This window comes from Mytilus californianus, unplaced genomic scaffold (genome assembly GCF_021869535.1).
Source record: "Mytilus californianus isolate M0D057914Y unplaced genomic scaffold, xbMytCali1.0.p SCAF_4, whole genome shotgun sequence".
In the NCBI taxonomy this organism is placed as follows: domain Eukaryota; kingdom Metazoa; phylum Mollusca; class Bivalvia; order Mytilida; family Mytilidae; genus Mytilus; species Mytilus californianus.
The window spans coordinates 56,427,817-56,499,905 of NW_026262690.1; the positions used below are offsets into that span (position 1 = coordinate 56,427,817).

At 31.4% G+C, this 72,089-nt stretch overlaps 3 protein-coding genes across 3 annotated transcripts in view; 1 reads left to right on the forward strand and 2 right to left on the reverse strand.

The window, feature by feature from the left end:
• Positions 1-655: 655 nt before the first annotated feature.
• LOC127698496 (probable 3-hydroxybutyryl-CoA dehydrogenase) lies at positions 656-14,972 on the reverse strand. Its single transcript, XM_052202001.1, has 8 exons — positions 14,836-14,972; positions 11,510-11,646; positions 10,440-10,545; positions 9,408-9,502; positions 7,427-7,523; positions 6,659-6,757; positions 5,599-5,724; positions 656-3,410 (listed from the first exon to the last, which is right to left on the reverse strand). The coding sequence occupies exons 1-8, from the start codon at positions 14,885-14,887 to the stop codon at positions 3,247-3,249; spliced, it is 876 nt and encodes a 291-aa protein (XP_052057961.1). The 5' UTR covers positions 14,888-14,972; the 3' UTR covers positions 656-3,246.
• Positions 14,973-15,154: 182 nt separating this feature from the next.
• Positions 15,155-35,953, forward strand: LOC127698495 (calmodulin-lysine N-methyltransferase-like). The gene is made up of 11 exons (XM_052202000.1): positions 15,155-15,320; positions 21,641-21,810; positions 22,713-22,774; positions 25,202-25,262; positions 25,648-25,702; positions 26,194-26,257; positions 28,500-28,566; positions 33,429-33,503; positions 33,920-33,983; positions 34,985-35,113; positions 35,760-35,953. Exons 1-11 carry the CDS (start codon positions 15,273-15,275, stop codon positions 35,838-35,840), a joined length of 876 nt encoding a protein of 291 aa, XP_052057960.1. The 5' UTR covers positions 15,155-15,272; the 3' UTR covers positions 35,841-35,953.
• A 6,546-nt stretch (positions 35,954-42,499) lies between these two features.
• The window catches only part of LOC127698479 (egl nine homolog 1-like), a 31,761-nt gene continuing 2,171 nt past the window's right edge, over positions 42,500-72,089 (reverse strand). Inside the window, exons 2-5 of the mRNA XM_052201964.1 lie at positions 60,838-60,957; positions 57,030-57,166; positions 45,332-45,396; positions 42,500-44,355 (exon numbers count right to left, since the gene is read on the reverse strand). Coding sequence (XP_052057924.1) covers positions 44,288-44,355; positions 45,332-45,396; positions 57,030-57,166; positions 60,838-60,957 — 390 coding nt within the window. The 3' untranslated portion in view covers positions 42,500-44,287. The remainder of the gene's footprint in view (positions 44,356-45,331; positions 45,397-57,029; positions 57,167-60,837; positions 60,958-72,089) is intronic.

Here is a 72,089-nt window from a genome sequence, read left to right on the forward strand (position 1 = left end):
TCTTCCTTTATAAATATGCATTTCTTTAAACATAATTTAAAAGCAGTGTAAGGGAAGTAACCAAAACGTTGTATTTGGATTACCTCCCTTACACTGTTTTAAATTATCTTAATTGTTCATTAACCATTACTTTATACATAATTTAAAAGCAGTGTAAGGGAGATAATTTCAATGATGTATTTGATTTATCTCCCTTACACTGCTTTAAATTATGTTTTGTACTAAAGTATTTGTCCATTAACCAGGACAACCTTGTTTTTCCCCCTTTTTTGCCCCTAATTCCTAAACGGTTTGAGCCATAACCCCCCAAAGCAAATCCTAACCATCCCTTTGTGGTATGGAAACTTGTAGTATAATTTCAGAGAGATCCATACACCGTTCCACAGTTATTGTCTGGAAACTAGAAAATGCTTATTTTTGGCCCCTAATTCCTTAACTGTTGGTACCATAACCCCTGTAGTTTCTGTTCACAATTTTTATTTAAGATTCAGGTCTATTTATAGCTTAAAATATTGTATAAACACCTGTCTTTTGTTGAATGTCAATCAGTTTTTGAGAATAACAGTGGTCATTACCATATCAATCTACCCGCTCTATTTCCCACAGCAAAACTAAAATGTCACATTTTACTGTTGTAGAAAATGTCAAACACTGCTTTCAAATTCAGTCTTTAATGATAATAACAAAACAGTATATATCTACTATACAACAACAACAAATAAAGTAATAGTAAATTTTTTGTTTTTAAAACTATAAAAGAAAAGCAAAAGATGAAAATCATATATCAGTCTAAAATCCCTGATCTTTACCCGATATACTTGAAAAACATATGAAATTGACTAATAGAATTTGTTACATATTCCAAATGGCTGTCCCCATAACTGCACAGTTCAATAATGTATATCTAAAACCTTATACCTCTAATAAAGCTTGGGTAACTTAACAATTATTTCATAAATTATATCTTCAATGCCAAAATATTTTATAAGCTAAAAAAAAATGTAATACAATAATACAAACTTGGTCCAGCAACCGCATATTTCTTTTTAAACTCGTATATCAACTTAATCAGATGTAAAAACATCTCAGAAATTGAAATTTAGGCCAAAATCACAGCATTTGTAATATTAGTCTAAAATCGTTGTTTGATGCATCACAATACCTCAGTATATATTTGAAGGTAAAAAGTATTTGAAAAATAAAATGTAAAATTTAAATATAGTCAGTGATGCTTGACATTAATGTGAAACATGCTCCTGTTGATCAAACAAAAGTTTTATGATTGTAGGTCAAATTTAATCTGAGAATTTAACTAAACCTATAAAAAAAGTGAAAAATTTAGGTAAGATTGACCTACTTTTGGGGATAGGCTTGTTCTCCATAGATACATCCTTAAACCAAAGTTATAAGATTACAGATCTATTACAATTTGAGAACAAATCTCAAGAAATACTGTTTACCAAGTTATTTAGGCAGCTGTAAAATTTGATTGTTTGGATGGTAGAAAGTATAGGATTTTTTTTGCATAACTGAAATGAAAGTGTTTTTATTTTAATTACATCTACACCTTGCAGAGGAATTTATTAAACTTGTTAATGTGCATTGTTAACAAGCATATAATGTTTTTTTTCCCTTCAAATTATTACTTTATTATAATACTTAAAAGTCATACATTTGACCATGAGGTTTGGTTTCCTGATCACTAAACAATAACAGTGTAATAAATATCATGTCAACTATTCTAAAAAACATAGAAAACAATATAGGTGTATATATATAAAACAACAATATCACAGATATCAAAATAATAATCTTCATTGTAGTACAATGATTCCATGATTGGTTCAATTCAATATATGATGCAATTTGAAGGATTGGTTTTTTATCAAACCAGTCTGTATCTAATTGTTGGTGGCAGATGGTTTATAATTCACAAATTGCATTGTAACATAATATAACATACCACAAAACAAGATGTTATCTTAAAAATTTTCATTTTTGAAAAATAATTTTATCTTCATAACATAGCATTTTTATATGACCTGTTATACCAACTGAAACAAGTGTCAGCATTTATTTATGCATGTAAAGATTTTGCTATACTTATTTATTTGTTTAAACTTGACCAAAACAATACACCTGTGCACTTTATTCAATATAAATTATATCCCCAAAGTATATTAGTTTGGAACATGATGTCCTAGGGTATTCTTTCTGACGTTTGTGGTGAGAAGAAATTATTGATGATCTGATAAACAGATGATATCAAAATAATTATCTTTTTATCACATAATTTTACACCAACAGTATTTGTCACCTTTTTACCTTTATTTGAATATTTAGGTCTAGATATTTTTTCTAACATTATTCATATAATAGCCACATGTCAATTACATGTAATTTTAAACAAAAGATTTCAAATGGTCTTTTCAAAATTCAGATCAGAAAATCTAATTCTTTAGATTAGGTTTTTGAATAGTTTTATTAGTAAAACACAACTACTCTTTAGCTTAGAATATTTATATTCAGTAAACTTGTAATACGTAAAATGGACAACAGATCTTGACAAAACATTTACAATAAAACTATAGTACAATAGACCACACCAACCATCAACAACTAACTCCTCCAAAAACAAATAACATACAAACAAAGATAAAACAATAACTAATGTTACACATATATCCTTTTTTAAGGCATTTTTAAAAATGCTATTCAAACACAAAGTGAGACAGATAAATGCCATTTACTGGTGAACTAATGTTTATTCTAATGCAAAATCATATGTCTCCCTGATTCCTCCTGTCCAAGTTACATAAACAGAAAGTTAACTCTAAAAATAGTTGATCTACAAAAAAAATATGAAATGAACAAGTAAACATATATTGAAGAGATTCTGTCAGGATTTATTCTTTTCAAATGGAAAACTACATGAGATTTGCTATTGGGAATCTATGAAATCAGTCTCAAGTCAATTTGATCAAAATAATAAAATAAGAGGTGCAGAAGTACACACTGTATGAAGTCATTCTCTCAACTTTTATCCATTACTTTTAATTTGTCAACTTTACTGTGAGACATTTTTCATTGGCAAACTTGTGTGAAATGACAGACACATCAATGAAAAGTACACAAACTATTTGTCTCTTCACATATAACTTGGGGACATATAACAAAATGGTTTAGAATAGATACATCTCTTTAGTGTGACTGTGTCAAAGCAAAAATTTTGCTAGCAGAATTTAGCTAGGAATGATAAACTCTGATGATTTCTGTAATGTCTTTTCTACAGATAGGACAGGCATCTTTTCTGTTAAGTAACATCTTTGTACACTCATAACAAGCTACTAAATGATGACATGGACATATAACACTGTTTCTTGTTCTCTCCATACATATAGCACATTCTTCTGTAAACACAAAATTAATAGGATTAAGTTGGTTCTCATTATATAGCTAACTAAGCAGGTGTCAAATTGTTGACATGCTCTAGCTGGTATTTACCCCCAAAAGTAAAAATATATAATATCTGTACAAAAACAGCCCAATATACAATGATTCACTTTTGGTTACTTTTTGGGTTCAAAGCTTCCACAGTACTATAATGTAGATAACATGTTTAAACCTTTCAATAAAAAAGTCAGTCAGAGCCATTCAAGAACCACAGTAAAATTTAACACAAAAAGTGATGCCCCCGCACTCCACTCTGAAGTAACTGTATTATAACAAAGTCAATGTAGGACTTTCTTTAAAATATTATTGTGTCTGGAGTTATCCGAAAACGCTATGCACCTCTTATGCAAGTATATACTCCAAAAATGACAAAGTTCAACTATCTCCTAAAAGAGCAAATATTAATAAAAATCAAAACTCTGACCACATGCACACCTTCAATATATGTACAAACAGCCAGCAAAGTGAAAACTTCCTAGCATTCAAACTGTAGGAGGAGTTATCTGGAAACACTATGCACCTATTATGCAAGTAAATACTCAAAAAATGACAAAGTTCAACTATTTCCCAAAAGAACAAATATTAACAAGAGTGCACACGCTAAAATGTCTGGCCTGTTTTACTGACCATTGATTTTATGTTGAAAGTCTTAAAGATAAAGGTTTTACTACAATTATCACATAAACTTAACATTTTAAAAGATCCATGACAATGAGGTCAAGGTCAGATAAAACTGTCACACAGACATGTATACCTTACAATTATTCCATACACCAAATACAGTTGACCCATTGCTTATGGTATTGAAAAACAGACCAAAACACAAAAAACTTAATGTAAACCAATGAACTATAGAAATGAGGTCAAGGTCAGATGATACTGGCTAGACAGACATGTACACCTTACAATAATTCCATACACCAATAATAGTTGACGTATTGCTATTAGTATTTGAAAAACAGACCAAAACACAAAAACTTAACATTGACCAATGAACCATGAAAATGAGGTCAAGGTCAGATGAAACTGGCTAGACAGACATGTACACCTTACAATAATTCCATAAACCAAATATAGTTGACCTATTGCTTATAGTACTTGAAAAACACACCAAAAAACAAAAACTTAACATTGACCAATGAAACATTAAAATGAGGTCAAGGACAGATGTCACCAGCTAGACAGACATGTACACCTTACACCAAATATAGTTAACCTATTGCTTACAGTACTTGAAAACCAGACCAAAACACAAAAAAATAACAATGACTAATGAACCATGAAAATGAGGTCAAGGTCAGATGAAACCTGCCAGTCTGACATGTACACCTTACAATCATTCCATACACCATATATATTTGACCTGCTGCTTGTAGTATCTAAGAAATGGACCTAATCACATAACTTTAGCCTTGATCACTGATCCATGAATTGAGATCGAGGTCAGGTTAACCCTGTCTGACAGACATGTAGACGTTGCAAGGAACCCATTTACCAAATATAGTTATCCTATTACTCACAATAAGTGAGAAATTCACATGACAAAAAAAAACTGTAATTTTTTTTCAAGCAGTCACTGAACCATGAAAATGAGGTCAAGGACAATGGGCATATGACAGACGGTAACTTCGTAACATAAGGTATCTGCATACAAAGTATGAAGCATCCAGGTCTTCTACCTTCTGAAATATAAAGCTTTATACAAATAGTTTATGAAGCCGCCACCACTGCTGCCCCCAGATAGTAATACCTATGCATTGCATACTTTGACTTTCGTCGCATGCGAGACAATAAAAAACAAAAACCCTGACCACATGCACACCTTCAATACATGTACCAACAGCCAGTAAAGTGAAAACTTCCTAGCATTCAAACTGTAGGAGGAGTTATCTGGAATAACTATATACTCATAATGGGACGGACAGACGGGCGGACAGGCGTAATACAATATGCCCCCCAACTTTCACTTGCGTGGGCATAATAAAAATATTAGTATCTAAATAACCATAAAGTAAAGTAAATTTTTGGTAGAATCTAATTCTGAAATTCCAAGCAGTAAAAATAAAAACATGTCTAAACATATTTTTTTGTTAAATAAAATTATGAAAAAATATTTTTTACTGTATAATATCATTATTAGTTTACCTTTTTTAGTTTCTTTGACAGTGACAACACTGCCCCCATGACCTCCTGGTTCTAGGGTCAAACTTGGAATGGTTTTCTCATATAGACATCCCATACCAGATGAGTTCAATATTCTTTCTAAACAAGCTAAAAAAGGAATAATTTTTCATTCTTTATTCAATGTTTTCATTTAACTATTTTCCTTTACTGATTTGGTGTTACCCTATAGCATATCTTTTACAGATTTGAAATTTTGCAGTATTGGTTTATAAAGGAATCAAACAATTTTGGTGTTTTTTCCAGCTCCGAATTTCCAAATAATAATTTTCCCAGCTGTTGAAATGTCTGTAGATTACAAGAAAGATATCAAAAAGGATGTAATAGTTATAAAAACAAAAGCAAATTAAGAAATAATTCATGCAGGATTGAATTTATATTGATTTTACCATGGGTTGGTCCTTTACACCAAATTTTTTACCATAAGCTATAGTGAGGGGTAAAATATGTGCATAATGGGCCAATCCGTGGTAAAATCGATATAAATATCAATTCAAGTCCTTATGATTTATTTCTATTCTAAAAAGACAAAGACAGCTACACTTTTGTATTAAAGATCTCTAGGTCAAGGCAAAATTTACTGTTCCCTAAATTGAACTTACTATACCAGTAAGTAAGAATGTAAATGAGGAAGAAAACAGAATTAGTGCCATGCCTAAACAATTTATAGTTACAGATGTTTAGATCAAAGTTTAAATATTATAAAAATGTAATTATTGTAGGTTTTTTCCTTTGGAAAAGAAGAAATTTGTAAAACTGTATTTTAAATCTGAGGCTCAATAATATCAGGACAACAAATACCTAAAATCTGTGTATCCTTTGTCATTATAGACCTACCAAGCATACAATAAAGAAACAAATTGTTTAGCATGTGCATAAAATTTAACAGAATTAGTTTTGGTGATTTGGTTTAAATGCTAAAATAGTTTTTCAAATTACTTTGTTATTGTTTTCTTGTTTTTTGAGAAACAGGCTTGAATGAAATGATATGATGCTTATTAGTATATAATATGTGATCATATACCTTTCTTTCTTTCCTCTCTCTGCTGTTCAGATAAAATCAAAGGTTGTGTACCAGATCTGAAGAATAGTACTTTCCCCATCTTTTCCAACATTTCTCTCACTATAAACAAAATAAACCATGAAACAGCAAAAAACTTTAAATTCTGCAAAATACCTTTACTATATACTGTAAACTCAGAAATTATTGTGAGATTTTTATTAATGTGAATAATGCAATTACTTGAGTATTGCAATAATAAAAATTTGCATTCTGATATCAAATACATATATCTGTATGTAGCTTTTCCTAAAATCGCAATAATTAAACTCGCATTTTAGTTAATTCTTCAAAAATAGCAATAACAAATGCACGCAACCATTTCTGAATTAATTTTATTTATCATTCTCTATTTGAAATGCATAATTTTGAACATAATGTATCCCTTATAAAAATAATGTTCATCAGTTTTAACAGGTTCTTCAAGCAAACTGTAGGCAGTACTTAACAAATTGAAAAATTTTGATATACAATTTTGGATGGTATTCTTTTCAGAATGTTCATTTTGTTCTAATCTAAATCTAAAATATCAACTATTAATCTAGCATGCTAAGGAACTTAGAAAAATCTAAGTATAATAAAGCAAATGATTTATTCAAAAGACAAATCTAGTACATAAAGTAATACTTAAAATGAATTTCAGTGTGATCACTGATGTGTAGCGCACATTATAAAATAACTGAAAACTACTATACAAACAATTTCTCAACAAATGAATTTTTAATCTGATACCTTTGGTAACATTCCTTTGAGAGGTATGTTGACATGGAGTAAGTTCTACTTCTGGTATAGTAAAAACTGGATACAGGAACCTTAATCCGATACATCTCTGTAAAAAACATCATTTTAGAAGAAGGATATAAAGAGTGAATGTCACATTTTCTAACAACATATATATCACACAATTATTTAATTTTTTAGTGAAATAAAAATTTGTGAAATTTTCTTCTAGATTACATTTTAATTGAATTACATGAATCTTTTTTGCAGAAAGAATTGTCAAGTTGCTTGCATTTAGTGTCCAGAAAATTTCCTCAATATCCAGCTGGCCTACAGAATTTTTTACAGTGCTCTAGCCTAGTTCCTTTATGATTTTCATCAGTTTCAACAGGTTCTAATCAACCAAATTGTGGGCTTTGGGCATATTGGGTTGACCAATTGAAGAAAAAAAAACTGTTGGTATTGCTAACATTGCAGGCAGATATAAATTTATATCATAAAATCGTAGTCTGTAAATCTAATTCTTAAGAAATGAGAAGCAAGTTTCTCTTTTTAAAAATGGATTTTATCTTTTTATAGCAGATACTACCGGTATATCCTAAACATGAAGTCGTTATATTTTATATATTAAAGTCCTTATTAATCATATACTAGTTAAAAGAAGTTTAGATTACTAAATGTTATTATATTTGATCATTTTGTACTGGACGACACTTCAGCAAATTACATAAATACTTTATCTAAATTCTTCAGTCATATTTAATATCTTTTTTATATTTTCCCAAATATCACATTATCTTCTCAAATCCTCATCTTCTAATTTGAATGATCTCTTTCACCGTCTGACTGCTATCTCACAGGAGTCAACTATTTAAAACATATGTTGGCATAGGGGACATGTTTTTGTACAAACAATATTTTTTTTATCTAAAACATTTCACTTCCATTGTTAAATATTTTGGATATAGAATAGGACAATGTACAAATTTCTACAACCATTACATTATTTACGGAAATGTATTGTCTGAATTTTTCAATAACCAGTTTAATTCAGATGCCAGGTTGGAATCAAAAGCTGATGTGAGTTCGATCATTTCTGAACTGGTCACAGCCTTTGGAAGAAAAATGCAAACCAATCACACAATTTTTCTAAGGAACTGTCAAGTTGGAAAATCCATCCCATCAGATTTTTGGTGGATCAAAGTTGATCATCAATAATCAAAAGGAAAATAATTCCACTACGTTTTATTTCAAAAGTTTATTTTTATACAGTATAAAATCAGAATGACATCAAAACAAATATATGATGTCTTTACACTAAATACATTGGATGTTGGATGTGTACTGATCGATATTTTAGTCTTAGATACATGATTTTTTTTTATTGGTTGTTATTAGCTTTGAACTTGCTGTCAGTACCTGCAAGTTCTCTCAGATCTGTACTCTGTGTCTTTTTTGTTGTTAGGGATGTATAAATACCCTGCTACGTCCAGTCTGTGTTATTGTTAGATATTTTTCTGCTTTGTATCAATCTGATGAGTTAACCCCTTTTCAACTGATTTTTATAGTTTGTTCTCATGTTGTGCTGTAACACCACTGTCCAAGGATAGGTAGAGGGTTGAGCGCTCAGAAACATGTTTAACCCTGCCACATTTGTTATGTGCCTGTCCCAAGTCAGGAGTCTGTAGTTCAGTGGTTGTCATTGGTTCATGTCTGTCATATTTTTTTTTCATAAATTGTTTTGTTGTAAATTCGGCCATTAGTTTTCTCAATTAAATTGTTTAATTTTTTTCATGTCAGGGCCTTTTATAGTCAACAAATTGAACAATACAGTGTGTGTTTTTCTCATAGTTGAAGTCCATACGGTTGTCTATAATTGCCTACATCTACTTCATTTGAACTTTGGTATATAGTTGTCTCATTGGCAATCACACCACATGTCCTTATTTATATATATAGATCGACAAATATTTTGTTCAATATATTTCAATACCTCTTTGCCTTGAACTTTACAGAAAACATCATCAACTTTGAGTCTCAGTGAATTTGTACATATTATTGCCTCTGGTTTGCAGGAGTAAGTTATTCCTGAAAAAAAGAAATGAATGTCAAATAAACATAGTTCATTAATCAACAGTATCTTAGCTCATTGGCTGTCAGAACAGATCTGACCAAACTGACTCATGTGATTAAAACAATACAAATGAATTCTGTATTTGCCTTTGGAAGCTTAGAAATACAGAAATATATGGTTCCCAACAAACAAATAATATTTCATTTTGTTGGCTGAATATAACATTGAACTGTAAAAGCTTCTTAGAAATAAATCGAAAATTAGGAAATGACTATACTATATTTTCAGCGTTGACCATTACAACATGAAGATTAAGAATCTTACACAGAATACTAGCCAGAACAAATTTCATTAGTAGTATTTATTTAAGAACCTTCATTAATTATGATTATAATTGTTCTCTTTTTTAAGATTCTACTGTGTGACTGTCAATAAACAGATTTTATCGTATTTATGAAAATATATACTCTGTAAACCCTTTTAATGTACAAGTATTTTGAGCTTGTCTTCAATATCAGTGAATATTTGTTGACATGATTTTATAAACTAAAAGACTATAAAGTTGTGTCTTTTTGGTCTTCTGTTTTAGTCATATAATCTGATAATTGAATAAAGTTGTGTCTTTTGGGGTTTTAACTTTCAATGTGTAATTTTAACTGTGTTATTTGCTTTTCTACAGTTATTTGGACAAGGTTGAATACTAATAAATAAGTTTAACTGTCCAAAAGTCAAGAACCTTTGAGTAATTTTTTTTCTACCTATATTTTTAATTCTGTGTTAATGTGTCTAAGGATGTCTCTGTTGAATTTATTCACAACCTTTTAAACTGTATAGTATCCCTTATATTTTACCTTTTTATAAAACTTGCTTTGGTTTTACATTGATGTTTACTGCACATCTCCTTTAATCATATCATAATAAAATAGAAAAAAAAACTGAATAGTAACATACTTTCCATTAATTCATTTTTGATGCCTAAATCTTCTATAACACATTCAAATATAAAATCTGCATCATTTACTGTTTCTTCTAATCTACTCATACACAACACTGGTCCCTTTAAAAAAGAAACAATGCCTTATTGCAAATTCACTCTTTGTTGTCAAGTCCCAAATTTTGAGTGTTTTTTTTAATTGGTTGTAATAAAATTATTCAGGTAAATTCTAAATTTCTATACCAAGAATCCCAAGTTTGTTGAGAAATTCAAATATACTGTATTTATAATACAATGTGTATGAAATTCTTAATAAAATGATTAGTATACGATTGCCTATACATCTAGAGACAATAAATCTAGTTGATCACCAACAAATATCTGCATTTAGTGTGTTTCAAAAGACAAGTCATAATTTAAAGTTATAAGTGAAGGTGTTCTTAAGATTCATGCAATTTCTTCTTATAATAATTCCAATTATTCAAATCATGAAGTTAAAAATCTCATCGAACTATTTGCGCTTATTAACGAAGTAGTGTTATTTCTTCAGCAATTCAGAATCATCATATTTATCTCTTACAGATCTGTAGATTTAAGAAACTTTTTTCATTGGATTGTTTGTAGACTGAAAATTATAGAACCAAGTTCTGGTCAAAGCAACACAAAATGAAAGTAAAAGAAACAACATCAAATGAAGAGTTTTTCTTTAAATCCCACAATTTCTACATCATTCAAAAATGATTTACAAAATTACTTGTTGGAACATTAAGAAGCTGTGTAATTTTATATGTATAATAATTTTCACACACTTACTCAAACTTAAGATATTGTTGAGGTAATTTGAATGATGCTAATACTATATGAATTTGTAATTTTTACCTGTTTTGAAAATTGTATATTTCATTCCAATTTTTTATTTCATTTTTTCATATATGTGTGTTTGTTTGATATTTTGTAATTGTTTGATATATTTCATTGTATTTCATGAGGGCCTCAGGGAAGATTAGTTTTATAGCTAACTGTGTAACCCTCTTTAAATAAAGAATTATTATTATTATTATTATCATATTTTAATTCAATTTCTTACAATATAATTATTTGTTAGAAGTAGTCCCTCATTCCTTAGTTCTTCTTTGTCATTCTCTATTCTACCGTAGACACTGTTCAGGGCTCCAATGTTCACATCATGTATCTTTACTCTGTGTCCATAGTAAGCCATTTCACCTGGAATGATATAATATTTAGATCAGATTTTATTATGCACAATTCAATTTATTATAAAAGAGGGGGGTAATGGGGGGTTCTCATCACGGTTCACGAGATGTTAAATTTGCTGATCACAGTTCACAGGAAACAAATTTTCCTGATCACAGTTCACAACTAATTTGATAATCATTAAGCATTTGTTCACTCATTTACTGGAAAGTTTTAGTACATTTGCTATATTTGAAAATCAGTTTGGATATCGCCATACTTGAGTAAATTAAAACTATAACACAAGTCTTTGATGAAAAAGCTTAGAAGCAGCCAGTTGGGAAAGAACATTCCTATGAAAGTGTTAAGATTTTCAGGAAACATTCGCCATTCGTCAATTTTGTGGTCTGTCTTTTAATCTACAAAAGTGGAGTGTACTCCGAGTACATTTGGCATCTTTGAACTTGTGTACTAACTCTGAAACTTGCCAATTGGATATTGTTTTTCTTTCAACAATTGATTTCAATTTGACTATGCTCAAGTCTCATTATTTAAGTCTATTACTTTATTTTAGTATTTACTATCAAGGTGCGATATACTATCCACATACATATACCTTGAAAAATCTTTGATTATTTTTGATTATTTTTCAAGATAAAGCAATGGACACCAACACAACTCCCGGAGACCAAGCAAATACACAGTAATAACTTGTGTTCAGTATACAAGCATTTCATAGTGCAGTGTTTTTATAACCGTTGAAATTCATATAGATATAACAAAAGCTTCAAGGTACAAGCAGGCCTACCAAAAACTGATGGAAAGACAGTACTTTGAATTTTATTAGCAATGTTTAAAAGTAGACAAAAAAAAACAACATGAAAAATATAACTAGAAATTGAATAATAAGGTCCCTACCGAAAAGTTTGGTTTCATTTGGGGTCTCCGGATGAAACCATAAGTATTAAATAAATTATCAGCAAGATTTTTCGGTGAAACTTGGAACTCAGATAAGCGTCTCGACTCAAATAGTTGTCCAATTTTCGATTCAGCTTCCACTGATGTCAGGTAACATCTCAATTCATGGTCAGAATAAACTTTATTATCAAATCGACATCCTTTCCAAATTCTATTGCGTCTGTGTATAGCAACTTCACAAAATAATCGGTATTTCTAATATCAATTGCTTTCCATTATGGAATAATGACAGGAAATTTCTTTATTCATATTACTGAGGGTAGTAATGCCCTTTACCATCATGCGTCAAACGGTCATTTTTGGCTACCGTTAGTGTCAAATTGATAAAAATTTTACCGTGATTTGTCAAAATATCCTTATCGTGATTTGTCAGAGCTCTCAAATAACTATCGTTACCGTTATTTTTGGAAAAAAATTACGTGATTTGTCCAAATCATTCGATTTTTTTATCGTCTAGAAGAAAGTGCACATTTTATCGTCATGCACCAAAAATTACTGTTAACGTCATTTGGCAAGAATTTTTACCGTTATTCGTCATAAAGGTACCCCATTACCACCCTCATTACTTTGATGACACAGCAAGTCAATAATACAGCTCTGAATCCACCAAGAAATCATATCAGCTGACTTATAGATTCGAAAATTATTCCGAGTCTCAGCAAGCGATTTTTTACGGGTCACCAGATGGATAGTAAACCCGGCAAATAGTAACAAACCCCTATATATACACGTAGTGAATGTCAACACACAATGATATTTCAATTTTAGACGTTACCGGTTTTATATATATATATGAGGATTTGAATGGGTTCTTCAAATATTCATTATTAATTTGTATTATCCATAATTTGATTTTCCGTTCTTTTATATTTTAGCACTGTCTTAAAACTCTATTCTTTAAAGTTTAAATTAATTTATGATCATTTTTGTGTATTTTGTAAACCTCACCAAGTCCCTCATATAGGCTACTAGAAATTTTTCTTGCACAAAATTGATAATTTTGCTTGCGGTAGGATATAGACAGGTAGAAATTTGTTAGCTTTTATTGTGTCGATTTCTTTGACTCCGATATATTCAGATTACTAAAAACTACCGCAAAGGGGTAGTGATTTCCAATTAGGGGATGGAGATGTTTCCATAAGTCTTGAACTCTCAAAGGGTATTAACGTTAAGTATGGTGTCTTTTGCTTTTTTTGAAAATTGTTTAAAAGAATATAGAGAAAAGTTGTTTTTATTTTTTTTATTATTATTTTTAAAGAGGCTTATGTCTCGATTGCCGCAACGTAAACTACGCCAATGCTTAGTCACACTTCAACGTATAGCCCTTTCATAAATTAGATAGAAACAAGCTGGGAGTCAAAAATAGGTCCCAATCATCCATTTTAATTTGCAACATAGTCAGACTCGTACTCTGAAACCTGATCAAACTGCCAGGAACCAGCTTCGCGCTACTTAACTTTAGCGACTGGTTTCCGTACATTGTTTCAAATAGTACCAGTCATTTATAAAAAGAGGTTAAGAACGACAACTCTTAAGATAAAGTAGGGTGGTTTTTATTTTGATACCACAAAATTGTTCACGAAAAACGACGATTTAACACCTCCATCACGGAGAACGTATATAAAATTTAATTGAAAATGAGTCACGAAAAATGCACTTATCACGAGTCACGGATAATAAATCAATGCAAAACCGAATCACGGCAAGCAAAATACCTTGATCACGAAGGACGAAAATAACCCATCAGCCCCCTCATAAAAGGCCATTAATCTTTTTTTTTTCAGAACCAACAATACATAACATCTTTCTATTTTCATTTTTTTTTACAAATTGATTATCTATATAAAAATAAATCATATTTTGTCTGCATCGCTAGACATTACTAATTTTCCGATAAAATGTTGATGTCACAATAGGAAATGTTTGACGCCACAAAGTAAAAGTAATAGTTATATAATGTCAATGACAATAGTTCAAGTGTCCAGATTCCTAAATACGACAAGGGATATTGAGTTTAATTTTTCAAAGAAATAATCACACTCTGTAATTTTCCTAATTACTACATTCGTAATATAAAATACAGGAACGTCATATAACTTGCATTTAACAGGCCTGTGAATTAATACAAACGCTGTCAGTGAAAGTTTATGGCCATAAATTAATCGGGCATAAATAAGAAACCATTTGTGTTTAAATAGATTATTGAAAACATGTATCTCAATTTATGTCTTATAAATCTACCTGCAATCTTTATGCCAAGTAATCCGGCACCTATTATTGCTATTTTCACCATTTTTTTGTTTTGATATGTGACCTATGGAGTGACAGAATTGTTTATTATGTATCTGTGTATCGTTTGTTTACTTCTCTGACCACCATTTTTGATTTATTACCTCCCTTAATAGGGAGAAATACTTGAAATTGTTTGTCCTTTTTGGACATCTTTTATCGAATTGAAATCAAAATAATTGATAAATATTTACTTGTAGTATTATTTTTTAAATTCATTGATATAGACTATTAATATCAGTATAAATTGTGAAAGAACTACAGATTACTCTGAAATAAAGTCTCCATTTGTTTTGAAAAGGGGAGGTAATGATGCAGATAACAGGTGCTGTGTGAATCACTGAATGTAATCCAACATAAACAGAACATCAGTGCAGTTGTGTTTAAAGATGAACAGAAAAGAACGAGCCAGACAGAGATGGCAAATTTTAAAAGAGGTTATAATATTTTTGAAATATCACGAGAAGCTATTTACCTGATAATCATTGAACAATCTTAAAAGGTTTATAATACCAAGATAGATGGAAAAAATTATAGCACAAGCTCATTATGACATAAAAATAAACATAACACAAAATCAATACTTCTTTACTATATATTATTTATTAATCTATGACAAAGAAATTTTAAATCTGTAATGATATTAACCATTTGTATTTACTTTAACTAGAATATCTTTACATCATCAGCAGTGCATCTATTCTTAGTACCATGGGTTCATGGTCTAGTGGTTAGGACCGCAGACCTGCCAACTAGTGTTGGATAATTGGTTGAAATTACCAACCGATTATCTATTACTATCGGTAGAGACAGCAACCAACAGACTATCGGTTATAATCGCATCATTATACCTTGCCCTTTTTTAAATGAAATCATGCATTCGGTCACATTGTACATGTCTAATACGTATATTCCATATCATTGCAGAGTTTTATATGTTCATATTTGATCTTTTGTTTCCTTTTCATATTTTATTTAGCAATTAAAAAAGAAAATCAATTAGAATCCAGATTCGGATTAAAATTAATCAATAAATAAAACAATGCATTTGCATTGAAATATATGCATTTAACCAATGTCTGTTAATTCGTGTGGTATGCGTATTTTTCACTTTTGTGATCATTATTCTTCTGTCAGCTGTGTCATTCGTGCGTCTGTACTTCTAATTGTAAGAATGCGGAATTCTTTCATAGTTAATATGTATCCGATTTGTGATTCGTATATATTTCAATGGCGGACAAACCGACAAAAATAAACGATGTTTGACAAGCAATCTGGAAAGAATTATGACATTTTTAAAGCAACAAATGGATGAAACGTTAATAAAAGGCAATTTGCACCACGTTCTAATGTACCAACAATTTTATTTTGTTGAAAATCAGAATGATTTGATGTATGCTCTCGAGTAACAACAACTGTAATTGAAAGAAAGTATTTCATAAAAAGTTATTTATTTTAAATAAAATACGATCGATCTGTAAAGTAAATGCTTTTACCACGTTTAAAAAGAAAGAAATTGCTTATGTATTTGATTATAGGATGTTTGACATTGTTATTGTCATCTACTGATATTCTCTTTTACAATTTGTTTGACTGTGCATGTAAAATGCAAACCGGAAACGGACCAGAAGTTGATATGCTAAAGGTCCGGAAATATAACGACAATCGATTGAATAAAATCCCAATCGTTTGTCGACATCGCCAAGCCCAACCAACTAATTTCCGATTTATTCCAATCATCAGAACATCACTACTGCCAACTATCCAGATTTTGGCGGTATCATCTCGATTTTCACAAAATCTACCGGAAAAAATTATTGGTTACCGATTTTGAAGTTTTTCTGATCAATTTCTATAAATCTATAATTTTACCTGGCGACATATTTATGACAAGTTTACGACCCTGCGCTAATCAAAGGTCACAACAGGTGTCATAATTTGTTGTTACAGGTAATCTGCTTATCTGATGAGTCATAACAATCCTCAAAATTAATTAATTTGTAAACAGAATCGGTCAGTCAGCATTTCAATTTTAATCAATTTATCATACGATCACAATTTGCAATGTTTACCGTAGTTTCATGACAAAATCGTAATTAACTGAAAGACGAAAACTGTAATGAATTCATTAGAAAACAGCATTTATCTTGAAATTCGTTAAAATTTTTGAAATCAGACGTGTTTCTTTCCAGTTCGGATTGAAAATCTACGACATTTTGTATTCACTTCTACTGTGTATAAGCCTCCGCCAGTAAGAGCACCTCTGAACACAAAGAAAGATAACTCAAATTTTATCCATTTTCTCATTAATACTGATGCCTAACTCAAAATCTGTCTTCATCTTTCTAACTTTTGGACATTGAGGTTAAGGTCTTTTGAGTCATGGTGCAAAGCTAAGAAGGTCTTTGGAGGGGGAAGGGGGGGGGGGGGGTCTTCACTAAGACACTTTGTATCCTTTATTTTTTTTAAGCCATTTTTCTCTATTCTTAAGTTATTTTGCCAATTAATATGTACAAGAATCATGCAAGTAAAAGAAATCAAGGCTTATTAGCTCATCATCAGTATACCAGAAGAAAAAAGAAGAAATATGATACTATTTCAAGAGTAAAAAACAGTGCACACAGAAACGCCGCAAAAATTGTAACCCTTTAAAATCTGGTCGCGCACTAAATCCCCCATGTAGATTTTCAAAAGATGGCAGGTCTGGGACCGATGACTAGAGTGCTGATGGCCCTCAGGGCGCTGAAAATTTCAGTAATCAGAAGCGTGATTTCATCCTCCCACACACATCTCTGATACCCAGACCAGAGTTTAAACTTGAATGGGTACTTTGGGGGCCTCATTGGTCAAAGTTGCCCCCTACTTTGACCTGGAGATCAAGATTGTATCTTGGGGATTTCTATCAGTTATTATAATTATGTCTTAGAGTAGTATTAAAGTATTAGAATTTACATGGATTTTAGTCATCAGTCATGAAGCAATTTAAGGATATAACATGGTGTCAGATTTGGGATCAGTCATTAAGCAATTGATGAATATAACATGGTGTCAGATGTGGGATCAGTCATTAAGCAATTGATGAATATAAAATGGTGTCAGAAGTGGGATTCGAACCCACACACACATTCGTGGACCAGTATACATGCAAAGCGTTGCTTTATGTGATCTGACAGGAAGGCCAGGACATTTTCAACACCTTTAATATCCAGGAAGGAGATGAAGGCAAAGTTGCACGATTTCTTCCATCTTTCTGTCATATTTGGCCGTCACTGGTAAAGTTCATTTCAGGAGGCTGCTTTAAATGGGCTTCCATGGTTTTAACAAAATATAACAAAATCATCAAAGGAATCATATGTTCAAAGTTGAGTACACATATATTACAAATTGGTTTTTAATTAAACAGTTAAAATAAAATCAATCATTGCTATATTTGGTACTGAAAATTTATACTTCTTTACAGTCCTAGGGAAACTTGAGTTGCATTTCTATTGCATCGTTCATAACTGTCCAGAATTATTAAGTTGTAGCTTGCATAATCAAAGAAGTGAGTACATTGTGAGTCTTTGATAATATCTTGTAAATTTTAATAGATTTTTAGAATCTGTAAACAACAAAAAATGATCAGCAATTCAGGCTCTTAGATCTTTGAATATTGTTTTTATTGGTATTAATATTGATTTTGTTATCAGTAAATTAATATCAAGCTAAATATTATTTTTATTATACGACCGCAAAAAATTTTGCAGTCAAATATTGGTATCACGTCATCGTTGTCTTCGGCATCTGCGTTGTCCGAAGAAATTTCGTTTCTGGACAATAACTTTAGTATATGTAAATAGAAATCTATGAAATTTAAACACAAGGTTTAAAACCACAAAAGGAAAGTGGGGATTGATTTTGGGGGTTATGTTCCTAACAGTTTAGGAATAAGGGGCCAAAAAGGGGCCCAAATAAGAATTTTTCTACTTTCCAGACAATAACTTGTGGAAAGGTGTATGGATCTCTCTGAAATTAGATCACAAGTTTCCATACCACAAAGGGATTGTTAGGATTGGCTTTGGGGGGTTATGCCTCAAACCGTTTAGGAATAAGGGGCAAAAAAGGGTGAAAAACAAGGGTTTCCTGGTTAATGGACAATTACTTAAAAGTACAATGTTATGTTTGGATTACCTCCCTTACACTGCTTTTAAATTATGTATAAAGAAATGTTGTATTGTCTTGAGGTGATTAGCTGTCATTTTATTTTTAGAAGATACTATTAAAAATGCTGATTAAGGAATATTAATTTTAGCCATGATTATGTATGTCATTTTCTATTTTAAGACTTTTATGATGTATTTATGGGTAATTATGGTTGCAAACTCCATTGGAAAATTGAATTGAGATTATGACCATATCTTGAGGGAAAGATTTTTTTTTTTTGAAAAGGGGGGGGGGAGGTGAAAACAAATTATTGGGGGGGGGGGACATTTTTTTCTCATTTCAGATTTCAGAAATTAAAAAGAAAATTTCTTCAAATATTATAATTTTTTTTTGCAAAAAAAGGGGGGGGGGTCAATTCACAACAGCATAGTGTATTGCCCAAAAGCAAAAAATTGAATATAAATTCAAATCATATAACCAATTCTAAGTTCTTTGACTACAGTTATTCTGTGTCAGAAACCTATAATGTGTCAAATATTTAATTACAATCCAAATTCAGACCTGTATCAAGCGCGAATATTGTGTCCATTTTTGTCCCAACTGTTCAGGGTTGGACCTCTGCGGTCGTATCCAGCTGCGTTGGCGAAGCAATTTATATACATTTGCGTATTCATGACTCTACAATCTGTCGATACCTGTATCTTGGCATTGCACAAAGTCATAATTTCTCTAACTCATGTTTATGACGTCTTTACACTAAATCCATTGGATGTTGGTTATGAACTGATCGATATTTTAGTCTTGGATGCATGACTTTTTTTATTATTAGTTGTTTTTGGCTTTGAACTAGCTGTCAGTAACTACGAGTACTCTCAGATCTGTACTTAGTGTCTTTTTGTTGTAAGGATGTATAAGTACCCTGCCATGTCCACTCTGTGTTTTTGTTAATTTTTTTTGTGCTTTGTATCTACCGTATCTGATGAGTTAAGCCCTTTTCAACAGTTTTTTATAGTTTGTTCATATGTTGTACTGTTACACCACTGTCCCAGGTTAGGGGGAGGGTTGGGCGCACGCTTACATATTAAACCTTGCCACATTCTGTATGTGCCTGTCCCAAGTCAGGAGCCTGTAATTCAGTGGTTGTTGTTTGTTGCTGTATATCATATTTGTATTTTGTTCATTATTTTGTACATAAATCAGGCCATTTTCATGTTTGAATTGTTTAACATTTGTCATTTCGGGGCCTTTTATTGCTGACTATGCCTGTATGGGCTTTGCTCATTTGTTGAAGGCTGTACGGTGACCTATAGTTGTTAACTTTAGTGTCATTTGGTCTCTTGTGGAGAGTTGTCTCATTGGCAATCATACCACATCTTCTTATTTTTATACGCCCTTTTATGGGACTTATTATGGTATACCTCTGTCCATCTGTCCGTCCATCTGTCCGTCCGTCGTCAACATGTCGGACATTAACTCAAAAACGCTTTAACCAATTTGCATAAAACTTTGGTGAATTGTTTATATCTATTGACGTAAGCTCCCTTTCGTTTTTTATAAATTTTAGATTTTACGTTTCCGAGTTATGGGGTTTTATTCATTAAAAAAAGGGAGATTTTCCAGTTTTCGGACAATAACTCAAGAATGCTTTCACCAACTTGCAAGAAATTGTGGTGAATTGTTTATATCTATTGACATGAGCTCCCTTTTGATTTTTATATATTTTAGATTTTACGTTTCCGAGTTACAGGGTTTTATTCCTAAAAAAAGGGGGATTTTCCAGTTTTTAGACAAAATATCAAAAATGCTTTCAGCAGTTCTTATGAAACTTTGGTGAATTGTTTATATCTATTGATGTAAGCTTTATAAATTTCACATTTTACATTTCTGAGTTATGGGGTCTTATTCATTAAAAAAGGGGGGATTTTCTGGTTTTCGGACAATAACTCAAAAATGCTGTCAGCAATTCTCATGAAACTTTGGTGAATTGTTTATGTCTATTGATGTAAGCCCTCTTTACATTTTCATAAATTTCTAATATGACATTGAGAATTAATTGAACTTTAATTGTTTATAGTCTGACAACAGATTTACTAAGTATTGGGCAACAGCACAGTGTATTGCACAACAGCAAGAAATCTTTAATTGAATATAAATTCAATTCATATAACCAATTTCAAGTTCTTTGACTACATTTATTCAGAAACCTATAATATGTCAAATATTTAATACAATCCAAATTCAGACCTGTATCAAGCTTGAATATTGTGTCCATTTTTGCCCCAACTATTCAGGGTTGGACCTCTGCGGGCATATCCAGCTGCGCTCAGCGAAGCAGTTTATTATATCTTAGGGTCCTATTGATTTTAACGCAATCAGAGAAATAACAAAAGGTACAGAGAAGAATATGTACAGTTAATATTTGTTTGGCAAATGCACTTAACTGTGTGATAATGGTATTATGATGACAGTAAGATAGGTCCAATTTTAGAAAAGACTCTATAAATAAAAAAATTGAAATCATAAAAAAAATACACAAAATTAAGGTTAGGCTTTTCAGCTATCCAAACAAAATATGCAGTTTTCCATCCACTATATATAATTTCTTCCTTTGCAGGCTTTAAGTGGGAGACAATCATCTGATACATGTAAACATTCAGTATCTGTCAGAAGGTTTAGTGGATATGGATTGTTAAATACAACTGTACAAGAAGTGGAGGGTTTTAAAGGTGCCGTGTGGTACAGATATACATGTCCTTATCAACAGGATTTACAAATGAATATAAGGTTTGTGCAAATTGTTTAACAGTTTCTGTACTTTTTTGAGTATGTCAGATTTTTACTGATGATTTTAGCTTTGTTTTCCTGGGTACATAGTTTGTCTTTGATCTTAGATGTAAATGCCTCTTTCCTGTGTAAGATATATACCGCTAGACTAAAGAAGAAAGGTCTGTGTATGATAGCATAGAGAAGAAAGGTCTAAGTAAGATAGTGCATTGAATTCAATGAAGAATTTCATTTATGAGAACCCTTAAAGGAGATGTACAAAATGAATGCATAAGACAGAAAATTAAAGAAATTTCTAATTAAGATACTGTAGTACAGAGAGAAAGTTTCTGTATATGATTTAAGAATAAGAAGATATGATATGATTGCCAATGACACAACTAATCACCAGAGACCAAAAAGCAAAGATGTAAACAACTATGAACTATAGGTCACCTACCACCTTTTACAATGATAAAAACCTATACTGTATAGTAAGCTATAAGCAACGCTGGTATGACAACATATTAAACAATTCAAAAGAGAAAACCAATGGTATGATAGCCTATTTAAAAAATTAATGTGTAAGATAATCCAAAGAAGAAATTTCTGTGTAGGTTAGCCTATTAAAGAAATTTCAGTGCAATAAAATTTACTTTAAAAAAAACAGAAACAGAGGGGAGAATATGCCAAGCGGATGTTATTCATACTCTTTTTTTGACTAGTATGTTTAACTCAGTTAATTCATGTCTTCAGAAATTCTCATTTCAGTTGTTAATTTTATGACATACTTTATTGTGCTAGACTTAAAGCTTTGCTTTTCAAGTTTAGAATTTAGGTTATATAATATTAAGGCTTGTTTTATTTCGGGTATCCTGGTGTGATTTTCACACATTTATTTTATATCTTTTTTTTGTTTCTAGACATCTTCCTGGAACAATAAATGCAGACACATTGTTAGGTTTTAACAACACTGGAAATGTTTGTAAGTAGCCAGATAATTTGAAAATTGTAGTACCATTGCAAGATTCCCTAGTTAACTTAATTGATGTTAGATACATAATGAAATCAAAGCTTTTTATTGAATTGATCTAGTCTTTTAAAAATTTCAGAACTTACAAATCAATATTTATGTTGTGGTGCTAAAAAATTTACTTATTTTTTTAACTCAAATGGTTCTTAGGGAAGATTGTCCTCTCCTATTCCAATTAATTAGTTTAAACCAAAGTTGCATGATTTATCCTTTTGGTAAAAAATATTTCTTTGTAAATTATTTTTTGATTCATCACAAAAAAAAAATGGCCACCATGGCAGAAAATAGAATAAAAGGGTAAAATGCAAGTAATTGTCTTATATCTTGAAAACCATGACAGAAAACCATAAATGATTAGAAATTTTGACAGAAAAATGTTAAGAATGTCAAGATCTCCTTACTCAATTTCTATCTAAGAAATCAGGCAACTCCTCATAGGAGCTCTTGCCCTTAAATGATGATTTTTTTTACCAGATTCAGAGATTTTGCTAAAATGTTGAAATTTATTAAGAAGATAGAGACTGTTAACAGCAAACATTATCTACAATACAAGATTTATGAAACCTCCAGCTTAACTTTAAGCATAGGTTGACTCTTTCTAGGAAAATAACGATTTTTGAACTTAGACTGTTTGCCTATTATCTTGAAACCTAACAAAGATAGAAAGAAACTGTAGACAGAAAAAATTATCAGCAATAAAAATCTATAAAAATGCCAATATGAACAAAACCATCAAGTCACTCCTTATAGAAATTATTGCCCTAAAATGACAATTTTTGCCAAGTCTAGCATTGTTTGCTTGTTATCTTGAAAATTTAATGGATAAACAGAAACAAATGATCTGTATTACAAGAAAATAGGAATGATATGACCAATTGACTCTTTAAAGAAGTTATTGCCCTTGAATAAAAATATTTTGTCAAATTATTGCTTTTCCTCCTTTAATCTTGAAAATTTTCATAGGCAGACACTGAGTCAATATGCACAAATTATTTCAGGTAGGCGGTATTAGTAACTTTTTTTTTTCAATTCCTCTGTCCATATGGTAAACTTGAATATGTAATATTTCATTTCACAGCTGAGACATTTTCACATATTTATTGAATTTCAGGTCACCATTTGAGATTTAATTATCTGCAAGTTAGCAAACTCTGAAGAGGTTTGTTGATGTGGCTTATTAATGTAAAAAAAAAATACCCTATTTTCGAGCAATGAAATGATCTGGAAATTCAGTTCTTTGAAAACCTTTAATAACTCTATAGTTTTTACATCTTTATTCTATGGTCCTCTACTCTTCAAAACAGCACACATAGTTATAACTGTTAAGCGCAGTCAAAAAGCGGGACATAGGTATGCTGTTTCCGGCGTCGGCGGCATCATCAACAATGTATTAGTTTGTGATTAGGTCTGGTTTATGGTGAACCACTAGTGGTAGGTCAATGATATTTGGTATGTATTTGTATAAGCATTGGCAAATCTCATTTCCATGGAGATTATTTGACCCTGCCCCCTCAGTCATGGTCTAATGACTTTGAAACTTTTGCTTAGGTTACATGTACTAGTTTGTGATTAGGTCTAGTTTATGGTGAACCACTAGTGGTAGGTCAATGATATTTAGTATGCAGTTGTATTAGCATTGGCACATCCCATTACCACAGAGATTATTTGGCCCTGCCTCCTCAGTCATGGTCTATTGACATTTAAACTTTGCTTAGTTTACATGTATTAGTTTGTGATTAGGTCAGTTTATGGGGAGCCACTAGTGGTAAGTCAATGATATTTGGTATGCAGTTGTATAAGCATTGGCATATCTCATTTCCATGGTGATTATTTGGCCCCGCCCCCTCAGTCATGGTCTATTGACTTTGAAACTTTTGCTTCGTTTACATGTATTAGTTTGTGATTAGGTCAGTTTAAGATGAACCACTTATGTTAAGTCAATGATATTTGGTATGCAAATGTATTGGCATTTGCAAGTTTCATTTCCATGGAGATTTTATAACCCCACACCCTCATTTTGGTTCATTGACTTTGTAATTTTTACATAGTTTACAAGTTAATGTTTGTGTTTGTTTAAAGGGAACGACTTATGAGATTTCAATGGTATTTGGTATACAGTTGTATTAGTCTTGACACATCTCATTTCCATGGAGATTTTTTAGCCCTGTACCTTCAGTCATGGTTCATTGACTTTAAATATTTGCATAACTTACATATTAATAAAGTATTGCTATTTTAATTCCAACATTTGCATTATCAAAATAACAAATAGATGAGACATATCTCTGTGTTAACTTAATTTTATAAATCTTTTGATTATACAAAACAGTATTTTATAATACACAATGAACTATGTTAAAACTTTATAATACTTTTCAGGTGTATGGCCATCAGAAGAAATAATGGCTTATTATTGCATGAAAAATATAGAGCAGTTCAAGTAAGATTTAATTTTGAAAATGATAAAATCAGTAGATGTATTACAGTATATATATATATATGAATCAAGTCTTTGTGTTGGATCTGTAATGTAAATTCATACAAAAAGTTAGTTTTGTTTACATAGATAAACAAGTTTTTGTTCAAATTATACAAAGTGTACTAAAGTACTAACTAGAAAAAATAAGTCTAGACTTAAAGAAACAAATTTAACATAAGATCAATTTGAATTTCTTTACAAAATTAGTCAATATATAATTCACTAGTAACTGTTAACTGCAATTGTTATCTTTTCAACTCTTGCTCTTTTTAATTCTGTAAAAAAATGATACTGAATGAATGGTACAGTGTTTGCACGTAGATTTCAATAACCTTTTTTCATGTAGAAACTGTAATGTATGTGAGCTTGGAGGAGGAATGACCTGTCTTGCTGGTATTGCTGTAAGTAGGAATGTTTAATAATTCCCCTACTTATAATTATAGTTGTAAATTGTATAGACTGCATTTTGAATTTTGAGAAATAATTCATTTAATTTCATCAGTTTTGTAAATTATTAAAAAATGTTTTAATTATCAGACTTATAGCTATAAAGTACTGACTACCGGTAATAGCAAGTACAAAATTAGAACAATGTTGAATTGAATGTTTAGCATTTTTATAACCATGTTTTCAACACTTCAGTTATAATGTCTCTTAACTATATAAGCTTGGAATGTACTATGAGGGCTATCTATAAACAGTTAAACTTTGAAATTGAGTTTTTTTTATTACTAATGTTGTAGTTTTGTATTTACTGACTTCTTTAAATAGCATAAATAATTTTGAATATGAAATCAAATAGAACTATCAAACTGTGGAATTACAATAAATCCCCAAAATGTTAGTTTACATTGTTAATTTTTACCTTATATTTTCTTTTCTTTTTTGGTAGATGTGTATGCTATCAGAGGCAAATCATATTCTAGTTACTGATGGAAATGAAGATTCTGTTTTAAGTAAGATTTGTGAATGCTACCTTAAGAGTACAGTTGAGATTTGATTAAAAATTCTGTTTAAGTTCATGTTTTTTAGTAGTACCTTTTTTTTTCTGTTATAAATAATTTTGGACTTGTTAAGTTTGCAAGCGCAAGTAGAAGTAGAAGTAAATTTCATCAAAGCTCTTATCATCATTTGTTAAAGCCCTTTTTAGAAATTCATTTGTGGAATCACAAATTTTACTCTAATAAAATTATAATTTTAAGTTGGTTATCTCCCTTCATGGGAAGTAGAACTTCTCCCCGGCAATGAAGCTCAATGAAGAGTCAATGATTAGTAGTTTTTAAACCCTGATGATTTAAAGATCATATTTGGTTCATATTAATATAAAAATTATTAATGGTATTTTGTCTTCCAACATACCTGTTATCTAACTGGATTATAAACTTGGAAATGTTTGTAAACTAAAGTAACACATTGTTTTCTATTTGACTTCTCACTGTTGTTCTGGACTGGATCGAACTAGTTTTCATACCAGTATACTTCCCTCTGGACTGGATCGAACTAGTTTTCATACCAGTATACTTCCCAACAAGGGGAAGAAATATTTAAATGTAATTTTAAATCATGTTTCAATTTTGGAAGTGAGTTTCTAGAAAGTCCTTTAAACACAAGGTTGGTAACAATTGCGATATATTTTTATTAAATCCTCAAAAGTATTTGAATACAGAAACTTAGCCATGTTAGCATAAAGAATGAATTTTTTTAAAGGGCTGAGATTTGGGCAATTATTTTTGTTTTTGTCTATTTCTCAGAAACTGATATAGCATTGGTATTCACCACTACAGATCTATTATACTGTAGGATTATTGCATGAGCTTCCAAGTGCAATATATATTCTACAAGATATAATATTCACCAATAGTCATGCAATTACTCTTAAAAAAGTTATATTTTGCACTATAGCAATATCATATAATTTTGCACACTAATTTTACATTACATTCTGTGGGAAATATAACGTTGCATACAATAAAATTATTTATCTATATTATGTTTCCCTGATACAGACATACATCTCACACTTGTGGAACTTTGGTTGAGATTAGCATTTGTCCATTTCTCAGATGATATTTCACCTTCACAATTTAATTTTGGATGGTACATCAGTTCTAAATCATTTTATTTACCATGACATATATATTTTTTTGCTTGAATGGCTTTAGTTTAAAGTCTTTAATTAGGTTAGTTTCTCAAAATCCCATTGTTGTATATCAATGGTATTCTTCTGTTCTTATTAACTGGTAATACAAACTAATTTCTGAATATTTGGTTCTTAACCTCTTTATCTTTCATACTTGAATACTTATGCTTATGATCTGACCTTTAGATCTGAACCTGTGATCATGACCTTCATTGTACAAATGGCCATTCTTTTTTAACTCAAAAAGGTAGCCATCTCACATAGTTAAAATGAATTCTAATATGGCAACCTATATATTGTCAACTGGTATAATCACAGTATATCTACTTTAAGCGCAAATGCATTAATACACAAAATTGGCTGTTCTGGGTTACGCCCAACTTATTTATACGATCATTTAAACTCAATTTGCAACTGTAAAACCCACGTTTTACGTAGACCATACAATACTGTTATCTCTATTCTAATGCAAAATGAACAAATCAGGCCGTTTCAGTTATTATTTCGGTGTAAAATTTCATAAAACCAAAATGCTGCAAAATGATGTTATTGTCTTTATGCAACTAAACAAGGCGAAGTCATATGTATGCTTCCGGCATCAAATGTAAACACCGGGCATTTTCAAGCTTCTTGTACACCTCAGCATGTAATAAAATTAGATAAAAAGAACATTTTAGGTGAATAATGTGAGTTTTTTTATTATTGAATAATATATATAATATTATTAAAATTATTATATGGGGGTAAAACGGATCAGCCTAAACAGTATTGTGAGTATATGGCTTTCACGGTTGACAAAAGTACCGTATTTGTCCTATTTGAATTGAAATAATTCATGGCAGCCATAGATTTGTTTTCATTTTACCACGGGTTAGGCATTTATATTCATATTTTACCCCTAGCCTTAGCTTGGGATAAATAATCGAATATGAATGCCCAACCCATGGTTAAATGAAAACAAATCTATGGCTGCAATGAATTATTTCTTTAGCGTCCATGTCTGAGAAACATACAATCTTGAATATTTCAGATCTAACATGCATTCTTTTCTTTTACAGATTTAAGTAAAATTATTCAAGATAAAGAAAATAAAGTTAGTTTTAAAGTTGAAGATTGTGAAACAAGGTAAATTGATGAAAATACATTTTTTGTATATGAAGAAACTACCTTTGAAAGACTGAGTTTACTGTATATTGGGCCTTCTTCTATTGAGAGTTGTTCCTACAAAAGCTGAAACCAAATTTAAGAAATCTTGGGAGATATTACTTCATTTCTTGAAAAGGTGCTAGTTGTCAGAGATTGCTAAGAGAAGATCATCTCAAATCAGGAATTCTCCTATGGCAGGATCTAGACATATTTTTTTTCACAACAGGCAAAAGCTCATGGTATTACATGTATCCGTATCTCTGGCAAAATTGCCTCTTTCACATTTGTCTTTTAATGATTTATTTTTCTCTCCTGCGAAGAAAGTCACAGTATGTGAGACAAAGGTATTACTATCCGGTGGCGGCGGCGTAAACTATTTGTTTAAAGCTTTATATTTCAGATGGTAGAAGACCTGGATGCTTCATACCTTGTATTCAGATACCTTATGTAATAATGTTTCCGTCTGTTATATGCCCATTGTCCTTGACCTCATTTTCATGGTTCATTGACTGCTTGAAAAAAAATTACAGTTTTTTTGTCATGTGAATTTCTCACTTATTATGAGTAAAATGATAACTATATTTGGTATATGGATTCCTTGCAAAGTCTACATGTCCGTCAGACAGGGTTAACCTGACCTCCACCTTAATTCATGGATCAGTGATCAAGGTTAAAGTTACGTGATTAGGTCCTTTTCTCAGATACTACAAGCAGCAGGTCAACTATATGTGGTGTATGGAATGATTGTAAGGGGTACATGTCAGACTGGCAGGTTTCATCAGACCTTGACCTCATTTTCATGGTTCATTGGTCATTGTAAATTTTTTGTGTTTTGGTCTGTTTTTCAAGTACTGTAAGCAATAGGTTAACTATATTTGGTGTATTGAATGATTGTAAGGTGTACATGTCTATCCAGCTGGTGTCATCTGACCTTTACTTCATTTTAATGGTTCATTGGTCAATGTTAAGTTTTTGTCAAACCTGTGACTTTTGTCGCAGAAAGCTCGACATAGGGATAGTGATCCGGCGGCGGCGTTAACTAACTTCTTAAAAGCTTAATATTTCAGAAGGCAGAAGACCTGGATGCTTCATACTTTGTATATAGATGCCTTATGATATGAAATTTTTGTCTGTCATATGTCCATTGTCCTTGACTTCATTTTCATGGTTCAGTGATACTTGAAAAAAAAGTTCAGATTTTTTGTAGTGTTAATTTCTTTCTTATTATGAGTAATAGGATAACTATATTTGGTATGTGCGTACCTTGCAAGGTCCTCATACTGGTCAGACAGTTTTCACGTGACCTCAACCTCATTTCATGGATCAGTGAACAAGGTTAAGTTTTTGGTGGTCAAGTCCATATCTCAGATACTATAAGCAACAGGTCTACTATATTTGGTGTATGTAATGATTGTAAGGTTTACATGTCCAAATGGCAGGTGTCATCTGACCTTGATCTAATTTTCATGGTTCAGTGGTTATAGTTTAGTTTTGTGTTTTGGTCTGTTTTTCTAATACTGTATGCAATAGGTCAACTATATTTGGTGTATGGAAATATTTTACGATGTACATGTCAGTCTGGCAGGTTTTATTTGACCTTGACCTAATTTTCACAGTTCATTTCTTAAAGTTAAGTTTTTGGGATTTAGTCTGTTTTTCTAATACTGTATGCATAAGGTCAACTATATTTGGTGTATGGAAATATTTTATGATGTACCGTACATGTCAGTCTGGCAGGTTTTATTTGACCATGACCTCATTTTCACAGTTCATTGCTTATGTTAAGTTTTTGTGTTTTGGTCTGTTTTTCTAATACTGTATGCAGTAGGTCAACTATATTTGGTGTATGGAAATATTATACGATGTACATGTCAGTCTGGCAGGTTTTATTTGACCTTGACCTAATTTTCACAGTTCATTTCTCAATGTTAAGTTTTTGTGATTTGGTCTGTTTTCTAATACTGTATGCATAAGGTCAACTATATTTAGTGTATGGAAATATTTTACGATGTACATGTCAGTCTGGCAGGTTTTATTTGACCTTGACCTCATTTTAACGGTTCATTGCTTATGTTAAGTTTTTGTGTTTTGGTCTGTTTTTCTTAAACTTTAAGCAATAGGTCAACTGTATTTGGTGTATGGAATGATTGTAAGGTGTATATGTCTGTCTGGCAGTTATCATCTGACCTTCACCTCATTTTCATGGTTCATTGATCAATGTTCATTTTTCCTGGGTAACTTTGTTTCTTAGATACTATAAGCAATAGGTCAACTATATTTGATGCATGGAATGATTTTTAGGTGTTCATGTCTGTCTGGCAGGGTTCATCTGACCTTGACTTCATTTCATGGTTCATTGGTCAATATAGAATTTCAATGGTTTGGTCTGTTTCTTTTATAATATATAAGCAATAGGTCATCTATATTCTGTGTATGGAATGATTGTATTGAAGGTGTAAATGTATTTCCGGCTTGGTTTATCTGACCTACACCTCATTTTCTTGGATCATAAATGTTAATGTGATACTTGTAGTAAAACTTTTTATGTAGGACTATCAACATAAAATCAATGGTCAGTATAAAAGGCAAGACATTTCAGCATGTGCACTCTTCTTGTGCTTTGGTATTTTTTTTCAAATACTGTTAGCAATAGGTCAACTATAATGGGTGTATGGAATGATTCTAAGGTGTACATGTCTGTCTAGTCGGTGTTATCTGACCTTGACCTCATTTCATGGTTCATTGGTTAACATTAAGTTTTTGTGTTTTGGTCTGTTTTTCAAATACTCATAGTAATAGGTCAACTATAATTGGTGTATGGAATGATTGTAAGGTGTACATGTCTGTCTAGTCAGTATCATCTGACCTTGACCTCATTTACTGATTCATTGGTTAACATTAAGTTTTTGTGTTTTGGTCTGTTTTTAAATTACCATAAGCAATGTTTAGTGTATGGAATAATTGTAAGGTGTACATGTCTGTGTGACAGTTTTTTATCTGACCTTGACCTTATTGTCATGGATCTTCAAAATGTTAAGTTTTTGTGATACTTGTAGTAAAACCTTTATCTTTAAGACTTTCAACATAAAATCAATGGTCAGTTAAGCAGGTGAGACATTTCAGCGTGTGCACTCTTGTTTTATTATTAATTAATCTTGTCAGTAACAAACTTGTTTGCCTCCAGTTATGACTTCAACATTTTTTTTCTGCAATAATCTTAGTCCGTCAAACAGGGTTAACCTGACCTCCACCTCAATTCATGGATCAGTGATCAAGGTTAAAGTTAAGTGATTAGGTCCGTTTCTCAGATACTACAAGCAGCAGGTCAACTATATGTGGTGTATGGAATGATTGTAAGGGATACATGTCAGACTGGCTGGTTACATCTGACCTTGACCTCATTTTCATGGTTCATTGGTCAATGTTAATTTTTTTGTGTTTTTTGTCTGTTTTTCAAGTACTATGAGCAATAGGTCAACTATATTTGGTGTATCGAATGATTGTAAGGTGAACATGTCTGTCTGGCAGGTATCATCTGACCTTGACCTCATTTTTATGGTTCAATGGTCAATGTTAAATTTTTGTGTTTTGGTCTGTTTTTCAAATACTAATATCAATAGGTCAGCTATATTTGATGTATGGAATGATTGTAAGGTGCACATATCTGTCTGGCAGGTACAATCTGACCTTGACCTCATTTTCATAGTTCATTGGTCAATGTTAAGTTTTTGTGTTTTGGTCTGTTTTTCAATTAGCATACGTAATAGGTCAACTATATTTGGTGTATGAAGTGCCACAATTTATCTGACTTTGACCTCATTGTCATAGATCTTTAAAAATGTTAAGTTTTTGTATTTGCTTTTAGTAAAACCTTTATCTTTAAGACTTTCAATATAAAGTCAACGGTCAGTGAAGCAGGCGAGATATTTCAGCGTGTGCACTCTTGTTTCACATTTATATCAATCTTTTTGAAGTGAAACAATCTCATTAAATGGCAATTTTTGTGGTCTACTAGCTACAAAAAACTTTCACTTGATTGAATAAAATCACATTAATTAGACAACAACATGATTATAGCAGGTTCTTCAGGACAAGGCACAAGGAAATTACATTCCCTGAAATGTAGATGTAATAGTTCATTCAGAAAGGTCTTAGCTATGGTATACATATATATATATATATAGAAAGTTCAAGTTCAAGTTATTAAAGTTATTTATAGAAATGTATGATTGTTTTTGTTTTTACTATGTACTGTTGAATTTTGACTTATGAAGGGCTTTAGTGCAAAACATCAAAAGCTGCCAAAATAGCCTCATTTTGAGATCTTGTCATTATCATTTGATATGCAAGAGCTTTACCCAAAAAGATATTTTGCTACAAAATGTATTTTCCAAAGATGTTAAAATGAGTGTAAAATATCTTTTTGGGTAAAGTGTTTACTCATTTATATTTCGACTATAAATTATGCATTAAAGGCCAATTTAGATCAAATATATAAATTTCGACATGTTAATGGCATCATGGTAACTAACATTACAATAAATCTTTCTTCTCTTAAGTTTAAAGATTTATCAATAAAATTGACATAATTTTAAAAGGCTTTTAATTTATAAGTTTACTTATTTTGCTATTTCAAGGGTCTACTAATGGCTCTTATCTTACCTCCCCCTTTACCCTTTCTACTTATCTGATGTCTACAAATGTCTTGAGGTCCACATGTCATTGTACCAAGCCCTCAGACAATACATTCTTTATAAGAAATCTGAATATTACCACCAGTGGAGACTGAATATTTAAAGTCACATACAAATGTGTACCTAGTTTTTATATTTTCATTACAGAGTACTTAGATGGGGAGATGGAGAGTTAGAACAAGATCTGACAAATAAGTTTGACTTTGTGTTGTGTGCTGACTGGTAAGCTAATTTATTACACAAAACTGATCCAATTGTAGGCCCTTTCACTTGATATTTTTTGTGACAATATTGGCTGTCCATTAAAATTTTGTCTGAAACTAGTCTGACAATCAGTGTGAATCAAATTCCTGACACACAGTCTGTTTAGCATCCTTGCAAACCATCCAACATACCTACCAATTAGTTTGCAGAAAATAGAAATAATTCATCGATAATTCACTTTTCCAGTAAAATGGCAAGTGCTATTGGAACTATGTGTTGTGTAAAAACTTAATGTTAAAGACATAATTGTGATGGTTTTCCATAGACCCTTAGATATATTATTAATTGCTTAAACCCCCCTCATTCTTGTTTGATAAGGTATATAATTTCTTATTTTTCCAGCATAAGTCTCTCATTAATTTTATTTATTTCAGTCTGTTTTTTGAAGAAGGAAGAGAGGATCTAATAAAAAAAGTATTCAATCTCTTGAAAGATGAGGTATGTACAGAGATAAAGGAGAAAAACAAATGTATAATGTGTCCTTTCTCTCTCATTCACAACAGATGAACAAATGCACATACTAATACTTTTGTTTACATTGTTTACTAACAATATGGAGATGATATATTTTTGCCGATCAAGAGCTTCCTTTTACAAAGCTTTTTATTACTTACTAGTATAGTTCTGATGTATAAAGTGTGCAATAATTGCAGGTTACTTTAAATCTTTGATCATATTCTGATGATATTTTGCTGTTATAAAATTCTTAGATTGTACAACTATAAACATCAGTTACGTATGTATGACCATGATCTTTATTAAAAGACTATGGTGGTACAACAATAATTTTTCTCAAACAGCTATAATTATCATCTATAGAAGCGAAGTCAGAGTACAGGATTACACTGTTGTCACTGAGAATGTCTGACTAGGTAATATGAAAAGGATGCTTGAGTAATAAGACATTATTTAACTTATTTTCTCAAGATTGGCACTGAAAATTTAAGAAAATAATATATATATAAAAAAAGCTTGTTGGCTAAAGATTAAGATGGAGATAAAAAAAACCAAAATACATCCAGAGGTAAACAGTTTAGAATTTTTTCTCTCTCATATATGCAAAAAGTCAAACAGATTTTTTTGCCCCTGCCATGGCGGAGGGGGCATTAAGTTTTACCCTTGTCCATCTGTATGTCCGTCCGTACATCCCAAAATTAGTTTCTGTTCTCTAACTTTAGTTTGTCTCAACTAAATGTTATGAAACTTATACACCATGCTTATTATCACCAAGCACAGATCAAGGTTGAATTTGGGTGGCGTCACTTTTACTGTTCTGGAGTTATGTCCCTTTTATAAATTAAAAAATTGCAGAATTAGCACTTTATTAGCTGTATATTTTTCAAGCGGGATCATCTGTGTCATATGGACACATTCTTCATTTATTACAAAACAAGCTACACATATGTTAGGTTTAATACTTTTATATTCGTAATTGACAGGGTACATCATTAATGTTTGCTCCAAAAAGAGGCACCACTTTCGACGATTTCGTTTCTTTAGCCAAATCAGTATTTAATGTAGAAGTGATGGAAAATTATGATGATACTATCTGGGATTTACACTGCAAGGTAATTTGTTTTAATTGATCTATGATAAAATCAAGAACATTGATCAAAATAAAACTCCTTAATCTAGTGTTTACTGCAAAATGTTGCTTATCTTTAATTGTTAAAGCCTGTCATCATCCAAATGTAGGTAGACACAATGTTTGTATTTGATTACTAATTTTTTTTGTTATTTATTTTAACCGATAAAAAAATGATACAATCACTCATCAACTTTATAGATACAGGTTTTTCTACAGCATTTCTCAAAAACTTCTGATGTCAGGGGGATATGATTTTATAATAAAGCATTCTGAAAATTCAAACTTTTTAAAATAAATATAGAAATGGTTGTCTGTATCTTTATTTTTGTTCATGATAGAATGTTTGTGTTGAAGGCAGATGTTTGGTAATTCCTGTAGAATTGTTTGACAACTTGTTTTGACTTGAGGGATTTATGCATGACATACCATACCACCATTTGTCTTTCATTGAAGACTGTATAATTAAATGCAGTTGTTGTTCTTATTTTACCAATTTGAAAATCTTAGTTTATTATTTTGATCCTGTTGCTCTCTAGTATTTGTAAAACATTTTATAAATTTTCTGAATTTACAGTTCTTATTTATCTAAACATATTTGTAACTAATTCTCTTTGTATTATTTTCAGTTAAAGACAGATGCCAATGGACTTTATGATGAGAATATACATTATCCATTGTTTATGAAATTGACAAAGAAACAATCATGAACTACTCAATTTTTACCATGTGATATTTACATGATATTTTTTTTACCACTTTACATTCCTTCCAGTGTTTAATGTCTAAATATTTTTACCACAATAAAGGATCATTTACTTTATTTTTTGTCTTTTGCCTACAGTGAGTTACTAGTTAAGTGAAGGTGAGATATGCATGCTAATCTGACTCCTGCAATGTTTAGCTTCAATGTCAGCAACATCAGAAATAAATTTGAAGAAATGTTTTCATGTCAAATTTTAGACATATAAGATTCTGTGTGTCAAAAATTTTATAACAATTTCTTTTAGGGTAATTTTATCAAACAGAAAAAAATAGATGATTAGTGAATTTTCTATCTATTTTAATGACAAAAATGTCATTCTTCAAATAGTCAACCTATACAATTTAGAAAGGAATAGAATTTTTTTTGGAAGGAAAACAATAACACGAAAATTTGGCAGAGTACATTACTATCATGAACAAATTTCATTATTAACTATTAATATTGTCGGAAATAATCATTTCATCACTTCAAAATAAGAATATGCGATCTTTCAAAGTGTCAAGATATGATTTTTCTGTTGTAGAGTGTTAATCAAAGCCACACATACATACAATTTGTATTGTCGTAGATCAAGCTATGAAATTTATATAAAAACTAGTGAGACATTTCAACCTTCTTTAAAATGAGGTATAGACCAAAATTGTGTGTTAATGTAAAAATGTAAACATACCATTTCTTCAAAATACCACTATGAATAAATTGCTTTAAATAAAAAATAGTAAGAATTTGTCAATAGGGCAATAAGAAATCACAAGACAGAAACACCAAGGCCAAAAAAAAAAAAAAAATAGACAACAATCCAAAAATATAAACAATTGAAGTGCTTGTGAGCATTGAAGGGTAAAGATTGCTTTCATTTTGCATTTCAAACTTAGAGAACTAAATATTGCACTGTATTATAAACCAATTGGACATATATGGGCAATATTTCTAATTGGAGTTATCTTCCTTTGTCTTTAATTGAATAAACCATACACAACTAAAAAAAAATTTGTGTCTCTCGCGTTGAAATATGCAAAATGCAAGACATTGGGATTACTATCTGTCGACAGTGTAAACTATTTGTATTGAACTTTATATTTTAGAAGATAGAAGACCTGGATGCTTTGGTATGCAGATGTCTTATGTTACCAAGTTTCTGTCTGTCGTATGTCCATTGTCCTTGACCTCATTATCATAGTTCAGCCACTGCTTGACAAAAATGTATAGTTTTTTTGTCATGGAAAGTACTCTTATTATGCGTATAAGGATAACTATATTTGGTATAAAGTAAAATCACAAAAATACTGAACTCCTAGGAAAATTCAATCGGAAAGTCCCTAATCACATGGCAAAATCAAATGACAAAACACATCAAACGAATGGACAACAACTGTCATATTCCTGACTTGGTACAGGCATTTTCAAATGTAGAAAATGGTGGATTGAACCTGGTTTTATAGCGCTAAACCTCTCACTTGTACGACAGTCTTATCAAATTCCATTATATTTACAACGATGCGTGAACAAAACAGACATTATAAATAAAATAGTCAAAATATGGGTACAGCAGTCATCACTGTGTTACAATATCAAAACAAACAATTATTTACAAAAAAAAGCACAAAAGCATCTATCAAATTAAAAACCACATTCATTGCTTCGCGTGTCTGACGTCAGAAAATGTAAACGTCATATAAGAAAAAAGTTTGTCATTCAATGTTTATTCAAAACAATTTTATAATTTCACATGGGGAATGTTGGTATTCAGGGTTAAAAAATCAAAAGTTATGTTAGAATTAATTTCAGAAATAGACCGAGATTTAAAATTGTCCAGAAGTTCTTTAGAATTTTTAAGAATCCACATATGGTAAATACCACTATGCGAGTAAAATAAATTTGTCGTTTGTCGTTCAAAGTATTTTCAAATTTATAATAGAACAATAACATAATGACATATAATAGAACAATAACATAATGACGGGATCTTTTAAAGTACAGAGTCACGTTATAAGAACCACAGAAACACAAAAAGTCCCATATACAAAACACACCAGCAAAAATGAAAGATAATACAAACACATTGACGGGATGTATAAGTACCTAGCCACGTCAAATGGATATCACAGAAAACAAACCAAACAGTAAAAGTAATATTAATAATAGAACAAAGACAAATGAAAGAACAATATTACACGTTGTTAAGATGATAAACAACGTCAGTATGCAGAATCTATACTTCAAGACCATCATGTATTATTTGTGAAGTTGATACGAATATTTATCAACAAGGTCTTGGTACCTTCCGATGAACTTTTTTAGAAAAAGGACGAGACGTTCTTTGACATACCCCTGGTTCATCAACTTACTGCTCAGACACTGGTGACGTTTTACAAAGTCTGAGTAGGAGCTGCAAGCTCTTGAATATCGAATAAGTTGGGAAATGTATATCCCATATGCAGGTATATGGGATCCTTGCAAGGTCTACATGATGGTCAGCTAGGGTTCACCTGACCTCTACCAGTGAACAAGATTAAGTTTTCGTAGTCAAGTCCATATTTCAGATTCTATATATTTGGTGTATGGAATGATTGTAAGGTGTACATATTTGACTACCAGGTTTCATCTGACCATGACCTTATTTTCATGGTTCATTGGTCATTATTAAGTTTTTGTGGTTTGGTCTATTTATTAGGTATTATAAGCAGTAGAGCCAATATATTTGGTGTATGGAATGATTGTAAGGTGTCAGGCCAGCTTCATCTGAGCTTGACCTCATTTTCTTGATTTATTGATCAATATTAAGTTATTATGGTTTTGGTTGTTTATCAAATACTTTTTACATACATGTAATCTGCCCTTTACCTCATTTACATGGATCATTGATGTCAAGTTTGTGAGATAGTTTTAGTAAAACCTTCATTTTAAAGACTTTTAACATAAATTCAATCATGATAGGTAAATCAGGCATGACATTTCAGTGTGTGCACTCTTGTCTTGATAAAATTGAGAATGGAAATGGGGAATGTGTCAAAGAGACAACAACCCAACCAAAGAGCAGAAAAGTATGGTTTTACACATACACATTATTTTGTTATTTGAATATCTGAGTAAATATCATTTATAATGCTTGACATAATAATAAGATCCTGAGTGTTCTTGTCCTTTCACTATGTTGTTTGTGCTCTTAAAGGAAGAGAGGAGGCCTTGAAATTTTATCATTCAAGCCAATGATAATAGGGTTTTGATTGCATTTCATGCAATCTTGACAAAAAAAAAAAGATTTACTAACTCAAATTCCAAGAGTTACCAGGTGGAACTCAGGTGCTTCTATAATTGTGCCTGTTGTCTTGAATAAGAACAAGAATAATCCAATGAGTGGTTATAAATGAAGAGAGGAGGACAGGATTGTGGATACAACAAATGTAACATATCCATCTTCAACATTACAGTGAATCAAGTCATAATGTCTGTCAAATTTATATTCATATCCAAAAATCAAATGGATAAGTCACAGTAAAACTTGAGAAATATACCGAAAAGCTATTTGTTAACAAAGAGTAAACGACAAGACACTTCTTAGTACCTACAGACATGTATCAAAGTAAAATCAATTTTTGTTCAGTCATGTAAAAACACTTAAAGCACAGCAGCACTAGCCTCCTTTAAACAGTAGAACAGAATATAGATCTTTTTATCAACTTAAATTTATTTTCAAAATTTATTCAACAATTTTCATTCATAATACATATGATTTAATCAAACATATTCATAAAAACATATTCATATAATCAGAAGATAGAGTAAACCACAAACTTAGACTTTTCTCTGAAAATGACATGACACTAGCATTACACATACATATATATAACATGTAAAAAACTGCATAAATTGCATTAAAGTACAATACATTGTCTACATTACATCTAACTGAACAACCAGTAAAATGTTAAAAGCAGATAAACATCCGCATATTAAATTACATTAATTGTTTCAATTGAAAAGGTTTTAAACCCTAAGGTTCCCCGTTTTGAGGCTCTGTTAAAATGCATCTATAAGAATCCTCAATTGATATCCACTTTCTATAAAATGGACTGAATCTATCAGAAAATTAAATGGAATTGTTGTTGAAATTTACATCTGGCTAAAAGAACAAATATAGTTACAGCTTTTCTTTCCATTTTCCTTAATGTAGTTTGGGTGTGTGTTCAATATTATGCATCCTTAAAGATCCTTTTAATGATTTTGTGTTGCTGGGCTGCTGTTTCATTGACACAAACGCTGCATCTTCCTTTATTCATTTGTAATGGCCAATATTAACCTCTGTAATTGTACTACACTAATAAATGCTAAATTTAGTATGTGCAGAAAAATATTACATTAAATCATTGCATCTGTAATTATAATTTAGAAAAATAACTTTTCTAAATGTCAAATAAATCTACAGACTGCAATTCCATTAAGGACAATTTGCCTGTAAAGTAAATGAAATAACGCACAGTACGTCAAAGGCAAAACCTTTTCATAGTGCGCTAAAGCAAAAACCAATAGATATTTTTTTTATTTTGTATCTGATTAGAAAGGCTGTATATTTTCTATGTTGAAGTAACATAACTTCTCCATTAAGAAACTTTGCTGTTTGATCTTGATTTTAAATGTAAAGTGAAAACATTAGCATGTAACTTTAGTAAGAAATGTACAAAATACATTTGAATTAGTCAACTTCTAATGCTCAAACTCCAGGGGACCAACTAACATTGAGTAACCAAAGTTTATGTTGGTACCAGAACCGAATTGTCCATTGCTTATTTTTGTAACTTTTGGTTTGTCTACAAGTTTTAGGGATTATTACATTTCTGTGCTAATTATGTGGTCCTGTGCAATTATTACATGCATATTGTGACAAGAACATGTTACTGCGATATCAACCCTCCTTTGTACAAGACCAACATACTGAACTGGATTTTTAACTAATAGTTTTTAAGGTATAAGTCTGCAGGAAGACCCATCACGCTACCTGGACAAATTATTCCGACTCCAAACCAACCAGTCTTTGCTCTTACTCCTAAAATATTTCTAATGTTTTAGAGTGTATATTGTGTTATTTTGTATGTTTTTGTTGAAATAAATATATTTTTTTTAAAATAAGTTGTGTTATTTGTCTTTTGAATATTCCTTGATAAATCATTGTTGGATCCATGTCCGTATCATTAACCTCTGGATCTAGACCTTAGACCATTTCATATTATTATCTCCTTGACCAATAGACAAGACCATACCTGCTAACTTTTTAAAATCTCCATGGGGGATTTTAAGCACAGTAGGACCTTAAACTCCTCTTATATTGTCTTAAGTGTTCTTAATCTACTACTGTATTGTTTAAATGAGTATATATGTGCTTAAATACCCTTTTAACTCATTTGAATGCCTGTTTTAAGTTAAAGAATTTCAAAATTCAGGTCAACACCTCTGATGGGGGATATCCCCCATAAACCAGGATAGTTGGCAGGTCTGCAAGACACCTCAAATAGATAATATTTCAAACTTATCAATTGAGAAAAAAATAAGAAAACATTTACATATTTTATTAAATTTAACAAAAATTTTATCTGACAAAACATGAAATGATGATGTAAACATCACACATATGCTAATGAGCAAGAACACATTTATGCAAATAAGCACATTTAAATAAAAATAAAAAGCACTTAATTTGCTTCATTGTTTACAGCATGCTTGATGCATACATTTTTATAAATTCTTCTATTGAACTTACTTTGACTTCTGACACAGTAATTTGTTTATCCTTAAATAGTGATAACCTTAATTAAGGTAGATAGGGTGTCTTCCTCCATCTTGGATTTTGAAATACCAGAAAACAATCGGTCTAGATCTTTAATAAAATGTGCAAATTTTGAGAGTAGTCGGTAATTCATGTGTAAGAATTTTCATTTTAATATAGAAAAAGACATGTTTTATCAGATTTATGGTTGTATTTTACAAAAAACAGAATACTTTTGTTTAATTCAATTTTTTCCAACTTTGTCACATAAGGGGAGGCAACTCAAATCTAAGGGCAGATAATTCAGATAAAGTTACTTTTACAATAGAATGTGTTAGGAATTTACCTATTTTATTATGTAGCAAGAAAACGGGTCCCGTGACCCCATTTTTTCTTTTTCTTATCTGAAAGCATAATATTAGAACTATCTTCTCATATTTTATCTCAAAATTCTATGGTGTAGTTTTTGTTTTATTTCAGAAAATTGGGTTTTGCATGCATAATCTATACAAAAATCTGTCAATTTTGCACAACCTGTAGCGTAAAAATAAGCCCCGTGACCCATTCTTTTTATTATTTTTTTCAAAAAAGCATGAAATAAACAACATTTTGGCAAATTATTAAAAAATTCTATGGATTATAATTTAGACACCCCATCTACCTTAAGACATGTACACTTTTTACATTAATAATTATTACAGGTATAGAACACATTTGACACCTTACAATTAATTGATAGGGCATTCACACCAGTCCTTTTTGAGACAAATCACACAAGCTGACAAAATGTTATTGATGGCACTGTTTCAGATTTCCAGAATTCAGTGTCTTAAGTTTTTTTTTACATTAAACATATAGGGAAAAAAGTCGGTACTTTTACATCAGTTTTGAGAAGTCTGTGATGATTGATATACCAGAAGTTCTACTTTATTTGAAAACACGGTTTTAATTTGTTTGTGACATTTTTTAAATTACCATATAGAGTGTACCTCTGTTTATTGTTGGAGGCAAGATCTTTATATCAATGCGAGTAAACTTTCAGTAGCACCATCAGAAAACAAAAAATAACTTCTGTTCATAAAATATCCTTTAAGCTCTGTCATAGCACTATACATTATACGATAAAGAGTGAGTACACCTGAGAAATGTGTGTTATCTTAGTCTTAGTACAAATAAAAAACAGGTAGAGTGAACTAAAATAACAACAAATTCTATTACCAGTAATGTCCTTTACTATAAATCACCTGTTACCTTAAAAATAAAAAAAATGACCTTGACAATTTGTAGGTAGATCTTACATGGTCAATAATAGACTTCAATTTGAAACAATTAAGTTTCCAAGTGTCTATGTTTCCTTTAAAAAAAATATATATATCACTACTACTTATTGACTTCCTATTTTAAGACCCTTTATATTACTGATAGCACTTACACAATTTTCTTGATACCTACATTCAGTTGGTTAATAACACACAACCTGCTATAAGTTTTTAATTAATATTTTTATCATGTATAAAGTTTTAAATTCATTTACAGGTTGAAAAAATTCATAGTACACATCTGCTTCATATAAAAAAGGAGTACTTCTACAAGGTAAATACAAAATTACTATGTCGAACACAATTATTTGGCCACAACCACTTTTCAAATTATTTTCACGGTTAACATTCCCATGTTGACATGTTGTGTTCATATCTTCTGCACTCAAGAGTTGTTATCAGAGAAGGATATTGATAATATAATAAAATAATTGATCATATTATACACTTATTTACAATAGCAAGTTTATTGTTCCCGAGACACAAACTATTTCAGGACGCAAAGTGGAGGGAAATAGTTTGTGTCAAGTGGGACAATAAAATTGCTATTGTCTGAAAAGCCAGTACATTTGGTGTACCGGTAAATAAGTGTTTTATTATACAGAAAGAAGCCGGTATATATTTCAGGAAAATGAAACATTATTCTTTTTAACCTGCACCTCTTACAAAGAAAATATTTTTGGGACAACTATCATTTTTTAATTTGAAGCGGACAAAGTAAAAATTCCGCCAACCTTTAAACTTCATTGACGTCATAAATAAAAATCTATGGAAATGCATTGCTAACGTCATAAACAAGGCTGTTTGTTTACAGAATTTCCCTTAAAAATGAAAATGTTTGCTTCCAGTAATAAGTTCATATCCAGTAAATAGTTTTTAAAACTATTTAGCGGTAAAAAGTCTTTTTCAGACAATTTCATAAAATTCGTCTATAATTTTATAAAGAAAATACATACTGAGGTATAATAAATTGTCACACTGACAGCATCTTTTTACACAAAGTACTATTATCTGACAAAACAGGTTTTATCTACTTCACAAAATATGCATTATGTGATAGCTAGCAGAGACAGAAATTGATATAATATTGTAGAAAAATGGTTAAAGCAATGCTTTTCATGGAACAGTACAGGGCATCTAATACATGTATATTCTTAACATTTATATGATACACTGCATCTAATATATTCTTAACAATTATATAACTAGGAACCACAAATTTAAGCATAACTAGGGAATGATCAATCTTTAAAATTATAATTCAAATGATATGTAACAAATAAGTTAAGTCTCAATATTTGATGACACTGACTAAGTGTCACAGTTAACAGATCTTTGATCATGAGAATGTAATGGAACTATCTCTGGCTTCATATTTCCTACAAAATACAAAAAAATGGATTTATTAAGGATAAGAAAATACAATCAGAAATGAGTTTAGCCCCCAACAATTGTTCTGTTTCCTGCTTCCCTATATACCCATCCTAAATTTTCATGCTTTAATACTTTGACACATTTTATGGACATTTTGGTTAAACACTGTCCAAAATATTTCCCTATATACTGTAAATTCAGGAATTTTTGCATACACTTTTTATTGCGATTGTTGAGAGCAATGGACAAAATGTGAGATTAAGATTACAGGACATTCTGCATTCAAATAAAATTTTTATTTTTGCAAAATCTTTCCCATGGCAGTCTACCTAACAATGATTTCTGAATTTACAGTAGTCTATGTAAAATATTTTTTCTAATATAAAATTATTTTACCAACCAATTATATAGTTCATATTTATTGCCTGCATATAGATTAACACTATGTGTTGAACCATAAAATACAAGTCAACTTCAATATTTTTTTGAAACTTAGACCATGAAATACAGGTCAAATTCGTATTCAGAAGCTGTGACATTTCACAATCAATGTTATGCCCTTTAGTTACCTATAAAATTGGTATCTCTTTGGTTTCCAGATGATAATTAAGGTGTAGTTGTAAGTTGTACCACTTGCCCAAATCATTTGAAATTTTGACACAATGTCATGAATCATAAAAACAGGTCAAGTTTAAACATTCATTGTTCAAGAAGTATGCCCATAGTTATCTTAAAATTTTGATCCCCCCCCCCCCCCCCCCCCCCCACCCACAAGCGATAGTGAAAGTGCAGTTTTACAAAATCTTTTTAGATTTTAACGCAATATTATGAAACATAAAGTATAGGTAATGTCCAATCTAAATTATGGTTTTTGCCAAGATTACCACATGTACCAGATTCTAGTTAGTTTCTGTTTTTGCTTACATATATATATATATATATAGCATTTGTTTATTGAACTGTAAATCAATATTGCTGTACCTTTGTATCCCTTGATTGCTTTTTCACGTTGATCAGCATCATAATACCATACTGTTATTGCATATCTATAAAACAAAAATAACATAGTTTTTCTTACATTCCATAAAAAAAATAACTATACAAATGAACACAAAAAGGATAAAACACATCATTTCAGGGATATAGCTCTTATTAGGACTGATTATAATGTCAGTTATGTTTACTTATTTGTTGATCTTTTTTGCTGTTTGAATGGTTTTACACTAGTCATTTTTGGTGCCCTTTATAGCTTGCTGTTCGGTGTGAGCCAAGGCTCCGTGTTGAAGGCCGTACTTTGACCTATAATGGTTTACTTTTACAAATTGTGACTTGGATGGAAACTTGTCTCATTGGCACTCATACCACATCTTCTTATATCTGTATACACTTTATTATAGTTTTCAAGAAATTGCCAAAAAACAAAAATGGGTGAAAATTGTCATTTAATGTTAATATGAGTCTATTGTCCATTACGGTCATGTTGACTTAGTTGTAGATCTTATTTTGCTGTGTGATAGTTTCTCTCTATTAACTTTATTAAAACAAAAATGGTAAAAATTTTCATTGAAGGGTAGTTACTCTTGTAAAGAGTTGCTTGACAATTTCAGATGTATTGATTTATTTATATGTTTTGGAGTTTAGTGTGACATCCATTTTCATTGAACTAGTACACATTTTTGTTTAGAGGCCAGCTGAAGCCCCCCTCCGGGTGCAGGATTTTCTCGCTGTGTTGAAGACCCATTGGTGGCCTTCGGCTGTTTTCTTCATTTTGGTCGGGTTGTTTTCTCTTTGACACATTCCCCATTTCCATTCTCAATTTCATAGATCTTGACATTTTTGCTATAAAAAGTTAATATCTATAACAGTTTTCGTGAACATAGCAAAAAACTATGAAATTAGCTAAAAATGGACATAACTACCTCTTAAATAACTAGAATATCACAATTAATCAAGATTGATAGTCTGTCTGCATGTTGGTGTTTGAACAACACTTTCAGCCAACATGGCTATATCAATATTGGCAGCCAGTTTTTATTGGTGAAGGAAGTCAGAGTACCTTTAGGGAACCACCAACGCTTTGCAGGCAGCTGGCAACCCTTGTCAATTAAGATTGGATTCCAACACAACTTGCCATAAGAGAGGTTCCAACTCAAAACCTCTGAGTTGACAGACTAGTAATCACTGTAAATGCACTCTGACCACTGAGCCACCAAGGCCTTGAGATAAATAAGCAGACACCAATGTCTAAATTATGCTGGTGGTCAACAGTAGGTTTCCATTCACAAATTTTACTGCCACTTAATAATTATGAACAACACAAAATCAACTTGAATAAAAATATTTTGCATGGGTCTGACTGAAAATAAAATATTTTTCATAAAAAAGTTAAGGGATAAGTGCTGTGTTATAATAGAATAGAGAATGGCATATATACTATTCATGTAGTGTCATACAACAAAGGATTACATCTTTTCTATTATGATTTAAGGACTGTGTCACGGATAAGGCTTAACCTTTTCCTAAACTGAGCTCCAAATTTCTTTCAAATCCTACTATTATGGAAAGGGTCAATATTGAATTTAGGGTAACCACTATCATAAATCTACCAAAATTTTTAAATGAACAGACTTTTGGGTTAGAACAATCAACTTAACAGTGAAATTTCCACAAAGCTCAATCTTCAAACAAAGAGTCAAAATTTAGAAAAATGAATACATAATAATATAGTAATGTATATTTCAGAATTAAGGTTACTTACAAGTACTAACTAGTTCTATTAAATATATACTACTAATGTTAAACTGTATTCAACTAACAAATGTTAAAATGTTCAATAAAGTATGATGCAATCTAAAAAAAAAAAACAATACAAAAACAAATAAAATGCTCCGCAGGGCGCAGCTTGATACAACCGCAGAGGTCGAACCCTGAACAGTTGGGGCAAGTATGGACACAACATTCAAGCTTGATACAGCTCTGAATTTGGATTGTGATTAAATATTTGACACAGCACAGGTTTCTGACACAGAATGAATGTGGTCTAAGAACTTAAAAATTTTAAATTGGACATTCACCTATTATGGTCCAATATCTAAAATCTAAATACATGGTTAGATTCAGCATATCAAAGAACCCCAAGAATTCAATTTTTGATGAAATCAAACAAAGTTTAATTTTGGGCCCTTTTGACCTCAATGTGGACAAAGTTGATAACGGGGCCCAAAAATCAAAAATCTAAATACATGGTTAGATTCAGCATATCAAAGAACCCCATATATTCAATTTTTGTTGAAATCAAACAAAGTTTAATTTTGGACCCCGATTTGGACCAACTTGAAAACTGGGCCCATAATCAAAAATCTAAATACATGTTTAGATTCAGCATATCAAAGAACCCTAAGAATTCAATTTTTGTTAAAATCAAACTTAGTTTAATTTTAGACCCTTTGGACCTTAATGTAGACCAATTTGAAAACGGAACCAAAAATTAAGAATCTAAATACACGGTTAGATTCGGCATATCAAAGAACCCCAATAATTCAATTTTTGATGAAATCAAACAAAGTTTAATTTTGGACCCTTTGGACCTCAATGTGGACCAATTTAAAAACGGGGCCCAAAATCCAAAAACTTAATACACGGTTAGATTCAGCATATTAAAGAACCCCAAGAATTCAAGAATAAAACCCCATTGAAATTGGTCAAGAAATAAGCAATTTATACGAAGTATCTTCTTTTGCACAATACTGTGCAATTGAATATTTCTTGCTATTGCGCAATACTGCACAATTGACAATTTCTTGCTATTGAGCAATATTGTGCTATTGGATATTTCTTGCTATTGCGCAATAGAAGATTTCTTGCTATTGCGCAATACTGTGCAATTGAATATTTCTTGCTATTGTGCAATACTGTGCAATTGAAAATTTCTTGCTATTGCACAATACTTATTATATAATAATTTACACATCCTGTTTGGTGTGTATCTCCTACCATATCATTATTATTTGCTTTTAAATATAAATCAGAAATAACTTAAAATGGAAAATTTTAAAAGAAAAAAAATAGGAAAAAAAAAAAAATCCCCCCCCCCCCCCCAAATTTTTTGAACCCCCTTATGATTCATCACCCCAAACTCAATCCCAGCCTTCCCTTTGTGGTATGGTACCTTGCAGTACAATTTCAGAGAGATCCATACACTTGAACACAAGTTATTGTCTGGAAACTAGAAAAATTCTTATTTTTGGCCCCTTTTTGGCCCCCAATTCCTAAACGTTTCCGGCAATTACCCCCAAACTCAATCCCAGCTTTCCCTTCGTGATATGGAACCTTGTAGTACAATTTCAGAAATATCCATACACTTACACACAAGTTATTGTCATGAAACTAGAAAAATGCTTGTTTTTTGCCCCTTTTTTGCCCCTAATTCCTAAAATTTGAGGCAATTACCCCCAAAATCAATCCCAGCATTCCCTGTGTGATATGGAACCTTGTGGTACAATTTCAGAGAGATCCATACACTTGAACACAAGTTATTGTCTGGAAACTAGAAAAATGCTTATTTTTGGCCCCTTTTTGGCCCTTTATTCCTAAATGTTTCGGGCAATTACCCCCAAACTCAATTCCAGCTTTCCCTTTGTGATATGGAACCTTGTAGTACAATTTCAGAAAGATCCATACACTAACACACAAGTTATGTCTGGAAGTTACAAAAATGCTTATTTTTTGCCCCTTTTTGGCCCCTTATTCCTTAACTGTTGGTACCATAACCCCCAAAATCAATCCCAACCTTCCTTTTGTGGTATTGAACCTTATGGTAAAATTTCATAGAGATCCATTCACTTAAACTAAAGTTAGAGTGCGAAAACCAATGTGTCTTTGGACGAAGCAGGACGACGACGACAACGACGACGACCCCAACGTCATACCAATATACGACAGCAAAAATTTTGCGGTCGTATAAAAATTTAGAATGTTAATCCATTACAACACCCCTGCATCAAGATCAGACATTTGAAGTCAAATTTCTGGGTGTTGGTTCATTTAATTTCAGAAACCATAATCCAGAGAGTTTTAATAATTGTTTGGGAAACCCCAGAAATCACTGTGATAAAAAATTAGAATATCAGGTACACCAACTTAATGTCCTGACGAAGAATCTGTGCAAGTTCGGTTAAATTATGTCAAGTTGTTTTCAAGGCGTTACGGATTAACATGAAGTGTGAAGTGGATAATGGGATTATGACACAGACAAGATGAGTGATCCTTATATGTGGCTAGCAAAACAATAATCTAACTATATATATGTACTTCATTTGGTCACATGGAAACTAAAATTAGCAAGAAAGGACAAGGACAAGGTTGTACCATTATATACTATAAAAGTTGCTGTTACAAAAATGAATGATTTACGAGGAATACACAACTTAGGACTTTTAGGAGCCAATCTTCCATGGTCTTTTATATTTATCGTTTATATTCCTTATTATATTTTTTTAAATGTAAAATTTTGTGGTTAAAAAAAGGTGTATAAAGAATTCCAATAGCTCTTTACAATGCATTGTGTTATATATTATAAATAATGAGATACGTGAACGTGACCCATTGCAACTGATAACTTATCTACTAAATGCACTATGGAATGCACTTTTGCCACGTGACCAATAAGTATGCCTAAAACAAACACTTTTATCCTATTTTTAAACGGATAAGGTTTTATAGTTTTTTTAAACTTCAGAGACAAGTACAACATCTTATCAAAATTACATAACCGAATTTCTTCATTTAAAAGTACTTAAAATACATGTCTCATTTGTTTTAAAATCAGTATAAATACTGTTGTCATACTGTTAAGTAAGTTTTAGAAGCAGATGCATGATTCCATGTTTGGGAGAAATAATAAGAGTTTGAAATGTAAAGTAAGCTGCTCTCTGTACATACCTTTTTGTAGTGATGCACTTTATGTTTAATTGTTAATTATCTTCTGAGAGGAAATAAAATTGTAAATACTATGGAAATAAAAAACAAGAGTGCACACGCTGAAATGTCTCGCCTGCATTACTGATCATTGATTTTATGTTGATAGTCCTAAATATAAAGCTTTACTACAAGTACCACATAAACTTAACATGATCCAAGAAAATGAGGCCAAGGTCCGATAAACCAAACTGGAAATATATGTATACCTTACAATCATTCCATACACAAAATATATTGCTTATAGTTTCTAAGAAACAAACTTAACCAGGAAAATTTAACTTTGACCAATGAACCATGAAAATGAGGTCAAGGTCAGATCATACCTGCCAGACAGACATATACACCTTACAATCATTCCATACACCAAATAAAGTTGACCTATTGCTTATAGTTTAAGAAAAACAGACCAAAACACAAAAACTTAACTTAAAACCAATGAACCATGAAAATGAGGTCAAGGTCAGATGACACCTGCCAGTTGGACATGTACACCTTACAATAGTTCCATACATCAAATATAGTAGACCTATTGCTTATAGAATCTGATATATGGACTTGACCACCAAAACTTAACCTTGTTCACTGATCCATGAAATGAGGTTGAGGTCAGATGAAAACTGTCTGAAAGGCATGAGGACCTTGCTAAGTACGCACATACTAAATATAGTTATCCTATTACTCATAATAAGAGAGAAATTAACATTACAAAAAATCTCAACTTTTTTTTTATGTAACCGTTTTCTTTAAATGTCATGTTTATGATCCAATTAACATCTTTACTGATTGTTAATCTGCCGATAATTCAATCTCGAGTTATCCTATTACTCATAATAAGTGAGAAATTCGCATGACAAAAAAACTAATTTTTTTTTCAAGCAGTCACTGAACCATGAAAATGAGGTCAAGGACAATGGACATATGACAGACAGAAACTTCATAACATAAGGCATCTATGTACAAAGTATGAAGCATCCAGGTCTTCACCTTCTAAAATATAAAGCTTTTAAGTAGTTAGTTAATCCGCCACTGGATCACTATCCCTATGTCGAGCTTTCTGCAACAGAAGTCGCAGGCTCAACAAAAAAACTAGAGGCTCTAAAGAGCCTATTGTACTCACCTAGGTCTATGTGCATATTCAACAATGGATACTCTCCATCTTTGTGGACTAGAATAGAATTCATGACAAAAATCTCTTCTTTGTTGATCTAGTCTTGCTGATCATTTTTGCTTATTTAAGTTTCTATCTATCTAATATAGTTATTCAGATAGTAGACAACAATACAAAAAAATGATAATAAACTGTTATCACAGAGATATGTCTGGCCTTTTTGTAATTTTGATAATGCAAATATTGAAATTAAAATACCAATACTTTAACATGTAAGTTATGCAAATATTCAAAGTCGATGAACCATGACTGAAGGTACATGGCTAAACAATCTCCATGGAATGAGATGTGCCAATGCTAATACAACTGCATACCAAATACCATTGACTTATTATAAGTCATTCCCTTTAAACAAACCTAAACACAAACATTAACTTGTAAACTATGTAAAAGTTTCAAAGTCAATGAACCATGATCAGGGTTGGGGTTATATAATCTCCATGAAAACGATACTTGCAAATGCCAATAAATTTGAATACCAAATATCATTGACTTAACATTAGCAGTTCATCTTAAACTGATCTAATCACAAACTAATACATGTAAACTAAGCAAAAGTTTCAAAGTAAATAGACCATGATTGAGGGGGTGGGGCCAAATATTCTCCATGGAAATGAGATGTGCTAATGCTTATACAACTGAACACCAATTAACATTGGCCTACCACTAATGGTTCTCCTTGAACTGACCTAATCACAAACTAATACATGTTAACTTAGCAAAATTTTCAAAGTCTATAGACCATGACTAAGGGGGCAGAGCCAAATAATCTCCATGGAAATGAGATATGCCAAATGCTTATACAACTGCATACCAAGTGGTTCCCCATAAATTGACCTAATCACAAACTAATACATGTAAACTATGAAAAGTTTCAAAGTCAATAGACCTTGAATGAGATGTGCCAATGCTAATACAACCCATGAACTAGACCTAATCACAAACTAATATATTGTTGATGCCGACACCGGAAACAGCTTACCTATGTCTCGCCTTTTGACTCCGTCAAGGCGAGACAAAAATCTTTATTTAAGAGAACAACTCCAATAAGGGGTAATCAGATGATTAAAACCATGCTTCCTTTTTGTAGATCTTGTCTTGCTGATCATTTTTGCTAATTTATGTTCCTATCTATCTATTATAGTTTTTCAGATATAAGGCAATAAACTGTTAACACAGATATGTCTCGCCTATTTGTTATTTTGATAATGCAAATGTTGAAATTAAAATAGCAATACTTTAACATGTAAGTTATGCAAATATTCAAAGTTAATGAACAATGACTGAAGGTACAGGGCTAAACAATCTCCATGGAAATGAGATGTGCTAATGCTAATCAGTGGCAGATCCAGAATTTTTCATAAGTGGGGCCCACTGACTGCCTAAGAGGGGGCCCGCTCCAGTCACGCTTCAGTGATTTCCTATATAATCCACCAAATTTTTTCCAAAAAAAGGGGGGCCCGGCCCCCTGAAAAACCCTCTAAATCCGCCTCTGACTAATACAACTGCAAACCAAATACCATTGACTTTTCATAAGTTGTTCCCTTTAAACAAACCTAAACACAAACATTAACTTGTAAACTATGTAAAAGTTTCAAAGTCAATGAACCATAACTAGGGGTTGGGGTTATATAATCTCCATGGAAATGAAACTTGCAAATGCCAATACATTTGCATACCAAATATCATTGACTTAACATTAGTGGTTCATCTTAAAGTGACCTAATCACAAACTAATACATGTAAACTAAGTAAAAGTTTCTAAATTAATATACCATGACTGAGGGGTAAGGACCAAATATTCTCCATTGAAATGAGATGTGCTAATGCTTATACAACTGCATACTTATTATCATTGACATACCACTAACAGTTCCCCTTAAACTGACCTAATCACAAACTGATACATGAAAACTAAGCAAAAGTTTCAAAGTCAATAGACCATGAATGAGGGGGCGGGGCCAAATATTCTCCATGGAAATGAGATATGCCAATGCTTATACAACTGCATACCAAATGTCATTGACCTACCACTAGTGGTTCCCCATAAACTAACCTAATCACAAACTAATACATGAAAACTAAGCAAAGTTTCAAAGTCAATAGACCTTGACTGAGGGGGCAGGGCCAAATAATCTCCATGGTAATGAGATGTGCCAATGCTTATAAAACTACTACCAAATATCATTGACCTACCACTAGTGGTTCCCCATAAACTGACCTAATCACAAACTAATACATGTACACTAAGCAAAGTTTCAAAGTCAATAGACCTTGACTGAGGGGGCGGGGCCAAATAATCTCCATGGTAATGAGATGTGCCAATGCTAATACAAAAGCAGACCAAATATCACTGACCTACCACTAGTGGTTCACCATGAACTAGACCTAATCACAAACTAATACATTGTTGACGCCGCCGCTGCCGTTGCCGACGCCGGAAACAGCCTACCTATGTCTCGCTTTTTGACTCCGTCAAGGCGAGACAAAAACCAAAAAAAATGGTCAGATCCATCATTAATGGGCAATTACTCCAATAAGGGATCGTCAGATGATTTTAACTATTTGACTTATTTGTAGATCTTGTCTTGCTAATAATTTGTGCCTATTTAAGTTTCTATCTATCTATTATACTTTTTCAGATATTAGGCAAACACACAAGAAAATAGTAAAAATTGTCATTAGATGATTTCAACCATTTGACTTATTTGTAGAACTTATCTTGCTGATTCATTTTTGCTATATAAAGTTTCTCCCTATCTATAATAATTTTCAAGATAATAGTCAAAAATTTTAAAAGTTGGAAAATTCGTCATTTAAGGGCAATAACTCCTATAAAAAGTTGTCTGACAGTTTGGAAGTAAATGGACACCAGGTAGATCTCATCATTCCAAACATTTCTGCCTCTTTCAGATTTTCTCCATTTATAGCAGTTTTAAAGATAATAGACCAAACTTGCAATTTGCCCCTATGTTCTATTTTTAGCCATATTGGCCATCTTGGTTGGCAGGCAGGGTCATCAGACACATATTTTAAACTAAATACTCTAATGATAATTGTGGCCAAGTTTGGTTAAATTTGGATCAGTAGTTTCAGAGAAGAAGATTTTTATAAAAATTAAAGACAATGATAACAGACGAAGACAGACGCTGGATGCCAAGTGATCAGAAACTAGAACGGTTGTGTATAAGTTTTATAACATTTGGTTGAGACAAACTAAAATTAGAGAACGGAAACGAAAAATTCAGCAATTTTTATGTTTATAAAGGGACATAACTCAAGAATGGTAAAAGGGTCACCACCAAATTTCGTACTTAATCTGTATTATGTAGTAATAAGCATTGTGTATCAGTTTCATAACATTTGGTTGAGGCAAACTAAAGTTAGAAAACGGAAACAAATTAATTTATCAGTAGGAAGTAAAATTGAATATTGCATTGTATAAAGCATTGGTTGTAGTTGATTCAACTACCATTATGCACAAAGAACGATAACTCCAATTTTCAAAGAAGACTTTAAAATATTTTTAGAAATGAAGGGTAAAAATTGCTTTAATTTATCAGTGGAAGGCAAAATTAAGCATTGCATTGTATAAAGCATTGATTGTAGTTGATTCAACTATCATCATGGACAAAGGAAGATAACTCCAATTTTGAAAATGACTTGATATTTAGAAAAAAAAAAGAAAAATTTAACAATTTTTCCATTTGTAAAGAGCATAACTCTAGAACAGTAAAAGTGACGGCACCAAAATTCAAACTTGATCTGTATATTGTGGTAATAAGCATTGTGTATAAGTTTCATAACATTTGGTTGAGGCAAATTTAAGTTAGAGAACGGAAACGAAAAATTTTCCATTTGTAAAGGAGCATAACTCTAGAACGGAAAAAGTGACGCTACCAAAATTCAAACTTGATCTGTATTTAGTGGTAATAAGCATTGTGTATAAGTGTCATAACATTTGGTTGAAGCAAACTAAAGTTAGAGAACGGAAACCAACTTTGGGACGGACGGACGCACGGATGTACAGACGGACAAGGGTAAAACTTAATACCTCCTCCGCTATGGCTGTAGCGGAGGGGGCATAAAAATGAAAGCTTAATTTGGATTTTTTGTTTTAAAGAAATAAATATATGATGAAAAGAGAAAGGTCATTAAGCTTGATTCTTGTCTTATTTTGCCTTGAAATATCATTACCAAGGTTAAACTCAGGTTATTTCTTCTCATTAAATGAAATATTATTTAGCATAATACATGTTGTATAATTAAGACACATAATTTATGGTCAATTCTGCCAAAAAAATCTGAAGAAACTAAGATATTTAAGATATGCAATCAAAAATTTTCTGTTTTGCATTATTTTTACAGGATCAAACTTTAGATCTGTTTAGAAAGACACTTTGAGCAATCAAACCCCTTTCTTTTGTTTGAGATACTCTTTAATGATAAGTTATAATCCTAAAATATAAAGTTCCTTAGGTTTTGGTTATTTCATATTGGTTGCATCGGTGGCCAAATGGTCTAAGTAGTGAACTGCATCTACTATATCACTAGCCTGTCAACACTTATTGTGGCAGATGTGTTCAACTCCAATCTCAATTGACTAGGATTGTCAGTTTTCCTATGTAGTGGTTCTCTCTGGGCAGTCTGGCTTCCTCCACCAATAAAAAATGACCACAACAATATAGCCAATAGTGCTGAAAGTGGTGTTAAACACCAATAATCAATCCGTCAATTATATTATTATTCATGCTTGTATCAAACTTGCATTTTTATACTGTTTGTACAACAAACACATATTAGATTACTTTTTTGCATGTTATCAACACCATGAACATTATATATGATCATGATAATCAACAGGGCACTTTTTTGATCAAGATCTTGCTCTTTTTATATCAAATCACTAACTAAAGACTTCAAATTTACTTAAATAAATATAAAATTGTAATATTGTCAACTAAACCTTGTTGTCACTATCAAAGTTTGCCATCACAAACTTGGTCAAAGAAAACTTTGAACAAGACAACAAGGTCACACACACTCTTCTGTTGTCACTTTCAAAGGTTTTTATTCTCTAGTAATTGGTTGAAGAAAATCTAACTTCAATTGATTCCAAATTTCAAGTTGATAAAAAAAATCTATAAAGGTTTCAGCGGAACCCTGTGTCTCGCCTGTGATAGATGCTGTCAGTGTAAAAGTGTAATAATGACTTAAAAAATTAGTCCATTTGTCAGTAAAATATGGAAAAATAAAAATAAATATAAAAAATAAACTTTGAAAAATGTTAATGCTACCAGACACAGCAGTCCAATGTCTTGCTTCTGTGACCTAAACAATAACAGCTTTAGTTTCTAAACTTCATAATTTACATCAAGGTATAATCAATATGATGAACATGTATTCAAATACATCACCTGTTCAAAATATATATTTGACCTACCAGTTGTCATCCAACGCCCAAAATGTATTTTAAACAACTAGCTTGCATGACATTATCACATCAACCACAGAGAAAACGGTTATACATACCTTGTTTTAAAAGCTTTCATAACTTCATGAGGATTCCGTCGATCTGACCAGAAAAATAAAAGTCTATCAAATACTGGTTCAATACTAGCAACCCTGTCTTGACCCTCTGGGTAAATTCTTAGCAGGCCACCATATTTCTAAAATGTATATATACTGATAATTTGAATGAAGTTGGTAGACCAGATGACTCAGTTGAATCTTTATATTAGTTTTTGAATCATTCCAACATTTTCAATTTTGAATCTGCCTGTAGAAATGGCTGAAATAAGATCTTTAGAATTTTTACAACTGAGAGTGGAATGGTACTTGTTAAGAATATTCAATTGTCAGAATCATGGATGTAATACCTGTTTCTAAGGTTGAGGTTACAGGCATTTACATACAACTATTTTAGTTTTTCCAGGAAAAATCTTTTCTCTAGTTTATCTCCTGCATGTTAAAAGTGCATACCTGGAACTTCATAGGTAATCAATTTTTTTCTATAATACCTGTATATCTTAGCAGAGTTTAAAACATCTGATAACAGGACATAGGTTATTTTTGTACAAGCAATTGTATTAAATACATATAGTGTCAACTTAAGTTTTTATATTTTTTTTATCATTTTATTTTTATATGCAGTATAAAAAAATATGTCAATTCAGATTAAATAATAGAGAAGGAAATCATTCAAGTAAAACAGACATCTGTCATTCCTTTTAATCTCAGTTGATGTGTTATTTTACTAAATAACAATACAGATAGCATCCTTAGTTTTTACAAAATGCCATAACAGGAAAATCAATGGTTTCTTGTTGAATTCTTTCTAAGATAAAGTGTGAATTTTATCTGAGATATTAGTCAATCTCTACTTATCTAACCCAGCTATTTACCAGAACAAATTGTTATACATGTATGATAAAATAGCAGTTTACATGTTTGACCACACACCATAATGAGTTTTGTAAGGAGAGTTGCATGCTTTCTGAAGTTAGCATATTTCATTCTTCTATATAAGTTCTAGAAAGAGCAGCAACATTGTGTTGTTTAAAAAGGCTTAAAGTCAATGTCTAACCAAACTCACTCTTCATCAAGTGACAGTCAGTTTTCTTGCCCATTTGTGTCCAATCATTCTGGGACTTAAAAGAATTTGTCAATATATTTTTCCTCCAGATTTCTACATAAACAGTTACTGTTACAGTGAATGTTGGATAATTATTAAGACAATTAATGTCTAGTGCTGACAGATTTTCCCTGTCTTCTCCCAAGGTACATCATACATGTATTATGCAATAATTTTTATTTTACCACTGTGTTCTATTTTAAGTCATGCTTCTTGCTAGCAATATTTGTTGATAAATTGGAATACAATTCATAAACTAAAATCTAGAGACTCTAATGATTGTAACTTTCAAGTTCTAAATTGGTTCAGAAGTTAACAGTGGTGTCAATTTCTGAAATAAAAATGTGAATGGATAAAAATTTCCATTATTTAAAGTGCAGCAACTCCAATAAACAGACTTACAGTCAGTTGACAGTTTCCCTAGTGTGTTTTATTTGTATATCAGTTTCCCTAGTGTGTTTTATTTGTATATCAGTTTCCCTAGTGTGTTTTATTTGTATATCAGTTTCCCTAGTGTGTTTTATTTGTATATCAGTTTCCCTAGTGTGTTTTATTTGTATATCAGTTTCCCTAGTGTGTTTTATTTGTATATCAGTTTTGCCGTTCAAAGTTTTGGTCTATCTATTAAAGTTTTCAAGATGAGACAAAAATGCTTAAACTGATTTCAGTCATATTTGGTATTTTGTAGATCATGTATTGCTAAATCAGTTCTGCTGTTTACAGATAAATGACAACAGATGCTAAGTGATGACAACAGCTCAAACTTGCACTTTCAGATAAATCTATCTTTCCTACTACATGAAAGTGTATTTATTCTTAAGGATATGAAATATCTATTTTGCCAAGAAAGTACAAATTGAATAAAATGCTCTGCAGGGCGCAGCTTGATACGACCACAGAGGTCAAACCCTGAACAGTTGGGGCAAGTATGGATACAACATTGAAGCTTGATACAGCTCTGAATTTGGATTGTGATTAAATATTTGACACAGCATAGGAATCTGACACTGAATGAATGAGGTCTAAGAATTAAAAAATTTGAAATTGGACATTTACCTAACAGTGTTCCAGCTAGCATGAAATGGAGGAGCGCCGCGCCCCGCCCCCGAAATTTTGCGCCCCTCTGCCTTTTTTAAGCGCCCCTCTGCCCTTCTGATGCGCCCCTCTGTGCCCTTTTGAAAAAAGTTTAAGAAACGATCTTTTTTCCTCATGTCGTCGCCATTTTGTTGAGTTCTTTTTACTGACCCACCCCCAGTAGATTTTGACACTAAAGTCAGAGAGTGCTTTCTCAATGGATTAATTGAAAATATAACAGTTAGATTTAAGGATGCTGACACAATCGATCAGTTGGCCATTTTAGACCTTACAGGAACAGACAACATTGAAACAATGTATGGTTATACAGAGATAGAAGCTCTGGCAAATACATTTGACATGGACCCTGAAACTCTCCTTATTCAATGGCAGGACTTTATAGCTCTTGTGTCATCAGCAGAACTTACAGATCGTTCCTTACCTAGTCTGCTAGAGCTATTTCATTCACCTTGTCATAAGGATAAAAACCTATTATCTATGTACCCTCTTGTTGCAAAACTATTCAGTATTGCAATAATACAACCACTCAGTACAGCAGAGGTGGAGAGAATATTCTCTCAGGTCAAATTGATAAAGACAAGTCACAGGGCAAACTTGAAAACACAGACATTAACAAAAATATTAACTGTAAAATTAAACTGTGATGAAACTAAATTTGAGAAAATTCTTGACCAATGTGTGACAACCTTCTTCAAAAAGAAAAACAGAAGACTTGTCAATGTTGTTTAATATTTATTTGCATTTGAACTCTTCTTTGAAAAAATCTGGACTGTAGTTCTGAAAGAGAAATGAATATAGTAATGACTGTTAGTGCTCTCAGTTTGATTTTAACTTATATGTTCTAAATAAATGATTTTTAAACTTGTATATAATAGTATAGAGTATTTAACTTAGCTACATGCTTGCTAAAAATATGTCATTATGTGGTAATATTAAGTATTTGATTTTTTTCAGTGAGAACGCGCTAAAGTGCCCTTTTTTAAAAACGCGCCCCTCTATTTTCAAATCCTAGCTGGAACACTGCCTAATATGGTCCAATATCCAAAATCTAAATACATGGTTTGATTTCGGCATATCAAAGAACCTCAAGAATTAAATTTTTGATGAAATCAAACAAAGTTTAATTTTGGACTCTTTGGACATCAATGTGGACTAATTTGATAACTGTGCCCAAAATCCAATATCTAAATTCACAGTTAGATTCAGCATCAAAGAACCCAGAGAATTCAATTTTTGTTGAAATCAAAAAATGTTTTAATTTTGGACCCTGATTTGGACCAACTTGAAAACATGGCCCAAAATCAAAAATCTACATGCATGTTTAGATTCAGCATATCAAAGAACCCCAAGAATTCTCAATTTTTGTAAAAATCAAACAAAATAATTTTGGGACCCTTTGAACCTCAATGTGGACCAATTTGAAAACCAGGCCCAGAATGGAACCTTATGGTACAATTTCATAGAGATCCATACACTTATACTCAAGTTATTGTCTGGAAACCAAATATCCTTGAACGACGACAACGACAACTTCATACCATTATAAGACTGCAAAAATTTTGTGGTCGTATAAAAAATAAATGACATATCTAGAATGATTGTTTTACTTACCTTAGCCTCCCAGTTTTTATTGAGGTAATATATACATGTAATACATCTCCCATCATCATTTGGATTATCAACGTGACGTAAATACTGTGTACCATTTCCAGGATAACAAGCAACCATTGCCTTAAAAATTCAATAATGATTGAGTTATTTATGTGAAAAATTTATCAACCATGATAAAACATTTGAAAGTAAATCTTGGATGACAAAGGCAAACTTAAGGCTTCAAGGTACTTGTGTCCCTTTCAATGTAGATCTGTGATAGACTTTGTTAAATTTATTCCCAACTTGTTTACACTCTAGTCTCTAGTTGTTTTGTATCTTGAATGAGATTTGTCTCTTGTTGAAGATCAAATGTTGACCTCTATATGTCTTTTGTGTTGCCTAGTTGCTGTCTCATTGATACATACCACAAGAACTCTTTTTATTCAGAATGTTTTATCATATTTCAATAAAATGCTCTGCAGGGCGCAGCTTGATACGACTGCAGAGGTCGAACCCTGAACAGTTGGGGCAAGTATGGACACAACATTCAAGCTTGATACAGCTCTGAATTTGGATTGTGATTAAATATTTGACACAGCATAGGTTTCTGACACAGAATGAATGTGGTCTAAGAACTTAAAAATTTTAAATTGGACATTCACCTATTATGGTCCAATATCCAAAATCTAAATACATGGTTAGATTCAGCATATCAAAGAACCCCAAGAATTCAATTTTTGATGAAATCAAACAAAGTTTAATTTTGGACCCTTTTGACCTCAATGTGGACAAAGTTGATAACGGGGCCCAAAAATCAAAAATCTAAATACATGGTTAGATTCAGCATATCAAAGAACCCCATATATTCATTTTTTGTTGAAATCAAACAAAGTTTAATTTTGGACCCCGATTTGGACCAACTTGAAAACTGAAAACAGCATATCAAAGAACCCTAAAAATTCAATTTTTGTTAAAATCAAACTAAGTTTAATTTTGGACCCTTTGGACCTTAATGTAGACCAATTTCAAAACGGAACCAAAAATTAAGAATCTAAATACACGGTTAGATTCGGCATATCAAAGAACCCCAATAATTCAATTTTTGACGAAATCAAACAAAGTTAAATTTTGGACCCTTTGGACCTCAATGTGGACCAATTTAAAAACAGGGCCCAAAATCCAAAAACTTAATACACGGTTAGATTCAGCATATTAAAGAACCCCAAGAATTCAAGAATAAAACCCCATTGAAATTGATCAAGAAATAAGCAATTTATAGGAAGTATCTTCTTTTGCACAATACTGTGCAATTGAATATTTCTTGCTATTGCGCAATACTGTACAATTGACAATTTCTTGCTATTGTGCAATATTGTGCTATTGGATATTTCTTGCTATTGCGCAATACTGTGCAATTGAAGATTTCTTGCTATTGCGCAATACTGTGCAATTGAAGATTTCTTGCTATTGTGCAATACTGTGCAATTGAAAATTTCTTGCTATTGCACAATACTTATTACATACCATATCATTATTATTTGCTTTGAAATATAAATCAGAAATAACCAACTTAAAATGGAAAATTTTAAAAGAAAAAAAAAAGGAAAAAAAGAAAAAAAAAGAAAAAAAAAAATCCCCCCCCCCAATTTTTTGAACCCCCTTATGATTCATCACCCCCAAACTCAATCCCAGCCTTCCCTTTGTGGTATGGTACCTTGCAGTACAATTTCAGAGAGATCCATACACTTGAACACAAGTTATTGTCTGGAAACTAGAAAAATGCTTATTTTTGGCCCCTTTTTGGCCCCCTATTCCTAAACGTTTCGGGCAATTACCCCCAAACTCAATTCCAGCTTTCCCTTTGTGATATGGAACCTTGTAGTACAATTTCAGAAATATCCAAACACTTATACACAAGTTATTGTCATGAAACTAGAAAAATGCTTGTTTTTTGCCCCTTTTTTGGCCCCTAATTCCTAAAATTTTGAGGCAATTACCCCCAAAATCAATCCGAGCATTCCCTTTGTGATATGGAACCTTGTGGTACAATGTCAGAGAGATCCATACACTTACACACAAGTTATTGTCTGGAAGTTACAAAAATGCTTATTTTTGGCCCCTAATTCCTTAACTGTTGGTACCATAACCCCCAAAATCAATCCCAACCTTCCTTTCGTGGTATAGAACCTTATGGTAAAATTTCATGGAGATCCATTCACTTTAACTAAAGTTAGAGTGCGAAAACCAATGTGTCTTTGCACGACGCTGGACGACGACGACGACGATGACGCCAACGTCATACCAATATACGACCAAAAAATTTTTAATTTTTGCGGTCGTATAAAAAACATCATGGTTCCTTAGAAATCTAAATGGTTTAAAAAAAAGTATGAAAACTTCTTTTAAACATCAATTTAGACAAAAAAAAATTACCAGTGATGCCTGAAAACTGGTACATGTGTAATTATCATTTTCTATTCCATTATGTAATTAGGTCATAAGTATATGTATGTCACTGACAACTTGTTTTAACATATGACATATATACCTATTCATCATACCGTTATACATCAAAAGACTGCTTATTATCATCACTAATAATGCTGAAAGTGTAAAGGCATTACTACAAGTATCATATACATCTAACACCAGCAATGATCTATGAAAATTAGGTCATCAAGAACAGACGAGCCCGGTCAGAAGTACACATACATCTTAGTAAGTTGCTACACTTTGTAGCAGTGGACAATAATCAGCCACCCAAGGGAAAACAGCTTTACCTAGACTTCCAGCAAAAATTTGATCACAAAAATTGTTAATCTATTAACACATATTATTCAATGAATGCATGAATGAGATGATAATATAGACATCAATGCAACAGCAAACCAACAACACAAAGAAACTTTGGTTCAACAACATAACACTGAACCTTATTTTGTCTACTGGTACAAACAAATAGGCATGCATGTTTTTAAAAAAATAAAATTTAATACTTCTTAACACTTGATATAAATAGTTTATAACATGATTATGTCTTAAATTTTTAGTATATATATAAAGATTGTATTTAGGATGCAGTTTTGTTTTAGAAGAAACATTCAACATTTCCTTCTGTAGCAAAAACTGGCATACACCACATCAGAAGTTATGAGTAATAATTGCGCACAATAAATTACACACATATAAATATACATTTATTGCATACATTAGGCCAAAAAATTAATAACTGTACATTTAGTTTTTGTCAAAAAAATTTAAAACATTATGCAAATGTTAACTGCAAATGTACTAATTATGTTTTATAGTGGTGACATGCATTGTCAAATGACACATGAAAGTCACTTCACACAATGGCAGATAAAATTAATATGTATCATATACAAAATGTATATATTTTTGTTGAAACTAACTTAAAGTCTTAACAAAAAAATCTGTTTTTGTTTAATTATTCTATTTTCTGAAATTCATGATCAGAAACATCAGATAGTCATCATACCCATGTTCGATGGCAGCTGAGGTTCATCCTTCCATCATAATCTTAAACAAGAGTGTAAATGTACCATTACAAGTTACAACAAGCCAAGCAATGATCTACTTCTTGACATAACTTTAGTATTGATTTTTTTGTCACATTTTCTTTTATAAAAAATTTGGCAGCAATGGTTGAACTGTTTGATTGCAGATGGAATCAACAATCATAATTCTTAAATGATTTCATAAATTATCCTTTACCAAAAGTTGGAGTAATTGGTCCTACTTAAACAAATGCCCTAAAAACAGCATTTTTAAATTATATCCCCCCTCCCAATTTTCTATTTCACTTTAATTACAAATGACGGTCATACAATGTACATTGAATCTAGTGATGGTTGAGGTGACCAACCCTTATTGCTTTGTTTATAGACAACTTGCACTGTGCATTTGACATTTAAATACTTAAATGTTTTAAAAAAATCAGGGCAAGTTGAGAAATTACTTCACAAAAGGTATTTTGTCCTGAAAATGCATGAAATATTTGCCACTGGACATTAAGCAAGCAACAATCAATCACAAAAAGCAGTACTGGTATTTTTTCTTGCATATTCTTTAGAGAAATTCACTTTTAAAGCTTTCATGGCATGCAATTAAAAAATGAAAACAAAATTAACATGTTTAAACCTCAAAACATAATTCAAGATGTTGTTTGGTTATTTGTGTCTATGTGTTCTTTCATTTGTGCTAATCATACAGTTGTGTTTAAGGTAGTACAAAAAAATCAGGGCTAGTTGAGAAATTACTACACAACAAATGTGGATAGTGTCCACATGTGGACACAGATGATGTCCCCACTTGCATATCATGAACAGAAACTAAAAATTCAGCAATTTTTCCATTTGTAAACACGCATAACTCTAGAACGGTTGTGTATAAGTTTTATAACATTTGGTTGAGACAAACTAAAGTTAGAGAACGGAAATGAAAAATTCAGCAATTTTTATGTTTATATAGGAACATAACTCAAGAATGGTAAAAGTGTTGCCACCAAATTTCGTACCTAATCTGTATTATGTAGTAATAAGCATTGTGTATCAGTTTCATAACATTTGGTTGAGGCAAACTAAAGTTAGAAAACGGAAACAAAAAATTTGTACTTGATCTTAGTTTTGTGGTAATGAATATTGTGTATAGGTTTCATAATGTTTGGTTGGGGCAAACTTATGTTACAGAATGGAAACTAAAAATTTTGCAATCTTTCGATTTATAAAGGGGCATAACTCAATAATGGTTCAAGTGACACTACCCAAATTCAACTTGATCTGTGTTTTATCAGTGGAAGTTGATTCAACTATAATCATGGACAAAGGTAGATAACTCCAATTTTAATAAACTGCTTCGCTGAGCGCAGCTGGATACGCCCGCAGAGGTCCAACCCTGAACAGTTGGGTCAAAAGTGGACACAATATTCAAGCTTGATACAGGTCTGAATTTGGATTGTAATTAAATATTTGACATATTATAGGTTTCTGAATAAATATAGTCAAAGAACTTGAAATTGGTTATATGAATTGAATTTATATTCAATTAAAGATTTCTTGCTGTTGTGCAATACACTGTGCTGTTGCGCAATACTTAGTAAATTTGTTGTCAGACTATAAACAAATAAAGTTCAATTAATTCTCAATGTCATATTAGAAACTTATGAAAATGTAAAGGGAGCTTACATCAATAGATATAAACAATTCACCAAAGTTTCATGAGAATTGCTGACAGCATTTTTGAGTTATTGTCCGAAAACTGGAAAATCCCCCCTTTTTTAATGAATAAAACCCCATAACTCAGAAATGTAAAATGTAAAATTTATAAAATTCTAAATGGAGCTTACATCAATAGATATAAACAATTCACCAAAGTTTCATAAGAACTGCTGAAAGCATTTTTGATTTTTTGTCCGAAAACTGGAAAATCCCCCTTTTTTTATGAAAAAACCCTGTAACTCGAAAACGTAAAATCTATGATATATAAAAATCGAAAGGGAATTCATGTCAATAGATATAAACAATTCACCACAATTTCTTGCAAGTTGGTGAAAGCATTCTTGAGTTATTGTCCGAAAACTGGAAAATCCCCCTTTTTTTAATGAATAAAACCCCATAACTCGGAAACGTAAAATCTAAAACTTAAAAAAAACGAAAGGGAGCTCACGTCAATAGATATAAACAATTCACCAAAGTTTTATGCAAATTGGTTAAAGCATTTTTGAGTTAATGTCCGACATGTTGACGACGGACGGACAGACGGACAGACGGACGGACGGACAGACGGACAGACGGACAACGGTATACCATAATACGTCCCGTAAACGGGCGTATAAAAATTACTCGATATTAAGAAGAAAATAAAAAAAATTCCATTTATAAAGGGGCATAACTCTAGAACAGTTAAAGTGATGCCACCAAAATTCAAACTTGATCTGTGTTTTGTGGTAATAAGCATTGTGTATAAGTTTCATAACATTTGGTTGAGGCAAACTTAAGTTAGAGAACGGAAACTAAAAATTTCGCAATTTTTCCATTTATAAAGAGGCATACCTCTAGAACAGTTAAAGTGACGCCACAAAAATTCAAACTTGATCTGTGTTTTGTGGTAATAAGCATTGTGTATAAGTTTCATAACATTTGGTTGAGGCAAACTTAAGTTAGAGAACGGAAACTAAAAATTTAGCAATTTTTCCATTTATAAAGAGACATACCTCTACAACGGTTAAAGTGACGCCACAAAAATTCAAACTTGATCTGTGTTTTGTGGTGATAAGCATTGTGTATAAGTTTCATAACATTTGGTTGAGGCAAACTTAAGTTAGAGAATGGAAACTAAAAATTTAGCAATTTTTCCATTTATAAAGAGGTATACCTCTAGAACAGTTAAAGTGACGCCACAAAAATTCAAACTTGATCTGTGTTTTGTGGTAATAAGCATTGTGTATAAGTTTCATAACATTTAGTTGAGGCAAACTCAAGTTAGAGAACGGAAACCAATTTTGGGACATACGTACGTACAGATGGACAAGGGTAAAACTTAATGCCCCCACCGCTATGGCGGGGGCATAAAAAGGTTTATTGTCCTGAAAATGCATGAAATATTTGGGAAATGAAATTGCCACTGGAAATTAAGCAAGCAACAATCAATCACAAAAAGGGGATACAGGTTCTTAAGGTGAACTGTGTCATCAATAATTAAGCAAATATTTTTACTTTAAATAACATTTTTCAGCCTAGAAATACAAAGGTTTCTGCAAAAACCTTGAAGAAACTGCACAAAAACAATTAAAAAGTGACGAAACTATTCAATTTATAAAGTAATTTTATGTTTATAATTAAGTTAGATGACTTCTTTTTTGCAACAGTCATGAACAAACCTTTATTAAAACATGTATATAATTTAAAAAAACAAATTACATATCAAACCAGTCAAAGCCAGTAGAACTCTTCGGAAATGCCCAAAAAATTGCAAGGTAATATCAACATATAATAATTATTTTAGTAACCACAGTCAGTGTTACCAAAACACTACAACTGGCCATGTGAACACTAATTCAAACAGAAAAAAAAATGATACAAATTGATTACATTTTCATCACTGGTCAGGATAGAAACAACTTTGTTTAGCAAATTCAAGATTTAAATGTCACAGGAGTTTTCTTAAAAAATATGTGTAATCTTTCTTTGAAATTTCAAGGACCTGGGTTCAAAACTGTACATTCAGGATTCTACTTCGTCAAAATTATCTCCCCATTATGACACCTAATTTTTACAATCGTAAAAATGGAGCCCATTGTAGGGATGACGCGCTGTCAACTAAGCTCTTAAAAACCAATAAATTTATCCACATAGCATCATTACGATCCTTATATGCCAGTTGTATTTTAAAAGACAAGCATATCTATTGAGCATCATTTAATGTACTTTTATGCCTTTAGCAAATGTTTAGTAAACAAAACTATTGTCTGAACAGTTGTCGGGGAATTTTTGAAATTTCGAAAATATTCAAAAAATTCGAATTAAATATTTTGTGGAAGGGAAGACTAAAAATTTTCAGAGGTTGAAGACTAAAAACCTAGATAACACACACAAAAAATTAAACTTTTTTTGAATTTATGCATTTTTAAGATCCACTTGTAAAGTCTGTCTTCAAGTATTTTTAGTAAAAATTTGTTATCAAAACACACCTTCTCTGTTGTTATGACTCATTAGAAAGGTATTTCACTTGACCCATATATTTCAATTTTTGGTACTGTGAATGTTTAATGATAGTAAGTCAACCTGTAGCCTAAATATATCAAAATAATATAATCTGAAGCGAGATAATGTATCAAATATTTATGCTTTATACGTTTTCAGGACGAAATAGTCAACACAAACACACCTGAACATAATAAGGTGCACTCGACTTTCTCTTTTCGATGAAATTATTGCCCATTTTTAGGATTTTTTCAAAAAAAACTGTCGCCAGGGCAGTGATGCAAATGAGTGCTTTTCAAAGATCAATCTTTTATCTTTCTGTGGGTTTTGTTTTTCGGCAGAATTTATGCTTATGCACAAAAAAGATCCACATGTATTTGCACCTACATGTACCACAATCGACTGTTTTGTTAAATTTGTCTTTAATTTCAAAGTTTACATTTATCTTGAAGCTCCATACTATAATTTAAGTAAAAACATGTATATAAGATGCATAAAATCCTAAATCATGTACCTTCATTAAACTTTTAAAGCCCACAGAAACAGATGTAAACAATTCAAATATTCCAACTTGAGCTTTTTTACCTTCTCTAATAAAGAGTTCCATTTCTTTTGTTAAATTTCAACTAGGTATCCGCCTCTGACTGAGGAAACTCAAGAAAATACAATGTACAAAAATGTGACTCTTCAAAGTTGTTGATCATTTAACATGTTTACAAGGTGAACAAAATCACTGAAAGTTAAAAAAGAAACTTCTTTATCTGTTGAACAGGTACATTTGAATGTGGGGTTAAAATGTTTGTATAATGATAACAGTATACTTTTTATTTAATTCAAAGGTTTCAAAATTCTACATTTTTTAATGTAAAAATATCAAACACTTTGAAATATAAACCACTATGACACATGTATGATAGCAATTTTTGTTCTTGCTATATATATATAAAAATAAACAAATTGGCAATAATGGGGTCCTTGACTACTTTAACATTTTTTTTTCTATATTAAGTTCATTTGTACATGTGCATGGGCATGCAATTTGAGTTTGAACATCTCTTATTAAGTTAATATTATCCAACCAGAATTCTGAATTAAATGAAGCATCTATAATCAACAGTTGAATTAACTTGAAATTTATGTCAACTATTTTCATAAATTTGGATAATTGAAATTGAATAGTGTCGACCCTTTAAATAAATAACATCAGTGACAAAATATTTCCTCCCCTGTAAACACAGAAACCTTGATCTCTTCAATGTTTGTCTTGTTTTAGCTACATTGTAGGACGCTATTAATCATAAATTCACAAGTATCAATAAAATGAAATTGAAATAAAACAAAATTTTCATATAATGTTATCATTTCCCTCCTGAAATAGCAAAGGACTAGTATGTAGCATGCTATCAGAGCTTTGGGTAAAATTGATTTAAAATTTGTCCATGTGAATAAATTCCTGGAGTACAAACTTAAATTTATTTTTCTACTGACTGTTTACCTCTCTGGAACACACCAATTATCCCTATCTGTTTGCAGCTAGATCAGAGAAGTCCAGGAAAAAATTTCCAACAGAATTGATTAATATGCAAAGATTAACACTTTTGAAATTAAGTTACAGAGCAAATTCGAACAGACCTTATCCCGATGTATACATTGAATGTGAATAGATCGAGAAAACCGCAAATACATGTACAGAAATCAAGACGACCGTTTCTTAAAATTGTATAAAAAAGTAGTAAAACACTTTTAACAGAAAACCTACTTTATAAAAATATTTGTCTTAAATTTTTTTACTGCACAGACATGACTTTTAAAGTGTTATTTTCACGAAAAAGACAATATTTCTATATTGAAAGTTCACATGACAAGAGCAGACCGACGAAAACTTAAAATGTGAATAATAGGTATAATTTTCGGAAATTGTAACATGCTTAGGACTATGTGGAACACTACGAAAATTTTTGACCTGAAAGATTTTGTTTGTACATGTACATGATTTTTTCCAATTTTTTTTATCAATATGCAGCAAAGATTAACAGTTCTTAAATTTCAGTTTCCCAAGCTTCTAATGTAATTATCTCTGTAAATAATGAACATAAAATATGGTGTCTTTGCATATATATTTTAAATAACACATTGTAACACAGTTTAACAAATAATTTATTTGAAATTTTGATCAGTATCGTCACCAACATTGTTTAACTATTGATTTTCTCGACTCTGCACTTTTTCATAAGAGGAGAAAATTTTCTATTGTTCTCAGTCATTGGTTTAGCTACTGACATCATATCAGCAAAAAACAGCAATATCACAGAAGAAAAGAATTAGATGTGGATAAGACAACTATCCATTTAATCCTCAGGACAAAGATCTGAATAATTTGTATAGATTTGAAACCAACTTTCAACTTTGATATCAATACACAGCTATATATAGCTAGCTGCTTGTACTGAATTATACTGTCATGACAGTTTAAAACACTAACTTACTTTTTTACTTCAATCATATAGAGTTAAACTTTATAAATTTTAATTTTCATAGGACCGCAAGTGTACTGTGAATTTAAACAAAATTGAAGATACTGGCAGCATTGGATATCATGGATATGCTCAAGACAAAAAAAAGTATGATTTTTAGTTTGTTTTAACATGTTCAAACTTTAATTAATAAATCAGAATATGAAAAAATATAAAAATTTTCCCTATTTATAGCAGCCAGTTTGGTTCAGTTTTGTAAAAAATAAGCACAAAAACAATGCTGATATGTCATTGTCTTGAAAGACTGTATGTGTATACATTGAACCTTTAATTAGACTGTTAGTTATGATGGGTTGTGCATGTGCTCAGCATGGTCAGTTATTTAATATTGTGCATATATATTCAAAAAAGTCTTTCACAATACCAAGTGCTGATGAGTTTTACTCAATTTTTCTACAGTTTAAAATCACCTACATACATGATTGCAAACTGATCTGTGATCAATGGATCAAGCATTTTAGCTATACAGTTTATATAAGTATTTTTAACATATTTTCAATTTTCTATTGGCAATGATTGATAGAAATTCAGGTGTCACTGTGATTTCAAATGCTCTTATTTTTCCTTTTGGTTAATAATAAGATACATTGTACAATGAAATATTCAAAACTGAACTCTTCTTCAAAGGTACATTTTATAAGGTTTTATATTATTTTGTTATTTAATTAAACTGAGACATGTTTAAATATAATTATGATTAAATTATTATAGGCCTCAGAGTTAATAGTACATGTGCTTGTACACAGTACATAAATGTACTTACAACCTTTTGTACATGTACGTGTAAGTGTTTGGTGTTTTGTAAAGGGGCACTAGCTACGAGATATAAAAAAATCATAAAATATGATTTTTTTTGTTCAATCATTAATGAAAGTGGAATAGTGAAATAATAATTCGCTTTTAGCAGCCAGTATTGTCTAATTTTGTCAAAATAAGCAAATAGATATTGATGATAAATTATTCACTTGCAAGTGAATAATTCGACCTCATTGAATCCGTATTCATGTGAACTTCA

What these genes read in the sequence shown, in the direction of transcription:
- LOC127698496 (XM_052202001.1), bottom strand. Translation starts at nt 14,887, where the DNA reads ATGGTGAAAATAGCAATAATAGGTGCCGGATTACTTGGCATAAAGATT. An exon ending in TCAAAGGAATGTTACCAAAG is followed by an intron (nt 6,758 to 7,426) that starts GTATCAGATTAA and finishes TTTTGTTTATAG; the next exon opens with TGAGAGAAATGTTGGAAAAG. An exon ending in GAGAGAGGAAAGAAAGAAAG is followed by an intron (nt 5,725 to 6,658) that starts GTATATGATCAC and finishes TTCCTTTTTTAG; the next exon opens with CTTGTTTAGAAAGAATATTG.
- LOC127698495 (XM_052202000.1), top strand. Translation starts at nt 15,273, where the DNA reads ATGAACAGAAAAGAACGAGCCAGACAGAGATGGCAAATTTTAAAAGAG. An exon ending in GATGGCAAATTTTAAAAGAG is followed by an intron (nt 15,321 to 21,640) that starts GTTATAATATTT and finishes CTTCCTTTGCAG; the next exon opens with GCTTTAAGTGGGAGACAATC. An exon ending in GTTGAAGATTGTGAAACAAG is followed by an intron (nt 28,567 to 33,428) that starts GTAAATTGATGA and finishes TTTTCATTACAG; the next exon opens with AGTACTTAGATGGGGAGATG.